This window comes from Mytilus trossulus, chromosome 7 (genome assembly GCF_036588685.1).
Source record: "Mytilus trossulus isolate FHL-02 chromosome 7, PNRI_Mtr1.1.1.hap1, whole genome shotgun sequence".
Classification (NCBI taxonomy): Eukaryota; Metazoa; Mollusca; class Bivalvia; order Mytilida; family Mytilidae; genus Mytilus; species Mytilus trossulus.
Window position 1 is genome coordinate 48,316,238 of NC_086379.1, and position 72,089 is coordinate 48,388,326.

The 72,089-nt window shown below is 31.2% G+C and overlaps 1 protein-coding gene across 1 annotated transcript; it reads left to right on the forward strand.

The window, feature by feature from the left end:
• Nucleotides 1-25,568: 25,568 nt before the first annotated feature.
• On the forward strand, nucleotides 25,569-36,235 carry LOC134726467 (uncharacterized). Its single transcript, XM_063590874.1, has 4 exons — nucleotides 25,569-25,671; nucleotides 28,287-28,421; nucleotides 34,918-34,993; nucleotides 35,716-36,235. The coding sequence occupies exons 1-4, from the start codon at nucleotides 25,569-25,571 to the stop codon at nucleotides 36,233-36,235; spliced, it is 834 nt and encodes a 277-aa protein (XP_063446944.1).
• The last annotated feature ends 35,854 nt before the right edge of the window (nucleotides 36,236-72,089 follow it).

Here is a 72,089-nt window from a genome sequence, read left to right on the forward strand (position 1 = left end):
AGGAACAGGGATACAATGGGTTCCAGTGGGAATGCTGATTATTTGTTGAAAAACACATCATCCGAACGTAGAAAATATGTTGTCAATCAAGAAATCAACCATCTTCAGTTGATAATGTCAGTTTCAGAGAAATGTTTTTTTGAATCAGAGTGATTTTTTTGAAAGTAGAATTTATCTCTCCTTAAGACAGGCTTCTTGTATCTATGTTGGCTATTCTTTTTTTATGAAACATGTTCTAAGGATTATCTCAATTTTATATGAAACGCCTTACACATTAGATATCTCAAATAACAGTTTTTAGATTTTGTAAATTACTTTGTATCTTTTAAAAATATACAAAGGGAAAATTACTGTTAGTAGTTATTTTCAGATAAAAACTGAAATAATTAACCAAGATGCCAACATTGTCATTTGGGTGTGAGAAGATAAAAATGATATCAAACATTATCCAACAGGTAAACTTGGCACAGTCATGCAAGGTGGTTTGCGAAGTGTCTGCACATATACATTTGTCTTAATCTTTGCCACCTTAAACTGGTTAAATTTACAAGGCTAATTCAAATTGGAGTGTCTTTAAAACGAATGCAATCTGCGATTCTGATGAATCAGCAACTAAAAAATTTCATAACGATAAATGCAATCAGCGAACTACAAAAAAAAATTATCAGCGTAAAGTATAACTTCCTTTCTATATAAAGATACACTTTACATATAAATTCAAGCAATTTCTTAAATTAGATATTAGTGGTATATGACATCTTGAACTTTGTACAATTTAAATACTGAGAGAGAATTATTTATGTTGTTATAAATAACGTGCAAGTAATTATATAATTTATTAAAATGCATAAAAACTAAGTGTTTAAAATGAAATACTTAACCTTTTGTTTATTATATAATATAAATAGTATTATTTTTGACTTTTCCTATTGTCATCGAATGTTGAATTATGATTCAACGTCATTTATAAACAATGAGATAGTATAAGTTCATGGTGAATTTTAATTAGAAACAATAGCAAACACATCCTCTATATTAAACATATACACGCTAGTATTAAACTCAAATGTATGGGAATATAATATATTGAATTTTATTAACACTTGGGGTTTGTCAATTTTCCATTTCTAAGTAAGGCGTTTGCTTTTCGTAGTTTAAGAACATCCTAAAATTAACAAATGCTTGATTTAAAAAAATAATTGTGGTAACTTAAACGTCAAGTGGAGGAAAAGGTGTCAACGAAATAGAATTTGGTATCCTGAGATACATATAATATAACAATATAACAAAAATGGTTATAATGTTCGTTATCAATAAACAATCACTAGATTATGTTTTTATATTCCAGTCTATAAAGAATATATCATAGTTACAATATTTTTTAAATATCGAATATTTATATGTCCCAAATAGTTTTCTTGAAACTGACGTATTTTAACCAGGTTAACAGGATTTCAGAAGATTTAAAAATGTTTTAATATACCAATGTTTTTTGGTAACCCGTAGTCTCTCACATGTCTTAGTTTTACATGTTTTGACTGAAAAGGATTTTCTTTTTTTATCGTGTAAAAGTTCCTACATCGTACAATAATAGGAAGATGTCAAATAGATAAATAATCGTCAAATGTCGATTAGGTACTGACTTGGACTTGACGTGAATCTATGACATTTCAGTTTATTAGGACAAGTGTTGCCCTACAAAATATAATAGGTAAATGTGCATTAATTATTCATATTAGGTAATCATCTTCTTACATTTTGCGTTCATGTGCAAACTGGACGGTTATGAATAAGTATATTTATACCAAAGGCTTATAAAAGTGTTACATGTATCGACACCTCCTTAAACTATGGAAATTAAGTTCCTAAATTTGAAATAACTAGCTGTCAATTATAAAAGTTCAATTCGGTATCTTATTTTCAACTCGCAAAATACTTCTTTTGAATTGAATTCACCGATATATTTTTTTAAAAAGTACATTTTTTATTTCCGTTTGCGAAAAAACCATTATGATGAAAACTGTTATAAATCATGGAGTAATAAGACCGAAAATGACATTGCTACACAAATAATGCATACATTTGGTCTCGTTTTGACTTGGTACATTCACGCTTTGTGGTTGTTTTAAGTAGTGTGTCCGCTCACATTAGAACGTTTAAATCTACGCAATCATACGCTTACAAAACTATACAAGACAACTTCAAGTTAAGAATGTCATAAAAACGAAACCAAAATGCGATATTGGTGAATAATGTCACAACGATAAATACAACGAGTAACTATTAAGAAAAATGCATATAGTATTAAAACATAAAACATACCATCCTTACTCTATTAATATATGCTATAATATGATTCAACGTCATTTATAGATAATCAGATCGAATAATTTCATGGTGGTTTTTTATTCGGAACAATAGCAAATACATCTTTTAAAGGTTCCAACATATACACGCTAATATCATTGACTGCATGGTAATATTGTGTATTAAATTGGTATCAAACATTTTGGTATTCTTCCATAAGCTTTTTGTTTGTAGTAGAGCGTTTGCTGATCGTATTAGAAATACCTCCTTAACTGAACAAATGCTTATTTTGTCCATTGCTTGTGGTGAATGTTAGTCTAGTGGAAGTAAAAAAAAAGGAGTCAACGAACATAAATATTTTGCATCCTGAGATACATGTCAATATAACAAAAATGGTAATGATGGTCGTTATCAATTAACAAGCAATAGAAATTAAGCTTCTTACACGTCAGTCTACAGCTTCAGACAAATGTTAATCAAATATTTATATGTCCAGTATGTTGACCCTGACATATTTAATCAGGATGAACAGGAATTCAAAAGAGGTACATGCGTATTTTATATAACCATACCTCTTTGGTAACCCTTTATCTCTTACATGTTTTGACTGAAAATTTTTCACTTATAAAATTTCCTTTATCGTACAATAATGAGAAGACGTCAAATGGATGATTGATCACCGGGTGCTGTTGAGGTTCTTTGAAATGACCTAAATATTGCTTTTCAGTTTTAAAGGACATGTGTTGCTCTACAAACTCTCAGAGGTCAATAGGCATAATTTTTGATGGGCAAATAATCTTCTTTTTGAACGCTTGAACGGTTATAAATTAGAAAAAAAACCTTTATATACCAAATGATCCATAACGTGTTATCTATACATGTTAACTGCTTTTTAGGTGGTACCTAACACTATAGGGAGATAACTCTGTAAAATAAACTAAACGTTTTAATTACGTTCTGGAGGATTAAGCTTTTCAATGATCAAAAGTAGTGTTTGTCAAACTGCTATATAACCAATGTATTTTTTTTTATGAAATGGTTGGTTCAAATTTTTTGAAATTTTTATATTTTTGTCAAAGGGTCAAGGTCAATACTGTGTCAAAGTTTAATGAAAACTTAACCAGCCAAATCAGTTTTAGTAAAAGTGTTGGGAACCACCTTAATATGGAAATTTGTTTCCTACATTTTGCGAATGCAAATCTGGCATCTTTCTTTCAAATCGCAACATATGATACAACTTGAATCCCCTGAGGTTTAAAATCAAGTTTTAATATCAAATTTTAATGTTACCTTATTTTAATTTCCTTGTGCAATTGAAAAACAAATGCCATCCGCTTTTTTGTCGCCTTTTATGCAATGTTACAGACCAAATTACATGGATATTGTACCATATATGGGATTTTTCAAGGAACATTAAAAAGGTAATAATTTGGTTCTCAACTTGATTTATTTCAAAAGCTAATAGTCACAGTATATTAAATGTTCTAATAATAGTACTTATAGGTTCCAAATTGGGAATCATATAACATCTTATATCCATAATTAGCACATTTTGAACAAAAAATCAAAATCCTTTGAATGTTTTTAACCTTGAAGCTTTACTACAATTTTAACGGAACTTATCCAAAATGTTCGCTGGTACTCCCTATCATATGTCATTCCAGCACATTAACATTTTCTTAATAAAAAGTTGCGGTAATTGTATATTATGCTATAAACTGTTTTATGTTACTACACAAATAATGAATACATTTGAAAAAAATAATATACATCATTATGAATAATGTGTTTTGAATAATAGAATATATTTTGTAATTATAGTGTTTCTGATAACGACTTTTTATATTCGAAATGCATATTATTTTGACCTCATTGAAGAATATTACAATCTATTGGCTAATTTTAACACTATGTAAACCTTTTCATATTATTGCACTATTATGACAAAAATTTATGTTTCCCTTTAATTGAAATTCAATTTTCCGGAAAAAATAAAATCATCATTCGACAATTATAACAATTGTAAACAAATTTCCGGTTCACATACACTATTTAGTACTGATTTCAGCGTGATGACATCTATCTGGATATTAAAACAAAACAGACTGTAATAAAATAATCTAATGATGTTAATAATACACTTATTGGAGTTTTCGTTTCTTTTTGTGATGCATACAGGTATTTATTGAATTATGTCTTTAACCATAAGAAAATTTGATATTTCTATAATCAAACGGATATTTATAATATACATGATTTCTAACGAAGCAATAATCAATTGGATTGGTTATTTAATCTACCCCAGCAAAACTAATGAAACCCGTGTTTGACATTTTACTAAACAAACAAAAAAAAAACTGCCTAGATTCTAATAAAATAAAACAAAACATGAACATAATGTTATGAAAAAAGAACTTTTACAAATGAATATTTTATTAACACACTTTTTACTACTTAAAAGCTACTTACTTGTTTCACTAATAAATTGAGACAAGATTTGTTGAGTCATATTATCATTTTTGTTAGAAACGTTTAATTTACATAATCTAACAGTTGATGACGAAGACCGTATCTTTAAATATTCAATAGTTAGTTTCATCTGTAACCTCGTTAAAGTAACTGTTGTGGATTGCGAGGTTTTGCCCATGAAAGTAATTGTCATTCTTATCAGAATTTCTTACCATCCGCTCAATATAAAATGGGAATATTGAAGCATAAGCTACGAGATAAATATAAAAAATCTAAAGTAAGATTTTTTTGGGTTCAATCATTAATGAAAGTGAAATTATTAAATAATAATTCGCTGTAAGCAGTCAGTCTGGTTCAATTTTGTCAAAATAAGCTAAGAAATATTGATGATGAATAGTATTTACTTGCAGGTGTAAAATTCGAACCTCATTGAATCAGCTTTCATGTGAACTTCAATTTAACCCCTTAGCAAGAGATGGATAACGCGTACATTGTGCGTGTTAAGTTGTTTACAGGAAAAAAATGTGAACATTGAAAGTAAAACAAAGGTAAATCATTTGATTTACTGATTCGGTCCACAAAATATCATTCTCATAAGGTAAACACGATAATTAACAAATATTCTAAATCTACATAATGAAATAAAAAAGACCTAAAAAAATCGATTACACGATTTTACTTTCTATTTATATCTATTTTATGTTTGAATCGCTTATATGACAATCGATGGTATTTAGATGTCAACTCGTTAGTTAATAAGAAGGCGTCATGACTAAATACACACGAAATGAATCTACATACTATTGAGTTCATGCCCTGTAAATAGGTTTTATAGACCTTTTATAATTTGGATACATTTTTGACATGGTTATAAATCTAATAAGAGAATTTACGTCAAATCGTTGCAAATTAATTAATCAACTAGTAGCCCTTCAAAACACGCTAAAATTTCGACTAAAGAATATTCGTATTCTACAAATTTGAAGTTCATGTATGCAAATTTTTAATAATCGCTTTTTTCTTGTTAAAGGGGCATTAACTGTCAATGTCATGTTTTACCGATTTGACTAAAACTACCATATATGATTTAATCCATACATGTAATAAAACAAACATCCAATTTACTAAAGGTCGAGAACAGACAATTAACAATGCATGGGCGCTATAATATCTATCTGCATTCGTGGGTAGTTTACTCTATATGCTATTTTATTAACCAAACGAGGTAACCGAAGACTGCCGACGGTCATTTAACCACATACAAAGATTACTATAGATATAAATAAATAACGAATACGTGATATTTGGATTTTTTTAAGGTATATTTTTTTTCATATTATAGGTATGAACTATAACAATCGTCGTTTTTGCAAGCATAAGAATATTTTTTTGTATGAATAGAATCAGTTAATTACACAGTTTTCCTTTGTTTCACTTCCAGCGTTGCCATTTTTTCTTTTTAATAACTAAACACGTATAATGCATGAAAAATCAAATAATGTATCTCCCTCATGCAAAGCTCTGATTCCTTTCACGGATTTGGCTATACTTTTTGGACCTTTTGGATTATAGCTCTTCATCTTTTATATAAGCTTTGGATTTTCAAATATTTTGGCCACGAGCATCACTGAAGAGACATGTATTGTCGAAATGCGCATCTGGTGCAAGAAAATTGGTACCGTTAATTTGATTACTACCACTGGGTCCATGCTTCTGCTGGTGGACTATTAGTCCCCGAGAGTATCACCAGCCCGGTAGCCAGTACTTCGGTACTGGCATGAAAATACGGATTTTTTTGTGTTATTAAAATTTGCTGTTAAAAAATATTAAGAATTATTATAAATTAAGGAATGTATCTCCCTCATGCAAAGCTCTGATTCCTTTCACGGATTTGGCTATACTTTTTGGACCTTTTGGATTATAGCTCTTCATCTTTTATATAAGCTTTGGATTTTCAAATATTTTGGCCACGAGCATCACGGAAGAGACATGTATTGTCGAAATGCGCATCTGGTGCAAGAAAATTGGTACCGTGAATTTGATTCTAGATAAGGTGTTACATTGAAGATCACATAAAGATGGATTTAATGAGGTCATATTATTCACTTGCAAGTGCACATTTCATCATTGCGTCTACATACTATTTATCTTTACTGCTTATAGAAAAAACCTATTTTAAATTTCACAAGTTATAATCTGTGTGGTCAAATTGTCAATATATACAGATTGGCAAAAATGAACATTTAAAGGCTAATTCATTCCCCTCAAGTGTTTTTGTACACACCGCTTACGAACCATAATATTAAAAAAGCTTGGTAAAAACACAATATAGTGAAAGTATATCGTTCATGATAAGGGATATCTGTCATAATTCTTGAAGATAGGTGAAAGATACCAAAGCACCATTCAAACTCATAGATCAAAAATAAAAGAGGGACGACAGATACCAAAGGGACAGTCAAACTCATAAATCTAAAATAAACTTACAACGCCAAGGCTAAAAATGAAAAAGTTAAACAGAAAAACAATAGTACACATGACACAACATAGAAAACTAAAGAATAAACAACACGAACCCCACCAAAAACTAGGGGTTATCTCAGGTGCTCCGGAAGGGTAAGCAGACCCTGCTCCACATGTGGCACCCGTCGTGTTGCTTATGTGATTACAAATCCGGTAAATAGTCTAATTCGGTAGGTCACATTCATAAAAGGGAAACTGACAAACATATGGCTAAAAAAGAAAAGGACAAGCAGCCAAATAAATCTTCACAAGACTTACCATATAAAAAAAGACTAGGTAACACGAACCTACGCATTTTTATTCTTTTTTGTTCCTTTAATTCTTTCCATTGAAACAGTTTTCAACCTTCCAAAAATGACTTATACAATAGATTCGTCTTCGTATAACTTTTCCTCTATTAATCAATCAGTTAGTGTCTTTTTCATTTCACAAAAATAGGGAAATATTGTATTATTGCCCATGATTGAACTACCCATAAAGATTTAGGTTCCTTTTTATTTCGTCTATTATAATTCTTTCGAAATTTTAAGGTTTCTTCACCTTTTACTTAACAGTGACATATTAAAATTGTAATTTACATATTGCAAAAAAACATACTCAGCATCGAAATGCGAAAGACACAAGACAAATGGAAATAACCGCATACCGGCTGAAGCAATATGTTTTTTAAGAACTATTCCTAATCAGATCTGTCAAATAAACCCAAGTTACTACTTACGAAATACTAGTAATCATAGATTTCATATGATACGGTTGCATTTAAAATTCTATCTGGTCATTAACAAGTCGGTAAGTATTGTACATATTTTTTTAAGACGATTTGGATTTTGTTTTCATGGAATCACTATTCAAGGGATAAATTTAGCATAGTTATTAATATTTCATTGAATTCATGACAAATCGATAATTCCATATGGGCTATACACGTTTCAAGCTATTAGCACTATAATCTTTGTTTCAGGGGGAAAAAGGTTCAATAAAAGATCATCAGAAACAAGTTTATTATAAGAAGATTATTAGAAAAAAATACAATAGATCATTAGAAAAAAGACAATATATTACAATTTATCCTGCATTTTGGAATTATTATTAACGTCATTTGAAAAACCTAAGATATACATAGAAGGACAAGCAAACCATCTATACTGATGAATACATATGCACATACAAAAAGAAACTAAAATCATAGATATCAGTGGCATTAGTTGATATAAAAAAAAAGATTCCCTACAGTTCACATTTATTAACATAGTGTTGTATATTTTACTAACACACTCGCTCAAATGAAGCTATATCATATAAATACATAAGTATGTTATACATGTTATACTTGAATTTTAAGGGCTAAATATGACGATCAGCGAAAGACAGATGACTTGGTTTGAAAGCTTCAATTACTGCAAATTGTTAAACAAGACAAATCCCCAAGAATTAAACGCTAGTAATGTCTGGTTGGGTGGTTTGTTTTTACACACACCATGGATGGTTCACAGAGGTATGTTATCGACATCAACTGACTCGTTCTAATTTAAAAATGCTGCTTTCGAAAATTCGAAATATTGAATAAAACATAAAGAAAGTAGTAAAAAAGTAATAAACTATTAACGGTGGATGGCCAATAAAAATCATTAGTCAAGGAAGGTCAACATTTTTTTCCAAGAAAACAAAGATAAAATTAAAACAAGCCATAACAAACTTTACAGAAAACAAACAATTTGGAGACAAAAACCCTAGGAAAAAAGGTTGGCGTACTATAATTATAATCTCCGGCTAAGTCATACAGCGAGGGTTTGTCTCATATCATATATTAAAAAAAAAGAATGGAAGACGGGACAATGATTATGAAAAATTGAGGATATCTGGAGTCAACTATTTTATAACCTTCGAAATCGCAATTAAGTCTAACGACGTAGGTAAACTTTCAAATAAATGATTTCAATTTATTCACCACAAAATTCCCGATTAGTAACGTCTAAGCAAACAACAATCTATAAATACATTTTGTGTATTTACTGTTTTCTGATTGGTTAAAATTATTAGTTTTATTTTCAATGTTATCAATTTTGATGGCGAAACGCCCACTGTGACGTTGTGTATTCATACGCCAACATGTGTGTACGTTGTTATTGTCAAGATAAATAATATTAAAAAGTTCTTTGAGTCTTATTATTAAATAGAAATTTATTTATAATGAATGGCAATAATTTATTTTGACTTTATTGAACCATAAAACTAATTTTTGACTCTTCACATTTACATAATCCGCTTTGCGGATTATTCAATGTGAAGAGTCAAAAATTAGTTTTATGGTTCAATAAAATCAAAATAAATAATAGCCATTCATTTAATAACCATAGAATTATAAAAAGTTATATGTACAAAGTTATGGAAGTCCAGGCGGAATATTACATACCAGACAGTTTAATAAATATGCATATTCATATTATTATAATATGTGCATCTAAATATTTTATATCGCAGGTTGTTTTCGTTATAACGGTTCATGGGACGCAACTGCTTATCATGATATTACATCGAATATAACATCAACATGTTCCTACAAATGCAGAGAAAACATGTTTTTTGCATTATTGGTAATGTATAATATTTATTTTGACAACTAACATGATATATATTGATAAGCTGTAATTTGTCTTTGTTAAATGTAGCTTTTTGTATTTTTTCTATACATTTTAGGATTTTGTGTCACTGATACCCCATATCATTTTTTTTTCTGTAACTAACAGAGTATTTCTACCGTGTTGCTAGGAGGCTATAGAAAGTGTTCCTGTGGTCGGAGAGTATCCTCTCTTTTCTTTTAAAGTTATGATATATTTATTCTTTTATAGGGCAGGATTAAAAAACCATTATTCACACATCAGAGCGCCTTTGAATACAACAAACCAGAAACCTCATAACTGAAAAATAGGCATTACATTTTTTTCTCAATTTACGAGCACATTCCTACATATATGTATTATTCAAAATTATCAATACGATTGTGTTTTACAAGGACAACCATCAATGAGTAAATCCTATATTACACTCAGTATAAAAGTAATACAGCATTTAAATTATTTATTTTACTACCATATTTCCCAAATTATTCAAAATAGCAAAAGCAAAATCCACAATACAAGCATCATATTAAGAGATGTTTCGAAAACTGTAAATATTACCTTTTCACACCTGATCTAATCACTCTTTTCATACGAAAATCAGTTAAACATTTAAAAAGAGAACATCCAAAAATTTATTTTGGCTCTCTTTCATTGAAACTTCATAAAAATAATATATGTATGAGAAAGGAAAAGAAAAATATGCAGAAAAAATCAATTTTAACTAAAGGGAACAACAATCTTGGGATCATTAATTGTAGTATTGGGCCTGATTCCACAAAATACTAAAATTAGATGAAAAGCATTAAAAAGAAATATTGACTTTAGTTTTCAGGCGGGCTAAGTAGTTCCTACGTGTGTCGTCAAATTTGTTTTTAATAACTAAAAAAATGGATGACGGGTTTTATTTTGAAATATTTTATAAAAGAAGAAAGAGGGACGAATTAAGGTAAAAATAGAACACAATCCATTACTGACTATTAATACTATCATATTACAAACTTAGAAGACGAAAAAAAAAAGTAAAGTAAAAAGTAAATTCATGATTATTGTTATTTCGTATTTATTCTTATCGATTCTAAATTTGCATATATCGCTTACACACTGGTATTTTTTTAACTTGCATTTATTTTTAAAACATTATAAAAGGGAGATAGGTGTGCTTGCTTAAAATCTTTGCTGAACATGAAGGAAACAAGAACTGGCCACTGCAACTTCACTTGTAAAGGGTCCGAAAAAGATCCATGTGGTTACTCAACGTTTGTTACAATTTATGAACAAAAAGGTACTATTATTAAATTCAATTCTTTTAATGTCAAGCAAATATATATGTTCAAGCTAATTGAATGGAACAATTATAGCTCCAAAATATTTGTAACATGAAGACTAACTTTAATTTTTACACTCTTAAATTGAGATATATGAACATGAGACGCTTAACTGCAATGCATATGTCGATCAGACAGCGAAACAAAGGCAACTACTAAAATTAATTCAGACGCCAAAATATAGACGTCTTCAATCATTAAAACCCACATTTATTTTATATCAATGCTTCTCATTAGTTTTTCCTTATCTACCATCATTTATAAACTGTGATGTTTTCTTTTCGATCATTGAAACAGAATCCTTTCTTTCCCTTCAGATATCAGAACAGTTGATAAATCATTAGTTCATAATTTTGATAACGAAGTATGTTCTTCAAAACTAGCTTACTCTAATAATTCTGACGAACTAACCGAAGCGGAGAATGGAACAACATACAACAGACGACTATTCATCAAGTGGATCATGAATGAGACTCCCGCTGAGATATGTGGTAAGTGCTTCATACATTTCGTTTGGGTTTTTAAAGATTAAACAAAGATCTAAAATACACTGTCTGCAAATAGCTGTTCTAATTGTAAATTTGGTGTAAAATGGTGGTCATTTTATGCTTCTCAGTATTGCTGATTATGTAAATGGATAAATAATAGTTATATTTATTATAGTTTAAAGATGATATATGAGGGCAATCATGGAGCGAAAAAAATATTTTGATTGTTGTTTTTCATACAGATTATCCTATTTGGTGAATTTCTTTTGTTAATCTTTTTTGGCGTTAAAAATGTGGTTGTATCCATGCATTAAAGTTTTCAAGATAAATGGTAAAACACTATTATTGAGTAATAAAGTCAACAATAATATACCGCTTGTCATAAGTCACAAACATGATAGTTTATTTCCTATAATGAGTAAACGGTCAACATAGTTTCCTCTTATTAATTTGTTGGTCTCATTTTACGATCAGTATAATGTATCTATTAAGTTTTTCGCTAAAAAATCAAGTCGATAAACTAGACAATCAATTGAAATAAATTGTAAAAGAAGTCAACTGATAAGTTCGTCAGTTTTATATATTTGATGATCTTTTTATCTACAAAAGTTCTTCAAGTGACATAAAATTTGGAAACAATCGTCATTCCAGATCAATACTCCTTCTCAGTCATGTTGTCTTACAAACAAATAATGTTTACTATTTACAGTTAGACTTGGACATTTTTTTCAAGATAATAGCAAAATAATTTAAAAAAAGCCCTAATTTAACATCGTCATTTTAGGGCAGTTACTCTTGCAAGGACAATGTTTGATAGTCTAAGTCAATACTGACTATACACAGATCTTATAGCTTTTAACATTGTATTTCAGTTTTAATAGAGCGCCTCCACATTGTATTTGGACTTTCTCTTTTTCTTTTTACCTTCGCTGTCCATTAAAGGGTTACCTTAATCTCTTTTGTTTCAACAAAGCCTCCATGCAATTTGTGTTTGCATTGTGATGGTATGTGAATCTTTGTTTGAGATATTGTTTAGTCAGAATATTTTAATTATTCTACCTAATCTAATACGTTCTGATCTTACTTTTCCTATTCTGACCTTTATATTTTTTTCAACAACACCTTTTGTTGTTATAATACTTTCTAAGTGATATATTAATGTACATTATTCAGTTGCTTTCCCTTTCACAAATATGTCAGACAGTCCCTCTTTGTTAAAGTACATTAACGGTGTCTTTTTTAATTGTTTTTAAGTCCATTCGTTCCATCATTTTCTTCAAAATGTTTGGTCTTTTCTCAAAGACTGCCCCAGAGTAGACTGTGAAAAATTGCATTTGCAATTAATGGCACTGTTCTAAGATGTATCGAAGAACAAATATGTGGTCTATGAATAAAGACAAAATAGATATCGCTGTGTAATAGTCATAGATCCATTCATAGAAAACAAATCCGGCTACAAACTAAAACCGAGGGAAATTATAAGAGGAATAAAATGGAACAACAGAAACCTTTCAAAAAGTACAGCTTACACGAATGTATCACGCCACAAAAAGTGAAGCATTGTATGTGACTTTTATATTATCACATATAAATTTCTAAAAATACATTAAATTTGTTTTATTATAGACACGTACAAAAAATTGAATACAACACGTTTAATAAGTCCTTGCGTCAGATAGTTGTCAATTTAAGCTATGGACCCACTTTGAAAAATCCAATATGGCGGTCATTTTCAAGATGACTGTCAATCAGTCAAAATATCAGTTACCAGTTTTTCATTACAGCAAATAATATTCAAATCTAATATTTTTAAGGCATAACAAATGTGATTCAACGTTTTAAGTAAGTCGTGACGGTATTTAAAACTTTAAAAATAAAATTAAATGGCGGACATTTCAAAATGGCCGCCAAAAATGTAAAAAAATAGTTTATCTAAAATAAACTAAAACATGGCTCTGTTGATATTCATTTCATTCTTCGAATTGCTCTTTGCAGTTGATACTACGTTCTAAGGATTGTGTTTCCATAATACATGGCTTGCACGATATTTTAATCAAATATCCCATAAATGGAAACATTCGAACGTTTTCATGACGCCTTTCTGATTTGTTTGACTGTGTACCATCTAAATCATAAATTATGATTTTAAATAAAGGCGAAGTGGTATGATTGCTTATGAGACAAATCTCAACAAGAGACCAAAATATCACAAAATATAACAGCTATAAGTCACCAGACGGCTTTCAACTATGAGTAAAGCCCATACCACATGTTCTACCTCCCCTTTTCCGATTCATAGTACATGTATTTTTTTCCCAAAGAAAATTTGTCAATTCTGTGTGATTTGATCCTTATTATTTCATATTTGTGTTGTCTAACAATGAGTTTTTAAAGCAGTATTTTCCATCATACACAAACGGCAAACCTGTTTTCATTTCAAACTCTCACATTTGGTGAAATATTAGATAACAGAATTTAAAAGATGTTGGTAAACCTAACATATACCAACATGTTTCTAATTTGATTATACTGGATATGACTCATCAAGCTATTTAACCAATAACACCTGCTGACCCTCCTTATATCATTCCCTAGTTTTATGAAAGGTTTCATATTGCTCATAGTGTCTCCCTCGATCATCTTATTTAATATTTAAACAACAACATATTTTCACAGCAGTTTTAAAAATGTGTGCCCGCAAGTATAACCCATTTATTCTTTGCACAACTCTTCTCCACATTTGAAAAAGAAATGTACATAAAATCATAATTCTCCCACATTTTTATCTACCGCTAGAGTATCTTTCCACCATATTTTATGAGCTCATGCAAAATGCTGATATCTTTGTGATAAGTATTCAATAGGGTATATATCCATTTCTGTGATAGACTTCCTATGTATGTGCTGTATTTGTGCGGTTTTATTAAAAACATCCAACACGATAGCCCGGCCTTCTTATTTTACAAGTGTTTAATTATATTCATTGCTTGATCTACATATACCATTTTCAAATCACGTTTACAACACTAGAACTGTATAGTTAATGGTACTGTGGTACATCACATAGTATAGCACACATACACTATGATAAATGGGATAACAATGCTAAAAACCACAGAATAAGCAGCATAATAACACCATTATACATTAGAAGGGACCACATCTTAATCTTCTAACATACAAATGCCTACTTCAATCATTAATGCTACAAATCAGTCGAGGTTACGTGGACTCACTGAATTTATCTTAATTAATTCTTTCTTTGACTGTAACATAGTTTACCACTGTCTCGTTCCTCAGTTAAAATCATTTTAGGATCTTTGTATCAGAATGAGAAGAAAACATGCTATAACTTCATGGATATATCTTGTTCATGATGCATGAGAGCCTGTGATAAGAATCTGCTGTTCACGAAAAACTATGTTCAATAAAAGCTTTCTAACCAATCACGTAAGCTTCTCAATAATGCCATTACTATATATATATATATATATATAGCAGTCAGCAGGGTTAAAGAACATCAGTTGTTCGACCTGTTAGTCAAATGCGTTTTGTTTAAATATACTTTTTCACTTTTTTGGTCTTTTGGAAAATGTTGTTTGTGCTGTTTTTAGACCCTTCTACAACGAAATTTGTTTGACATGCACACGTATAAAAATTGCAGTTTTTATCCAACGCAATCATAGGTTTGAACGTAGTTTTCAATTTAGACTCGTTTATATTTTTTTGTTTGAGCATGTATCATATTTTCCCTCCGGTTTATATGATCCGTTCATCCTATATTGTCTCTTAAAATTCAAGAGTCAATCTTAAATTGAGAGTAAATTATATGGCCTCCCAAATACCGTTTCGATCCCTAACATCACTGAAGAGACATATATTGTCGAAATCTAGATCTGGTGTACTAAAGAAATATTGACACCGTATGTTTGTGGCACAACATCGTTGCCACAAGTTAACAATTTTTTTTTTCTGTGACGTATTAAATTTATATTCAGATCCATTTTGTTACATCTTGTGATCAATTTTATTTGGCAATCGTCAATGGCAGTCAGCAGGGTTAAAGAACATCAGTTGTTCGACCTGTAAGTCAAATGCGTTTTGTTTGAATATACTTTTTCACTTTTTTGGTCTTTTGGAAAAATGTTGTTTGTGCTGTTTTTATACCCTTCTACAACGAAATTTGTTTGACATGCACACGTATAAAAATTGCGGTTGTTATCCAACGCAATCATAGGTTTGAACGTAGTTTTCAATTTAGACTCGTTTATATTTTTTTGTTTGGGCATGTATCATATTTTCCCTCCGGTTTATATGATCCGTTCATCCTATATTGTCTCTTAAAATTCAAGAGTCAATCTTAAATTGAGAGTAAATTATATGGCCTCCCAAATACCGTTTCGATCCCTAACATCACTGAAGAGACATATATTGTCGAAATCTAGATCTGGTGTACTAAAAAAATATTGACACCGTATGTTTGTGGCACAACATCGTAGCCACAAGTTAACAAATTTTTTTTCTGTGACGTATTAAATTTATATTCAGATCCATTTTGTTACATCTTTTGATCAATTTTATTTGGCAATCGTCAATGGCAGTCAGCAGGGTTAAAGAACATCAGTTGTTCGACCTGTAAGTCAAATGCGTTTTGTTTAAATATACTTTTTCACTTTTTTGGTCTTTTGGAAAATGTTGTTTGTGCTGTTTTTAGACCCTTCTACAACGAAATTTGTTTGACATGCACACGTATAAAAATTGCAGTTTTTATCCAACGCAATCATAGGTTTGAACGTAGTTTTCAATTTAGACTCGTTTATATATAATTTTTGTTTGGACATGTATCATATTTTCCCTCCGGTTTATATGATCCGTTCATCCTATATTGACTCTTAACAGTGACAACTCTACAACATATTCATCGGATCACCAGCAATGATGGTGATACATGGCTGTGTACATTATATATATACAACTCGTCTAAACATCAACCCAACAATGTTAGATCTGTAAATTTGCTTTTGCAAATTTTTGGTTCTTCCCTCGCATGGATTCAAACCCATGCTACTGTGATATCGTGACACCAAATCGCCTGCACTGCAGCCGTCCCGCTAGACCACACGACCACCTGGGCTCTCAAAAAAAGAGCTTTCGGTGGGCATGTGTTACCTTTCCACGTCAGTTTATATATATATATATATATATATATATCTAAAGAAAAATGTTCACCATGTTCCACTGTTCCAATTTGGCATCAGCACTAAGAAAGGAAGATTGATCACAATTAATAATTGATACATGTCAAGGAAAACAATTGACACATTGCTGAATTGTACTTTGAGAATGTCGATTCGTAGTGACAGAATTGACCTCTTACTGAAACATTGGTCAATGCGGATGGCCATTTGTCTTGTAGGTTTTAATGCGTGGAATGATGTCAAGACATACTTAATATTTTCATTGTCATTTGCTACAACCCATCTATGTTATCATTTTGTTGACTTGTGTATATATATCATGTACAGAGAGAGAGTTGCACAATTGACTAGTTTTACCAAACTAGCATACAATGTCATATTTTTTCTGGCCAGACAATTGACAGAGTGCTATCCATATAAAAACAGTTTTACTAGATGTAAGTAAGAAACGCATTGTTATATTTGGTTAGTGCTAGGATAATTCTTAGTCCATACTAATATTTCTTATTAATATGTCATAGCAATACTACATTTAGTTGTGCTGGCACCTTATATATTGGTCAAAGTATCAGAGATTATAAGAGAAACACAAACATTTCGAACCATTTGGTAAAGACGAATTATTCAAGTTCGACAGACAAAAATGATGAAATAAGGCAATGTTTGTCCTAAGTGTGTGCAACGATCTCCTAGCTGTAGTTGTTGGCAACTATGTCCATGGCTGGTGCTGTAAAAACACCAGAATTCGAGACAGGTTAATAAATATTGAATAGATGGAATCTAATTCAGTAACTTTAGATAAATGAATAATTGGATCAAACTAATACATAAACGACATCATGACTACATCATGTCTACATCATGTCTTTATGAACTATCTGTATGTGCAGCTTATTTATGTATCGTAGTCATACAAATATGTTGTAGTTGCCCTGTTTAATTGCATCAACAACATACTATTTGAATGGATGAAGTAACTGCATTGCTAATGGCATGCCCTGAGGTCATGCCAAGCATCATATAACTTCAATTAGTATTCAAGATTATTACTTTGTCCTCTTCCACCTAATCATAAAGGAGCTGTTTCAGTCGAGAAGTTTTCATTCTAGTTTAGATAATTGAAAAACGCCAGTATCTACACATCATTCCTGTTGTAGGCTACATTTCTGCAAGAAGGGTATCACAGTTACGATTTTCCATAATTTCTTCGCAAATCTTTTAATGTTGAGAGAGTCAATGTTGATTTGCTTAAGTATAACATGTATAAAAATGTGGCATGTAGCAAAGGACACTTAGTTTTACTGATGGTACGTCAAAACAAAACTCTTTGTAGCTATATGTAATTTATATGAGTTGATTTTGATATTTAAACTTTGTACATAGGTATTATTGTACCAATGATCCAGGACTACTCACATCCCGAATTTCAACATGTATAAGTGATATTTGCTGATTTTGATTTTTTTATGGCGGCTATCTTGAAAAAAAAAACCGCCATATTGAAATTGCAAGATGTATCTATAGTCTATACTTTTTAATCACCTCTCACTACTGTCACGCCAAATTTGGACATGACACTGACCTTATATAAGTTATATATGCAGATTTTGATATTTTATGGCGGCCATCTTGAAAAAAGCCGCCATATTAAAATTACAAGGTGGGTCCATAGCTAATATGTTTTGAAATACCTAGAACTACTACCATGCCAAATTTGGTGCTTTTATCATCAAACCCACAATTTTTTCACCAATCAGCCGGACTAAGAAGCGCTTTTCTTGATTTACCTTCATCAGCAACGCTCAAAGCCAAATATTTTAAGTCCGAAGATGTGTAAGTACCAAAGCCGTTGAAGAGTTTTTTGTCAAAAATGCCTAAAATAATTAGCCAAATACATCTAAAGCAAACTTTGTCTGAGGGAGTTGAAACCTTTGTTTCTTAATAATTCATAAATTTATATACGGACAATTTTAGTAAAGTTTGTTAAATCATGTTAGTACCGAAATACATTGATATTGTTTTTCTAATGGTGTTATTTTATGTATTTTCTAACCATGACAAGAAATTAAAAAAAACGAAATGTGTTTTTATGTTGGTTTTATTTATATTTTCTAACCATGTCGGTTTACCCCTAAATCACACTTTGGTATAAACAAACAAATCATGTGCATAAAGTTGCTTTAATCTTAAAATCTTATAAAAGATGATTATTAATCTTTACTTTTACATACATATTGAAATTTCTGATTCAACTTTTTCTTGTCGCAGTTTCTTATTTACATGTTCTATATTTCTTCATATTTAGATTATGCAAAAATCTTCATTACATAACTCCCATAAGGAAAAGAACTGACGATTTAGGCAGTTTAACTTAACTTGTCTTGTTTATCATTTTTGTTTCTTTAAGTTTTAACTTATTTATTATAGTTTTAGATACAATTGTATAAGATGTTAGACAAAAACAAAAAGTTGTTTTCCAAAGATCGGCATTAAAGTGCACAATAACTATTAAAAGAAGATGTAAGACGTTTATAACCATGTTGACTTTTTGTAGATCTAGTCTTGTTCATTACTTTTGGGCCTAAATTGGTTTTACATTTACTAGCATTATACTTTTCTTTATAATATAAGACCAAACACGAAAAATTGGTTAAATCATTATAAATAAACTCATCATAGATACCAGGACCAAATTTAGTATATACGCCAGACGCGCGTGTCGTCTAAAAGGCATTAACTGCAATTAGATATAGTCATACAGATTTGGTTATACAACTCATTCAGAGATCTTTTGCTTATATTTATTTGCTTTTAAAGTTTCACTCTATCTACTGTTGTTTTCAAGATAATAAGGTAAGGACGAACAAATGTTAAAAATTGCCATTTAAGGGTGATAACTACCATATGAACTCGATGGCAGTGTTGATAGAAAGTAGATATCATAATTTTGCACATTTTTGCAGTGTCAGATTTTTATGCCCTTGCAACTAAAATTTGGGAGTCATATTCGTTTACCACTTTCTGTCACATCCCCCTTCAGTCTCCTTCCATCCGACAGTCCTATAAGGGGTATTTCGTTATTCATGATAAGTTTCCTGCAGTTTGAATGCTAGAATGATTTCAATTTGCTTGTTTGTATATACATTGAAGGTGTACATGTGGTCATGGTTTTCACTTTCATTGATATTTGCTCTTTTTAGAGATTTTAACCTTGTCAGTTTTGAAATATATACTTAAGAAATAATTATATCTACAATTCTCAGTTTAATATAGGTAGTCATTATATTCGTCAACAACTTAATACCGAACATTAGCAAGGTATTAAATGTTGACAATATAATGCCTACCCTTGTTAAAATGAGCATAAAGTATGTCATGAGAGTTAAATTTCGATTCTAAAAGGAATATTTTGAACTTTTGTAATTCGAAGAGGACTGTAACACATTTGGAATATCGCCATTTTGATTTGAAGAACCAAAAAGGTATGGAAAATTGACAATCGAACAATAAAAAAAAACCAACAGACCCATTTAAACTTACATTCATATTATTTTATTTAATTTTCCTAGCGAGCAACACCAACATCAATGCTCATTTTGATCTCTGACGTTGTTCAATATTCATCTGACGTTGCAATTTTAATCACGTACAGCCAAGGTTGTATTGGAATTAGAACATGGTTTTGTATCCAATGCTAAAGAAGCACGACATATTATAATTGCAAAGAGTTCCCAGATAACCCCTCCTACAGAGAACCATAGATTTTTGTGCTCCTATGCTCAACTTTGTATATTTTGAAAAATATGCACTTTGCATCTTCCAGGGCATTATTTTTGTCGCCTAGCTATATATGCACAATAACATCTCTCAAAGGAAATTCTACATTGTCTTTTATATATAGTTATCAAAGGTACATGTACCAGGATTATGATTTAATACGACAGATGGTCGTTTCGTCTATATAAAACTCATCAGTGACGCTCGGATAAAATTAGTTATAAAGCCAAACAAGTACAAAGTTGAAGAGCATTGAGGACCCGAAATTTCAAACAGTTGTGCAAAATACGGCTAATGTAATCTATTCCTGGGATAAAAAATCCTTAGTATTTTGAGAAATTTTAACTTTTGTAACAGGAAATATACATGTACTAGTAATTGATATTCATGTCAGGACCGAGGTGCTGACTACTGAGCTGGTGATACCCTCGGGGACGAAACGCCAACCAGCAGTGGCATCAACCCAGTGGTGTTAATCAAAGGTACCAGGATTCTAATTAAAACGCTAGACCCGCGTTTCGTTTACATAAGACTCATCAAGGACGCTCAGATCAAAATAGTTAGAAATCCAAACAAGTATAAAGTTATATTTCTCTATATAAAGATATAGATTGATATGTGTTAACATTAGTTATTTCTTTAACATTTTATGAATTAAATGTATACTATAAGGTGTGCTGTCCAATTAAGGGAAAATGGGTCATATTATATTATATTTTTTCATTATTACAAATTGCTTACTTCATTTGCCTTGATATTTTATATTAATCAATTAAATCAACATCGATCATATTAAGTACTTGGTTTAACCTCCTTTAATTTACTTTGCATTATGTTTGAAAATTATATTGTAATTATTATGCTCATTTTGGGTGCCTTAATTGGCAAATAAAATATTTGTTTGTTTGTTTGTTTTTTTGTTATATATAGTATAGTTACTTCAGAGGGCGGATGCATAAAAGAGGGACGGGAGATACCAGAGAGACAGTTAAACTCATAAATCGAAAATAAACTGAAAACGCCATGGTTAAAAATGAAAAAGACAAACAGACAAACAATAGTACACAAGACAAAACATAGAAAACTAAAGAACAAGCGATCCAGAAGGTTCAGCCGATCCTGCTCCACATGTAGCACACTTCAAAACTTTTCCGAGTCTCTTATTATGTTAGTTATTGACAAAACCTGCATCTTAGAAAGAAGATACGTCTATGATGATTTATGTAATATTGTTTTAATTTCAGCCTGTAGTTTCAAGGATAATATGTAAAAACTAACAGACGACGATGACGGACGATATATATATAAATTCAGCTGTTGTTAAATGACTAAAATATAGTTGAGATATAATATATACATTTAGTCTTTAACTTGTTCTCTCAAATAAGTAGTTATAATTTCAGGTGAGATTGCAGATGTGCATTATGTCAAATGTTTAGTAGTATCTGAAAGTAGGCAGCTTGTTCCGATGTCTTGTAACCTTAGCTATTCAGCATTATGCGAATCGGGAAGTGAAAAAGGTAGGATAACACTTTTTGGAATTTTTTTGAATAATTTTTTTTCTATCTTTACAGTTTCACAGCTTAATTTAACGTGCATTTTCAATATGGAGAAACATTTTCTATGTTATATTCTGTTGATAGATTGTCAGGATTGATCAAATGGAATATCGACCGTTTGGAAGTCTTTCTTTATATTATTTACACCACTGCACTGATTATTGGACATTGAACTCTATTTTACCAAAGACATTAAAGAGGTTTATCGCTTCTTTGTGTGATTAGGTATTACCACGCCCACTGGCTCAATTAGAAGTAAAAAAAAATTCTTTGATTTACATGTACATATAAACGATAGTTATTACACTACATTACAGTTACATTAAAAATGTTAGTGTAAATGTTTGAAGAAAGAAAAAAATATAATTGTGTTGTTGTATTAATAGTAAGTCATCTGGGATGTTTTTTTATTATGATAATGATAAGATTAAATGGACCAAAAGTTACATCATAATGAAGACAAAGAGGTCCATCAGTTGTATAAATCATCCTAGAGTAATATAATGCATCATGTTCAACTGTAGGCAGATGAGATAAAAAAAAAGAATATCATTTATTGTTATCATAATTCGACTTGATTTAGATTTTGTTTAGAAAATTTGCGTTAACCGCTGTAGATGTCGTTCACATTTACTAGACTTTTCTCAAACTATTAAACTGATTATGACAAAACTTGACAGTAATGGTGGTAAGACAAAAACTAACCTCTAAGGTAAAATCCATATGAGGGAAGTCCATTTTCGTTTGGGTATATTTGATAGCAAATAACATTGATTACATTAGGTACATTAGAAAAGTTGAATTCCTTTTCAATGCCTATGTTTCAACACTAAAGCATGTAGATATTTTAAAATGATTGTGTGTATTTGCTTCATTAGGAAAAACAATGACATGGATGTACCTTTACCCATTTATTCAAAGCAATCAAAATAAAGACGAATTTGTTACACTGTCTAAAAAGTTGTGTTTGTAAATATAACAGTAGTCCATTTTTTTTAAAAGATTAAACAATTGTACCTTTATCACATGTTACAAGTTTTGCTCTTTTAAGGTATTACACTTTTAACACAATAAGTTTTGATGTTTTTAAAATATTATTTTGAAACTATAAAGAAATAATCAAACAAAGATCAAATTTGGAAATTTGTTTTTAATTTGTTATCTGTTCCACGTTTTTAAAGAAGCATTTTATATTTATGTAACTATTTTTTGGTTCAGGACGAATATTTTATCTCGATGACGATAAATTAACTCGAAGTGCAACTATGAGTTGGCGGGCTTATTCCGTTCGAACTTATTTTATCCTGTAATTTATTGAAATATTTTTTAATATTTCTTTAAAACATGTTGTATTTGAATGGGATGCAAAAATGAAGAAAAATAATTATACTTTGACTAAGTTGAACCTTTAAAGAGATTTTTGTAATTGCGTACTATCCTAAAACAGTAGAATTTGCTTCAAACGATCATAATGAATAGTTTTACACCATCTCCTGACTGAATGATTTATAAAAGGTATAGCATTTTCGCATTATTAAGTACAATATGTAAGATACAGAAATTAACAAATGGTCTTCACTTCGATATATTTATTTAATCATTCATTCATTGTCCTCTAGTATATGTACCCTCATTAAGGGCATACGATACAGTTACTGGGGAGGTAATGACGTTGCTAACGTAAAATGATATTTTCGCGACGTCAAACTGTGACATATCGGGAAAAGATGCATTTTTTTACTGATTTTTATCATTCAAACTGATTTAATTTGAAAACGAGTTCATGGACCCCTATTTTTCAAAACGGCAATTTATTTCATTGTGCAGGGAGATTATGTGACCCAAATTTTATACAACTGTAAATAGAGGATTTTTTTTTTAAATTTGATAAACATGCAGTAAAAAATGACGTTTTTTCCTCAATTCATGAACATTTGATAAATATGAGTTATTTCTGAATAAAAAAATTGCATATTTTTTAGGATTCTTATAAAATACAGAAATTGCCGATTATTTAACAAAATACAATTTGTGTTTATCTTTTATAACAAAAAAGTTATGTCTTTCTTTCGAAAAAGAAATTACGGCCACAAATCTGAAATTTTAGCAAATATACAAAATTTTGACCTCATTTTACTCAAAAAGTAGCTCATGAAGGTATATTTTTAATACATATTTGATTTAATCCGGTAAATTGGCCTATATGCAAATTTTGTAAATGCAGGATCAAAACTGTATCGTATGCCCTTAACTTCATTGTCTTTCTACCTTGTACTTTAAATTATTTGTCTGATTGGTCTGAGACTGGTGCGTTACACTGAGTAACATTTCTAGGATATGATTATTCCATTGTATCGAAAATGAATGACAAAATATAATTGCATACCGAAACTGAAAGTGAGGTATAAGCTTGAAACTTGTTCACATACATGTATGCTTAAAATATTAATTCTGTATACATGTACAATTCCCTTCTCTTTGACATTTGTTTAGATGCTTGGCTAGACAGTAATCTTTTAAAAAAAGATATTACTGTCATTTTAACATCTCATTCAGCGCCATCTTCAATTTGACCTTTTAATACATACCAGAGATTCCATCGCTTTTCAAACATTTTCATCTACACCACTTTCTTTTCATTGCTTACTGAAGATATTGAATTTCGAATCTCAAAAATCTAAGTTGATTACATGCATAAAAGATTCTACTCAACTAAAATCAATTAGCTCACCTCGCAAAAGCCGAATCCATAGTATTAAACAAGGTTAGGGACATTATAGATTAAATTTTGTTTATGCACCAAAAGTGTTCAGAAAATAGCAGTTATGGTTACAAATGAAAGCTAAAAAACATAATACGACCCAAAAAATCCAGATACAATAAATAAGCAGATACTTCAACTTTGCTATTTGAACAGAAATGATAAGAAAGTGTATGAATTTACTTAAATATCAATAAAAAATATATAGCCTTGCAGTTTAGACTATTTGGAATAGAATTTAATTTTTGAGATTGTTATTGAGCATATTTTCATACAATTAACAACTGTTACAAAAGGAAAAAATGGCCAAATATGTTTAGCTATTGCAATATAAAGGTTTAAAACATTGGGTGTGGGTTTGGGTGGAGGGTAGTGGCGGTTTAAACTGCACACAATACTATTTAAGTATAAATGAAAATATTGATACACTTAAGACATTATATGTTTATATAACAATTAGTAGTATATGCAAGTTCGTAAAATACATCAATCTTTATAGAATACATCACAACAACAAAACACATGAATATGGAAACAAGAATGTCGACCTATCCACTGAAAAGGACTGTTTTTTCGCAGATATCTACTCCAGCATTATTGGAAACAAAAGAATCAGTTCGTGAAATGACAACTAACGTTAAAGGTATGATACAAAGTAAGATGAAGAAAAGTATATTATAATTCATTTTGTACAAGATATTATAACATTGTATTAATTTCCTCCAGAAATGGTGCTTTTCTACATTTATCCTAACCGGAATGCTCAAACCCAAACATTTGAAAGACAAAGACGTCCAAGTCACAAATACACAATAAGCGTAATGATTAAAAAAGGACTTAAAATAGACTGAGCGCGTTGGAACCTTGTTGTTTTAATAAAAAAAAATATCAACGCTTAGTTTATGAAAAGTTTGTTAAAATCAAGTCAATACAGAAGCACTGACTATTGAGTTCATTTACTCTTGCGCACAAGCAGTCCAATAGTAGGGATATCAACCAAGGCATTTCTAGCACTATATCAATTTGGTGCGTGCGAGTGGTTTTCTACAACTTAAATAATTATGTTACGTATACGACATGCACATTTGGCGTACTATTAGTCAATAGACTTTTCCTTCTACCTTTTAATGACTCTAAAATATATACTCACTTGACATGTGACCTCCTTTGTAGTAGGTTATTCTAGTACTCGGCCAAGTAATAGGAAACAAAAAAGAGACAAATTGTGCTAAAAATTAGTGCAATTTGAGAGGGGGAAATCCGAAAATTATGCCGTGTAAAGAAACATAAAATAATCTAATGCCCTCGCATCTACGGATAACCCTCATTTGAAAGTACAAAAATATTCTACCACGGCGTATTTAACCGTTGAATAACTATATACTCCGTAAACAAAAGTCTATGGTATCAGATTAATCTATTCTGAACTTATGATCTTTCATGATTTTTTTTTTCAATAGAGTAATAATAATTCAGCACTTCGCCCGACGCGCGTTTTGTCCACATAAGATTCATCAGTGACCCTCAGATCAAAATAGTTAACTAAGCCAAACAATTACATAGTTGAAGAGCATTGAGGGACAAACAATTCTAAAACACTTTTGCCAAATACGGATAAGGTAAACTACATGTATGCCTCGGACAAGAAAATTCTTAGTATTTCAAAAACTTCATACTTTTGTTAAGAGAAAATTTATAAAATGACCACATAATTGTTATTCATATCAACACCTACGTAGTGAATACTACTTGAAACGTCCATCAGCAGTGGCAACGACTGTGGTGTAAATAGTTATCAAAGGTACCAGAAGTATAATTTAATACGCCAGATTCGCATTTCGTTTACATAAGACTCATCAGATATATGTACGAGACATGAGTCAAATCAAATTTAAGGCAGTCATCTGAATATGTTGTTTTTATTTCCTGTTTTTTTTTCTCCATACTGTTATTTGACATTTCTACATATCTGTCATGAGTAAAAACACAAACACCTCGTATTGGTCAACACATTTAATAAAAAAAAAAAAAATTCAGTCGCATCTTTTGGTAACCCTCATTTGCCATTAGTGTTATGATCATACATCTGAATATGTATCAAACAGGAACATGCTTTGGTATAGCGCATTGCTTGATAGTTATAAGTTGATAAGATAGAGCGATATGTGTGTTATAATGTGAAACTTAAAGAAAGCATTGAGATGACTGAAATCAAGTTTTGCATTTATAGCGGTTGATCTGCTTCAATTTCTGAATTTGAAGTTTATTTAGATATATGAGGTGCAATGAAGATCAGGACATCACTAAAATGGAAAAAAAACCTTAAATACACGGTACATTCATATGAAAGTTTGATGTAATTACTAACTTAATAGTGAAGAAATGTTGGCGACAGAAATTTTAATTTAAATACATCAATCTTATTTGGACAATGTATAAAAATAATTAATAATAAATTTAAAATAATCTGTATTCGGCACTACACAAAATAGAGATTATTGGTAGGCTTCAGATATCTTAATTCAGCATGGTCTTTTACAGTAAAATTTATGTTTTGAAATGATGTTTGGTCATATCAAAACTAATGTATTTTTATACTGCAAAACACATTTTGGATGAAATTGGAAAAATATTTGGTATGCAGAAATACAGAAACATTCAAAAAAGTATTACCCCTTTCAATACTTACATGGAAGTTAAATACATATTTCACATATTGTAGCGCAGAGAACAAATTCAACAAAAATCAATGGAAAAACAAGGATTCTTTCCATTAGTAAGACGGATATTTCAGAGGTCTCCACTTCCCGAACATTATCGGGGACAAATTCGTTAATTTCAGTTAAGATTACTACAAGAAAAGGTATGATGTAGCTTGAAATTTTTTAAGGAAAATACGTAATGCATCAACAATTTGATTAACTTTTTTCTCTCATGACTACACTCACTCTGTTCTTATTTAAATAAATAGTTTTAGAGTTTTATAGAATATCAGCATTAGGGACGAAATTTAATATGTTTCTCTTATCATAATTAAAACTCTTTTTTTTCATGGATCATCCCTTTTCCTTAAATACGATTTGACGTGTTAATGTATGAGCAACACGCTTAGTTGTACCAGACAATTAAGTTCTATTTGTTTAGAATTTAGGTTATAAAATATATGCAAAGACATCTGAGAGAGACATATATATTTTCTTTTTACCTTATTCTCTGAAACTGTTGACATTTTAACTATGTTTACTTATATTTCCACAGAAAGAAGAGAAACCACAACAGATACCGGTGGCAGGAATAATATATTTACAAATCAACAGAGTATGTCGAAGATGTCTATCACATCATCACCTGGTACAAAACCATTAATTCCAGTAAATATGATTAAAGTCACAGGTATGAACTGAAGCTCAACTAATTCAAAGAATAAATCGTCGAAAAATTGCAGTTATATTTCTTTGGTACAATATATCAAGTTGTCGCATTGTTTGGGTCTTATGAAAAATTTTAAAGCTTAAAGCTGCTTAAAAATACCAAAGGGATACTCACACTATTAAGAAAGTTCGCTGCTTTGTTTCAAATAAATAGTTTTCCATAAGACTAGTATATATTGAAAGGTAAAATTGAGAATAGAAAAGAGACGACAATCCGACCATAAAGCAGACACTAGCAGCTCACCAACAGGTCTTCAACGCAGCGAGAACTTCCCGCACCCGGAGGCGTCATTCAGCTGGCCCAATAGCAAATATATATACTGGTTCAGTAATAATGAAAGCCATACCTAACTCCAAATTGTACACAAGAAACTAAAATTAAAAATCATACAAGACTATCAAAGGCAATATGCTCCTGACTTGCGACAGGCGCATAATTTTGGCGAGGTTAAACATGTTAATGGGATCTCCACCCTCCCTATACTTCTAGTCAATGCAGAAAAGTAGACGCATAACAATTCGCACATTTAAATTCAGTTCAAGAGAATATTACTATAAAATATTTAAATGCTTTACGTTTGGTAATTACTTTTAATATAAGTGTTCAATAATAAAATCATATATACTGTAAGAATAAGGTGAACACGTCAGTTGTTTTAATACAGGAGGAAATATATTGTACAAATAAACTTTTGGTAAATGTAACGGATATTGTCAGATTAGAAGAATTGTTGGCCTCAATGGCTTCAAACTAAAACTTTTCTAGAAACAAAACAAAAACATTTCAATGACTAAATGTGTCAAAATTATAGACTCGATACCAGGAATATACAAATACGAAAAGCAAAGGTAAAAACAAGACTTTATGAACACGCACAAGGATTATAAACTGCAACGATAGTTCAAATATGGATGTAAAGTAAGGCCGTGTTCATATTGACCTAAATTCGGTGTTATGTTAGTGTAACTCACACGTAAACTAAACACAACTGCGTTCCCATTGATAAAACTCAATGTTTACATGTAGTTTAAATCATGTTTTACCTACTGCTCTGGTAACGGATCGTGAAAGACATTTAATGAAAATTCTAGGTCAGAATCTTTGAAAAAATCTCTTAATTTTCAAAATGCGGAACAAATCCGAACAAAAAAATATGTCTGTCAAAATGGTTTATCTTCCTCAACATAACTGTGAAATAAGAAAGGGAAAATATGCAGTACTTTATGAAAAAACACAAAAGGCGCAATGCATGTCTATGAAATTAAGTACAAATAACACGCTTTTTGTAACTAAAATGGTCATGTTTCAGTTCATCGTAATATATTTGAAATTTAATCTTTGGTGTATCTGATAGTACAGTAAAATTAAGGTATGTTCTCCTTTTAAAAGCATTAATTTGTTTATGAAAACCTTGAATTTGTTGAATATCCATCAAACTTGATCGTGAAAGATCAGGCAACGCATTATTTTGATCGTAAAAGATAATGCGTGACCAGACTTATTACTAGTAATCAGTATTTCTTTGACCATTTGATAAACCTGCAACTGATTGAAGCCTGTAACTATTTTGATAAGGATGAACTTTAAAGCTATTTTTTTTTATTCAACACTTTACCTCGAAAGATAAAAAACAACAACTAAAACATCTCTAAATAAGTTTGAAAGATTCAGCTCTGAGAATCGGTCAAGTGCAATTCAGACAGACTGACACTATTTAGCCAATAATATGGATATGCAACGTTTAAACCAAAATGATATCCATCAAACAAAAATTTACAGCAAAACAGCATGTTTCATGAGTAATTTGAGATTGAACGATAACCAACATTTTGTGCAACAGTGCTTTCTTAAGTTCTGTATATACAACGCAGATGTGGATTGATTTATCTATATACTACAGACTATAGAATAACAGATCGCAAATGCTGAAATGTCTCGTCTGCTTTACTTATGATAGTTAGTTTTATAGAACGTTTATAATATCAAGGGTTTTACTAGAAGTGTCAAATGCGCTTAATGCGCTTAATGTATTTTTGTCCATCTGATGAGTTAAGCCTTTTCAATGGATTTTTATAGTTCGTTCTTATGTTGTACAGTTATACCACTGTCTCAGGTTAGGGAGAGGGTTGGAATCCCGCTAACATGTTTAACCCCGCCACATTATTAATGTATGTGCCTGTCAAAAGTCAAGAGCCTGTGATTCAGTGGTTGTTGTTTGTCTATGTGTTACAATTTTTTTTTCGCTCATTTTTTAGACAAATAAGGCCGTTAGTTTTCTCGTTTGGATTGTTTTACATTGTCACTTTGGGGGCCTTTTATAGCTGACTATACGGTATGGGCTTTGCTCATTGTTGAAGGCCGTACGGTGATCTATAGTTGTTAATGTCTGTGTCACTTTGGTCTCTTGTGGATAGTTGTCTCTTTGGCAATCATATCACATCTTTTTTTTAAAATTATGATTGTCAATGGTACATAATAAGAGTAAAATTGAGAATGGAAATGGGGAATGTGTCAAAGAGACAACAACCCGACCAAATAATAAACAACAGCAGAAGGTCACCAACAGGTCTTCAATGTAGCGAGAAATTCCCGCACCTGGAGGCGTCCTTCAGCTGGCCCCTACGCAAATATATACTAGTCCAGTGATAATGAACGCCATACTTATTTCCAAATTGTACACAAGAAACTAAAATTAAAATAATACAAGACTAACAAAGGCCAGAGGCTCCTGCCTTGGGACAGGCGCAAAAAAGCGCCGGGGTTAAATATGTTTGTGAGATCTCAACCCTCCCCCTATACCTCTAACCAATGTAGAAAAGTAAACGCATAACAATACGCACATTAAAATTCAGTTCAAGAGAAGTCCGAGTCTGATGTCAGAAGATGTAACCAGAGAAAATAAACAAAGTGACAATAATACATAAATAACAACAGACTACTAGCAGTTAACTGACATGCCAGCTCCAGACTTCAATTAAACTGACTGAAAGATTATGATTTCATCATATGAACATCAGGCACACTCCTTCCCGTTAGGGGTTTAGTATCATACCATCATAACATATATGAGAAGAACATAACCCGTGTCATGCCAACAACTGTTTTTAGAATAAATGTGTTTAGTTCCGATGCAAAGACCTTATCAGTGACTCAATATTAACGCCAAAATATGCTATCTTTAATGACTTGACAACAGTATCGTAATTATATCCCTTCTTAATAAGTCTATTCAAAGGTTTTGTAAGTTTCTGAGGTGAATACTGACACTTTTGTGCTTTATAAAGAATATCACCATAAAAAAATTGGATGTGAAATACCTGAACGTATTAGAAGTCTGCATGTTGAGCTATATTTACGAATGATGTCTGTATACCGATGATAAAATTTAGTAAATGTTTTGACTAGTTTGTGATATTGAAAACCCTGGTGTAATAATTTTTCAGTAATACATATATTTCTCTCGTTAAAATCTAAAACATTGTTACATACTCGAGCGAATCGTACTAGTTGACATATATAAACACCGTAAGATGGTGACAAGGGAACGTCACCATCTAAAAACGGATAATTAACGATAGGAAATGAAAAATCATCCCTTTTTATCATAAATTTTAGTATTCAGCTTTCCGTTAGTAATATAAATATCAAGATCGAGGAAAGGTCAATGGTCATAGTTAGTATTAGCTAGAGTGCAAGGTCAGATGAACCATGAAATACAGATCTCTACAAATATCCCGTAGAACAAATAAATGTGTTCCGATCCTTTACAGTGCCTTAGAAACTGACAAATATAAAAGTTATGCTTTGCCAATTAATTCGAAACACGAGGTCAAAAGTATATGATCCCTGACCGACAGCCAGACATAGACATCTTACTATTATTCAATATATCAAATACAATTGACGTCATCATGGTCATATTTGAAACATGCAAACAGACATGTACACCATACACGAAATACCTTAGCGCTATAGCATACAGGCATATATTCAAAGGCTAGACAACATAAAACGAGCATTGCCGAATGATGCATGATAACGGGTTCAATGTTACATGTAGTTGAAACCTTGCAGAAGTCGAAAATGTACACCTCACAATCATAACAACAGACAGTTATTCTGAAGCTTAACGAATCCTCGATACGGACTTGACCACAAAAATGAATCTTCATCCAATTAATAAGGCAAATTCGGGGTCAGGTGAAACTTGTCTGACGAACATATAGTATATAGGATCCAATATATCATATGTGGTTATCTTAAAACTCGTGATGAGTGAGTACTTCACATGACAATAAAAAGCTTCATCCTACAATCATCCAACTATTTTACATTTCATTTTATGAAAACATTAATACTTTGAAAAGCTTAAACCTATTGAGAATGTTACCCTATATAGCTTTTCTCAATACCAATAACAAATATCAACTATGATAGAATTGAAGAATAATTTGAACGTCTTCGTAGCATCAGATCTTTCACGATCCTTTTCACGATCTTCCAAAATACGGTACGTGATCTTTCACGATCCAAAAAATCAATTTTTGTGTAAATAGTTCTTTATTTACCAAGTTTCAGATTATGTTTATACAAAATAACTATAAGAACCATTTCAATAATTCAAATAGAATGCCCTTATTCGTATTAAAGTAGGTTTTCTAGTCGAATTTATGAAAAAAATCATGTTTGTTTACATTTTTTATGTCATTGAAATGTCGAGAAGCAATCTGCCTTTTGTTGTTTTGTAATATCTATGTACTTTTAAAACTGGATATTCTCACATACTGATCATTATGTTGAACCATTTTGACAGACAGTTTTATTTTGTCGTAAATTTTTCTGTGTAAATAATTAAATTAAAATATGTATTGACCTTTCATATGTCTTCTCGATTAAATGTCTATCACGATCCGTTACCAGAACTTTCACGATCGTCGCTCAATACTTGACCGCCGTTAGATATTCTTTCACGCTCATTTCTCTCGATAAACCGAATGACACCCGTGTACACACAGTCGATAGTCGATGTAGGCCTTGTGTAGGTTAAGTGTACACAAAACTAGGCAATTAGGACATTAGTTTTATCGTGTATATATTTAAGGAGGAAACTATTTTTGAGTAAAATTGATATTTTTGATAATTATTAGTTGTCTAAATTTTACAGATTTGTTTTTGTAAAAAAAAAATAACGTACTATATTAACCCCTAACCAAGACTCAATGCAGCATCATTGCCGAACCCACAAGGCAGCAACCAATTGATTTTCGGAGGGGGGCTATTATAGTTGAAAATGCTTCTAGTTTTTGGCCCTGAAAAAAACATTGTTTGTTTCACCCTCAGCTGCCACTATATATAATGCTAAAATTGATTTCGACTTGTTACAAAAAATTGTCCTGAAAAATATCAAAAGCTCACGCCCCCTCCCCCTCCACAAAAAATGAAGTAAATAGTTGCTGCCTAATTCATTTGAAAAGGTCTTTTCGAATCGAATTGACGTACACAGAAATATTCGCCACTGGTCTTTACTAAAAAAACGATTCACGCATAAATGCATGACTAAAAAAAGGTGTGAGGTAAATGATATGTTTGTCTAGTATCTCAGATCCGTTTAATAACACGTAAAATAAATAAAGAAAACGTTACCCTATTCCTTTACCAAATACTCCTTGGAGAAGAAATACTATTTGAAACGAACAGAAAAGATAAAAATGTAGTGATCCCTAATATCTCAATCCTTTTTTTCGGCTGTAAGCACGCTGTTGCAGCTAAAGTTTTCTAATGCGTTATGATATCGAGACATCTCTAGTATATTCAAACTACTGCAAATTTTAAAAATGGCTTTCATAAAGTAGCAACCACTTAACTTAAAAAAAAGGTGGAGGGTTATTTTTTTTTTATCTGAGTCAGATTTTTTTTCGCGCGTACGTTTTTATTCCTTTTTTTCGATGCTGGTGATCAAATACTTTTTTTCAATATTTAACACTATAATGTATGGGGAAACTCTTGATTCAGAATATTTTTGTTTATCATCTGTATGACCATATTTTTTTTTTATCAAATTGAGGATCGGAATATTTCCATTCCCATCCCCCATCCCCCTTTTGAAGTCAAATGGTTGTTCCCTTACCGCTAGAAAAAAATTTCAAAATTTTTGAATTCAGTTCTACGTAATGAACATTTAAATGACATATAGTTTACAAGTGGGAACAAATCTTATGTACAGGTAGCTAAACAAGGTGTATAGATGTGAACAAATGTAATGTGAAACCAGTGTACACTACACTAAACTAATTGTAAACATGTTTACTCTACACGGCGTTTGGTGTGAACACGGCCTAAGATACACACTATTCTAAGTGCAACGATTGTAGAAGAAAATGTATACATTGTACAATTCAAAATTGTAAAATAGATATATTATAGCTATAGTTTTATTCGAAGTACGTGTATGTTTTAGTTATTACTGTTGGTGGCTCCTTGATGACTGTCGGTATAGCGGTTGTTGTGATTCTGCTTCTGTATAAAAGAAAACGGTAAATTTTCAGTGAAATATTTAGATTCAACTATGATGAAAATAAGGTTTTATCGTATAAGCACATGTCAATGGTAAAGAATGCTAATAACTCATCGATTGGTTGCTTTATACATCTGGAGGAAGACATATGCTGTGAATTGATTTAGGCAATCTATGGACATACCGAGAAATTTTAGAAAACGATTCTAACTTGATCGAGGCATTACGTTTGACGTACCTTTTAGACCGGCTGCATATTAGCGAAGCCGACGAAGAAGGCCACCAAGTGGTCTCCAATGCATCGAAAACATTACGCATCCGAAGGCGGGCTTCAGCTGACCCTTTAAGAATTACATAAACATATTTCAGCCAGATTGATCCTATACTGAACTCCGAAACATACACATGAACAAAATTAAAAAAAGAAAAAATTCTAACAAAGGCACGGGGTTTCAGACGTTGGACAGGCAGAAAATACGACGGCGTTTAACATGGTACATGTGTGTGCTGCATGCATTTAAACACACTAAGTACTTTTCGCGGCTATTTGATTTAGCAATTTTCTGATTTACTTGATGAAGTTTAATAAAGAAAGATCCAAGGTTTACATATTTGCGACGATTTATTTTCGCGTGATTTTCAATATTTCACACAATTACAGTTGTGTTTTTATCAATGTTGTCATAATATGAAATACAATATTGAAAAGACGTTTTTAAGAATTTTTTTTTTCTTTCTCAGGAAACGAATTATATATCATTCGCGTAATTCTGCTAGCAATGATATTCATGCGTCTCTTGAAGGAGAACAACCAATGCAGATGTTCAGCAACAACGACAGGTCTCGTAACAGAACAAATACAGTACCATTTACTCTTCAACAAAAACAGCCTTCTGGCAATATTTCCGTCAGCAATTATCAGGACCCTGTTGATATGGAAAATCAGTACCAAAGACTTGATTTCTCCATGCGGAGTGATTTAAAAGAAGTACACGATGACTACGCTATGCAGTTATATAACCGAACATCCTCTCCTGCTGTCAATGACGACGATTCGAAACCTTTGAAAAAAGCCGGACTTACAAAGGGGACGAACGATTTGAAAGAAGTATATAATAATTATTCCCTGCCATATGATGCACTTTCTCTCCCTCCTGCAGTTAATAAGGATGATATGAAAATACAAATTAAAGTACGACCTTCACTGACAACGAAAGATGTAAAACACAACAATGTTGCATATACTGCGATACTGCGATAGTGCATGAAAACTTCTTATATGACATACCAAAACATTCCAGTAAATCCCTTGATAATCAATGCTCGATGAAAAAGTGATACAAACATTAAAAGAAATCATACTTTGTGTACTGTCTTGAATTTGAACAAGAGTTGTCTTTCTTGGTGAGATATTCATCGCATAGTTTTGTTTGTTATTTATATACTTTTCTATGAGATTTAATTGAAATGTATGCATTAAATTTTGATCATGATGATTCCGCCTTTAATTGAAATATTCCACTTTTTCTTATTTTTTTCTCTCTGAGGTATTTTATACAGAGCAGCATAACTGATATTTCAAATAAACTAATAAGTCCTAACCAAATTGATTTAATACTTCAAATTGTTCCAGAAGTCAGGATAAAAAACACCACAACAACAACAACAATAACAATAACTAGAATTGCCATTGCAAGCAATAGCGGATGTCACCCTGGTCCACCAATTGCCACTAAGCGGCAGCCATTTCGAAATTTTAACATTAAATTAACTAATTTACTTTACAATGCATCAGTTTGCAAATTTTTAGAAAGTTTAAAGCATTTTTAAAATTTTGATGTTTTTACTGTTTTTATGGCAACGGCGGCCATTTGGAAAATTACAAAGTCATACTTCTGCTTCATATTGTACTCCCCATAATATTTTACAATCATATAAAATTTAATAGCTGTACAACACTAATGTTCTGGAATGTTCCATGACAATTTCTCATTTTGATGTTTTTGCCTTGTTTCCATGGTAACGGCAGCCATTTTGGAAATTCCAAAGTTGAATGCCACATCTAGATTTGCCAGGCAACATTTCTGTAAAAGTTTAATATATTTTTAAAGAATTTTCGAATTTTTGATATTTTTTATCAGTTTCTATGGGAACATCGTAGTTCCAATGGATCTCAAAAACAATTACAGCGTGTATATAGAGGACAGCTACATTGTATAAAAATATGATAATTAAATGTTTTGTCATAGTCAAATTATTCACCAAAAACTAAAACTTCATTTTTTCACTCTTTTTCTGTTTCCATGGTCACAGCAGACATCCTGGAAGTGCCAATCTCGACTGCACTTCGGACAATGGTTATTAACATTCTGGTATAGTCCATTACAATTGGTTCATACGTTTTCAAGAAATAGTCTGGACAAAAAAGTGTGGAATAATAATAATAACAAAAAGAATCGTACAATAACAATATGTCACCCGAACTCCGTCAGGGTGACATAATACTTTATTTTAAGAGGATTACACAGTTAGCTATATAACTAATCTTTCCTGAGGCCCTCATCGTGAGAAATTAAAAAAAATGCAAACATATGCGTTGCATACATAAGTATAAAAAGTCAAGTATGATAATCATGTTCAATACAACTTGATTAAATGTGACAAACAAAATTAGCATGACGACATGATCAGTTTCAAATATTATTGATACAGCTAGGTTGATTTCAATAAATGATCTGTTATTTTGTATTTGAAAGAATTAATATTTGTTATATTTCTTAACAGTATTGGCAAATTATTCCACAAGAATGGTCCAGAATACATAAAAGGGGTCAAGGGGTCAAGGGGTACGGATTTCTGTCTGAAACATGGTGAAAATTGTTTGTAAGATATGATAGGGGATCATTTTTAATGCACTTAAATGTCATCACTGTCTTATGATATTTTATTCTCTGTTTAACAGTTTGAACTAGGGTGCAGAAGGAGCGAATTGTTCTGTTTCTATTATTTATCTAGCAGCCCTTTTTTGTATTTTAATATCCTTTTTAATGATACTGGTATCTGATGTATTCAACCAACAAATGTCAAAATTATAAATAAAATATGATTTACTATGAAAAGAAGCAATAATCAATTTTAATTTTGTATTACTAACAAAGAATTGAGTTGTTGAATTGTTTTTGATCAGGGACAATCTGAATTTTCCTTGGAGTTTGATCGGTATTTTTGTTCTTCTCATATTAAGGGACAAGTATCTCTTTTTAGTTCTGTTGGAGCTCGATAGGTTCTTTAAAAAAAATATATTGTACTTTAGTTTTACAATAACATCCGCCACAAGAAAACATTTTAAATTCTATCTTTCAAATTTAAATATTATAATAAAAAAAAAATTTGCTTTTGCTTTTCAAATGTTTCATTTTACTAAAATTATGAAGTTGTCATATATATATATATATGTCAATGAGACGGCAAACTGACCATATAAAAAGAGTATTGCTGACACCAAACAATTTAACACCAGTTTATGTCTGAAGAAAACTAGGCCATTTGCAATTTTCAGAAATGACTGCACTGAGTTTTCACTTTTGAGGAATCAATTTTTTCAACGAAATAAAGTTTGATAAGCTGTTAAAAACGAAGTGGATGTAACCAATTATGATTTTTTATTATACATTTATTCTAGTTTTTGTGGTATATAAAGTTATATATCTTTTATTAAAGCACGTAGACATACCTCTAACAAAGCGGACATATGTACAATAGCCAGGCATTAATGTGTTTGAATGAATTCTTGAATTTAGGCATAGGTTGCTTTAGTTGTATTTTGCTAAACCTTTCGGTATCTGATGTAAAGTACAATACAAACTGCTCAGAGTCTGAATTGACCAGTTTTTGTGCTCGATTCTAATATGACGTCCTTATTACGCTTTGTAAACAAAGCCGTGTTCTAATGAGCATAAAAAATATGTTTGACACATGCGCACGAACTTATTGTGCATATAAACGTTATTTCCATCGTTATCCTTTAAAATGTATATATTTAAGCAGCAAGCATAAACCTTTATTACATATATTTTTATAAAACAACATATATTTACCCTTCTCGTGGTTTCTAAACTTATCAAATATGAATTGTAATGCACAGACTCCTCGGGGAGGAAACGGGAAAAGCCAAACGTTTTTACGGTATTTTCTTACGCTTCGACCTATAAAAATACTGCATTTGTCCTATTAGAATCGAAATAATTCCTTCATGTCATGCTCTATGCTCATTTTAACATGGGTAGGCATTATATTTGACCACATTTTACACCTCGCTAACGCTCAGTGTAAAATATCGACAAATATAATGCCTACCCATGTTAAAATGAGCATAGAGCATGACATGAAGGAATTATTTCTTAATCAGTAAAATCGAGCACATATTTTTCTCGACTAGTCTCGACATTGTCTCGACTGTACTTAACTGTACTTAAGTGTACTCGACTAGGTCTCAACTTTACTTAATTAGTCTGATTCAGTACTTGATTATCTTTGTGTAGTCTGAAATGGTCTTGACCAAGGTTCGACCTGTCTCGACCTGTCTTGACTAGTCTCGACCTGTCTCGACTAGTCTCGACTCAGTCTGAACAGTCTCGACCTGTCTCGACTAGTCTTGACCTTCACATTTAGTTTTGACTGGTGTAAATTAGCCCATCTAACTGAATTAATTATTGATCTTACAAAATTCAAGCTTATTAGGTAGTTTGATTTATGGCTGTGAAACGAAAGAATTTAATTTTAAAAATTAGGTAAAATTAGAAATTATTATATAAATTCAGATGGGCATCTTTAATTTCTTTTATAACTTTTTCAAATCAACTTGAATTTTCATCAAACTATACAGCTATCTGAGATATATATCAAGTTTACTTAATCCCATTTCATTTACTTATTTGTTGCATTGCTGTAAAATTTAAAAATTAAAGTAATGTTGGTAAAAAAAGCTAGGATTTGCAATTTGGACAAAATAGAGATAATACACTTAATTTTTTTCAATTACTTTTTCAAACCAACTTGGATTTTTATCAAACTATGCAGCTGTCTTAGATATAAATCAAGCTTACTGAGTCCCATTTCATTTACTCTTTTGTTGTATTGCTGTCAAATTCAAGAATTAAATTAATCTAGGTAAAAAAGGCTAAATTTGACAAAAAAATATTTTAAGATTTGATTAAAATATTTTTTTACAGTAACTTTGGAACTCATTTCTTTTTTTAAAAGATTATCAAGGATAGTTATGAAAGTTCATATAAAAGTTTTGTTTTACAAAAAAAGGTGTCTATTTAAAACAAAAATTTGATATCATTTATATATAAGGAAAGATATATTTCTAATATCATAGCTTTTTGACCTACATGTAGATTAATTAAATTCTTAAATTTGACAGAAATACACCAAACCAAAGAACAACCTATGGTTTAGTAAGATAAGAATATTGCAAAGATAGTTGTAGAGTTAGATGAAAATCTAAGTTGATTTGAAAAAAAGTTATTAAAAAAATCAAAGTGTATTATCTCTTATTTTGTCTGAACTGCAAATTCTAACTTGTTTTACCTAGATTGATTTTATTCTTGAAATTGACAGCAATACAACAAAAAAACAAAATGACCTAGGATTCGGTAAGCTCATTATATATCTAAGATAGCTGCATAGTTTGATGAAAATCAAAGTTGATTGGAAAAAGTTATTAAATAAATTAAAGTGTACTATCTCTATTTTGTCTGAATTGCATATCCTAGTTTTTTTTTCCACCTAGATTGATTTTATTCTTGAATTTGACAGCAAAACAACAGAAAAAGAAATGTCCTGGGATTCAGTAAGCTTATTATATATCTAAGATAGCTGCATAGTTTGATGAAAGTCCAAGTTGATTTAAAAAAGTTATTAAAAAAATTAAAGTGTACTTTCTCTATTTTGTTCAATTTGCAAATCCTAGATTTTTTTTACCAAGATGACTTTAATTCTTAAAATTTACAGTAATACAACAACAAAGTAAATGAAATGGGATTCAGTAAGCTTGATATATATATTTAATATAGCTGCATAGTTTGATGAAAATCCAAGTTGATTTGAAAATGTTATTACAAATATTGAAGTGTACTATCTCTATTTTGTCCGAATTGCAAATCCTAGCTTTTTTTTACCAACATTACTTTGATTCTTAAATTTTAAAGCAATCCAACAAAAAACTAAAACTAGGATTCGGTAAGCTTATTATATATCTAAGATAGCTGCATAGTTTGATAAAAATTCAAGTTGATTTGAAAAAGTTATTAAAACATTTAAAGTGTACTATCTCTATTTTTGTTTGAACTTCAAATTCTAGCTTTTTGACCTAGTTTAATTTAATTCTTGAATTTGACAGCAATACAACAAAAAAGTAAATGAAATGGGATTCAGTAAGCTTGATATATATCGAACATAGCTGCATAGTTTGATGAAAATCCAAGTTGATTTGAAAAAGTTATAAAAAACATTAAAGTTGCCTATCTGAATTTATACAATAATTTTTATTTTTACCTATTGTAAAATCATTTCATTTCACAGCCATTAATCAAACAACTTATAAGCTTGGATTTTGTAAGATCAATATTCAATTTAGTTAGATGGGCCTAATTACACTCAAAACTAAATTTGAAGGTCAAGACTAGTCGAGGAAACAGGTCGAAACTGGTTCAGACCGAGTCGAGACTAGTCGAGACAGGTCAAGACTAGTCAAGACAGGTCGAGACAGGTCGAGCCTTGGTCAAGACCATTTCAGACTACACAAAGATCATCAAACTGAATCACACTAATTAAGTAAAGTCGAGACCTAGTCGAGTACACTTTAGTACAGTCGAGACAATGTCGAGACTAGTAGAGTAAAATGTGTGCTCGATTTTACTGGTCGAGCACAAAAACTGGTCAATTCAGACTCTGATCAGTTTGTAGTGGTAGTTATCGTCTATTTACATTTTTCTCGTTTCTTGTATTATTAAGATAAGACAGTTTGTTTTCCCGTTTAAATGGTTTGACACTACTTTTTTTGTGGTCCTTTATAGCTTGCTGTTCGGTGTGATCCAAGGCTCCGTGTTAAAGGCCGTAGCTTGATCTATAGTGGTTGACTTTAATAAATTGTCACTTAGATGAAGAGTTGTCTCATTGTACTCATACCCCATCTTTCTATCTATATCTATTTGGGTACTCAAAGCTCTACGTGTTTGTACCTTTTTTGTGTGGCTTCTTTACTTTGAAATTCAAGTGTCTTTTATGAGTCTTTAAGCAGACGAAAAGTACGTCTGGCGTATGAAATTTAAATTTTGCCTTGGTTTCTATAATGATTTATTTAGTACTCGTAACAGATAACAATCAATTGCATTACACGCCGGAAAACAGTTGAAATCCAATGAAAATATGGTATGGGGTACTTGATACAAATGGTTACAATAAACAGTTGACACCGAGTTATGTCTCGCTTGTTGGCATTAAATTTAAAAAAAAAGTAATCCGATGAACAGCAATATATATATTTTTTAACCGAAGTCGTTGGACTATGATGTACAAACAGTAGTGTAAATTTAAAGAAAATATCCCTATTTATCATATGTAGTTCCTATCAAACTAACTCTACAGAAAACTTAACATTGTAATCGCTCATCTCTTTAAAATTACTGGATCATGTCCTAGCTATATATAGAGACAGTGCCTCAAAATAGTAATTAGACTGATATGTACTGAAAGTAATGCAACATTCTACAAAATATGATTGATCTATCAACCTAAATCAGTGAAAATGGCTAAAAGTTCTTGGATCATAATCTAGGTCGCAGGTTGTGTAATAAATTTGAAATAGTCGTTTACTATGTATGGATAGTATTGCATTTTCGTACAAAATATCCTTGATCTATCACAAGTAGAACTTAATAGATTTACTAAAGCCGAAAACTTAACAATTGTTGACGCCGTTGTTAAAATATGTCGATATCTCTCTTTCCAGGCCATTCGTTCTAGGTATTTTCATGCATAATAGACATGCATGCCTATGTAAAGAAAAATAACGAATAGAAAAATAGATATCCATACGTTTTTACTGTTGGGACGGAGAAGTCCAGGAATCTACATCTACTATTTACTGGACAACCTTTGCAGATTTATTTTCATAAATATAACACACGCTTGAAAGTAAAAACATAAAAATACTGAACTCCGAGGAAAATTCAAAAAGAAAAGTCCCAAATCAAATGGCAAAGTCAAAATTTCAAACACATCAAACGAATGGATAACAACTGTCATATTCCTGACTTGGTACAGACATTTTCTTATGTAGAAAATGGTGGATTGTAATCTTAATCACTATAAAAACCACAACGAAAGTTCACGAAAAAGCACAAAAAGACTTACATTAAATTTAACATCCTCATTTTGCTTATATTGTACGATTTTATTTATCTATGTAAAATCTACCCATAAAGAATGGAAGGTTTTCAGTACTGGTGTAAAATTGCGCGTTTAAAATTCGCACAGGTAGACATAAAATAATTGTGTCGTTCAATGTATGACGGAATACATAAATGCAGATTCACGTAAAGCAGATATAACAAAAAACATATTTAACAGTAAAAGAAATAATAATAAATAACATAATTGTGTGGTTCAAAGTATGACGGGCTACATAAGTACAGAGTCACATCATTTGTATATCACAAAACACAGACTTAACAGAAAAGTAGTATTAGTATTATTAAATAAAAAAGTTTAATCATTCAAAGAATGACAAGATACTTAAGTAAAAGTAATATCAATAAATAAAATAGTTCTGTCATTCAAAGTATGATGGTACACATAAGCACAGAGTCACGTCAAATGAATATCTAAAACTAAATGACTTATCAGTTAAAGTAATTTTAATAAAGACAAATAAAAGAATACTATAACACGTTTCTTAGAGGATAACCAACGTCAGCACGCAAAATCTATACTTCAAAACCATCTTGTATTATTTGTGAAATTGATACGTAATATGTATCAGTAAGTTCTTGGTCCCTTCCGATGAACTTTTTTTTAGAAAAGGGACGGGACGTTCTTTGACATACCCCTGGTTCATCAACTTTCTGTTCAGACACAGGTAACGTCTTACAAAGTCTGAGTAGGAGCTGCAAGCTCTTGAATACCCAATAAGTTAGGAAATGTATATTCCATATGCAGGTGAAGTTGGTATATTGCTACTAAGGTGGGGGAAATGGATAATATCAAAATTAAAATCGTCTCGTTTGTCATAGATTCTGGTACTGAGATTACTGTGTATATCAAATTCGAGGTACAATTCTAAACATGAGGAGGAGTTTTGCCCTCTCGCCATTTTTCCAAATGTGTTACGTTTTGTATAGTTTCTTTTAATTTATTGATATGGACCTAAATGCAGCTGCGGGATTGAATAATACAACTCAACTAAAGCTTAAACACTTTTCTTTCGAACCCAATTAAGATTTCAGTGGGGGGCTTAGTTAAATATGTTTTTAATAAAATATTGTTATCTTTTGTTTTCTCCTGATGCTATATCCGTCAACATAGAGTCTGAATATTGACGCTAAATCAAATGGCCTACTTTGCAAATTCTTATGGTCTCGACACTTCAAACGAACCTTGCAATTATTGAGATTTACGTATTTTTTTTTATACTTGTCAAAATATCTGTCTTTAAAAAATGCACATTCTATTTTCAATTACAGTCTATATTTTTAGCCCTTTATACTGAGAAAACGATTACTTGTGCCGTATTAAGCAAGTCATATTATAATACTTTCAATAATTTATCATTTTCGGTATGAAAACATGTAGGCTCTATTGTGGCTACAAGCAAAAGAATAATGAATTTCAGTCTATGACTGTAAAAGGAGCACATCAATAAATAGTAACAAAGCAAATACTGGAAATGTCTTGGGTGATGATTTGTTTTTACAGATGTCACTGATGTCTCACAAAGTTAAGTTACGCATACCATCTGGCTTTAAATATTTGTGTTCTTCTAAATTCATTAGAAGGGTAAAAGATACCAGAGAGACGGTCAAACTACTAAATCGAAAATAAACGCCATGGCTAAAAAAAACCAAAAAAAAAAACAAAAAAAAAAAGCAGACAAATAATAGTAAAAATGTTTTGCGATGTTTATGTGTTGAAGATTATACGCTAGTGTATGGTGTCTAGTTCGATATCATTCATCATTATTATAATTTTAAGAAGCGTAATTACATGTTGGGCTTTATTAGTCAAACAAGGACTGTCGACAATACCGAACTTCATGTGTCTCCTTCGAGTTGGTTCTCATTGCTTAACTTTTAATCTTCTGTGAATATTTATTCTTTAAGTGAGTGATTCTTACTTTGAACCATTGTCTATTTGTTCTTCGTGTTATTTTTTCTCCTTTTTTGTTGTAGAATAAAAATAAAAATCAGTAAAAATATGTTCTGATATATATATAGAAATACATTGTATACTGACATATGACGAAAATACAAATACAACTAATATTGACGTCCCTCGGATATCTGTACGGCGAATTTCTTTTCAAATTATAAATAAGTACATTGTAGCTACACAAATTGTTTTCATATATGATTTTTAGAGAGAATACTGGAGTCGCGTTTTTCAAATAACCATAGACTGCATTTAAGGTAGCAAAATAATATGTCAGATATTAAGTACAAATGTTTTTTTTCGTAGAAACAAATTTTCATTTTTTACCTTTAGGTTTGTGTCTGCATGAGGTCAAATTATCATCACCTTGTTGTGAACAAAAATCAATATCGGCTTTTCAAAACTCATCCAGGGTTGACATTTTGGTTGCAATTGAAATAAGATAATATCTGATAGATCGGTCTTTCAATTTAACGTACATGTTTATCTTTCATTTATTCTATAAAAGGTGATATTGTACACAGAAATTTGTAAACATTTCTTTTCACATGAAGAAATTTATTTCATAATAAACTGTTATGTTATGTAAATTTAAAGATGATATAGATGCTAAAACTTGTATTATACTTGAATGTGTTTTAATTCATCTTTATTTCAAAATGCAGGTTGTTTTTATGACAAAGGTTCATGGGATCCAACTGCTTATCATACGATCGATTGGGACATAACATCATCCTGTTTCTGCAAATGTAGGAAAAACAAGTTTTTTTGCATTAGGGTACTGTATAATTTAAAAACACAGTAAATGCCGGATCAATATTAAATTTTTTAAGAAGTCTTTTGTTGTCTTTAGCTATCACGGCAATATATATGGAATATTGCATCGACGTCCGTTCTGTCCGGTGGAAAATTTTGAGCCTGTTCAAAACTTTGAACGTCCGTTTTGTACGGTACTTGTCCGTTTCGTTTCCGTTTTGTACCCGTTACGTGTCCGTTATACATCCGTTGGAGGTCTGGAAGATAAATTTACCAACGGACTTCTACCGAACGTTTAACGGATAAAACGAATGAGAAACGGACTTCTACCGGACGTATAACGGATAAAACGGATGATGAACGGAGCCGAAACGGATAAATGCCAATTGAAAATTTCGCGTCAGAAACGCCAATTTTCTTAAGGTTCATGAATTCTTATTATTCATAATCGATTTTAGAGTATAGGGACGTATTCACAATCAAACAGCTGTTATTCAGGCCGGACACTGCCCTTTGGCGGAATTTTGAAGAACAAACCAAAACCAGGTACACAAAAACATTTTGAATATTTATGCGATTTACATATATTATTTGTCGCCTTTGATTTTCCGTATATCTTGTTCATCCGTTTTATCGGGTACGCTTCCGTTAGGCGTATTTTTCATGCGTACTCGTCCGTTGGATGTACGTTCGACATCCGTTCTGTCCGGTACGTGTCCGTTTTTCGTACGTTTCATATCCGGTGTTTGTCCGTTATGCATCCGTTACACGCCCGTTTTACTCGGTCAGCACATCAACGGACTCCCAATGGATACCGATTTTGTCAATGCACAACTTTTATTTTCATCTGCTAGACGTCCGTTCGTGCTATCTGGTAAGGTGTGACCGAGTCTTTAACGAATATGCTTCTTTTTAAGACTATTATACTTCATCTGAGACAATTGAAGTTATAAATTGTACAACTATTACTATATATAACTTTAACTTGATTACAAACATTAAAATCTTAGTTCCAATTGAAACATTTTGTAAACCTATTCATTTGAGTGCCCTATTATGGTAAAAGATAAAAATTCCTCTGATGGAAATTAAATTTTCCGGGAAAAAAGTCATCATTTGACAACTATGATTGTATATAATGACAGACAAATGTCCGGTTATCATTCTGTTTGAAGATTGATTTTTATCGTGATGGCTTTTGAAAAAAACCCACTCTGGTTATCAAAACGTAGTCAAACTGAAATCTAGTATTCTAATGATGTTTATGCTACACTTATTGGAGTTCTTGTTTTTTTCTGATCTACATACAGGTATTTATTCATTAACTTCATGCTTTTTACAACTAAATATTTTGTCAAAATATAGAATAATATTTTTTTTTAAATTAAAAAAAAATCAATAGTTGTAAATTAAAAAAGAAAAAGGCAAAAAATTCTCAGCAATGTCCAATTCATATTGCAAATAAAAACATTATCCGATAAGAAAAGGACGTTTGATTATTTTTATTGACACCCTTTTAACCTCTTAAACAATAGGGTTGTTATGAAAATGAGCCCAGGAATACTGACAGATCAGATACAAACACCGATTATACTTGCCATTTTCATGCGTGTGTGATATAATTTCCTTAATTCACACATTTTAACATGTGAAAAAAGTACAATTAACTGTAACAACTAATATGGGTTAATTAATCACTATATTTTACTGTTTTGAGAACAATAACAGACCAGAAAGACGTCTGGTGAAATTGCAGTACTAATCCAAAATAGCATGTAATAATACGCGACAACATAATGTGGCCAATCGAATGGATTTTTAAGAAAGAACTGTCCTTTAATTCGGGTTTTACCAATCCGTTGATTATTATAGTTAAGAAATATAGAATATGTGACCACAATCTAGAATTTGCTTTGGGCACATGTAACAAAACGTAATTTATCTATTTTGTATTATTAGTGTTGTAATTGTTATAAAATACATCAAATAACATAATAAGAAACCTAATCTTAGCATTTTTTTACAAATTTACATGTGACGTTATTTTTTGGCGTTAATGCATTCGTGTGAAACACACACCATTCGTTGTTATATAAAGCTGTTTTTGAGAGTATTGTCCTAAATTAAGTCTAGTTGTTATTTCCCATGAGTATCGTATACCAACGTTTCATTTGAGGAATTTACTGTTTTGTAAAAATGATAAAATTAATGCCATTTACTTTGAAAAAAACATCGCATTTTAGCGACCGACTTGATTTTCTTCCCTTCATGCCAATCATGACAATGCACTAGTAGTTAATATAAAACTAATATTACTTAACAGATTTGAACTTTTCTCTATTACCATATCTAGGATCTCACATGACGGCAAGCAAAAAACCGATGAACTAGTTTGAAAGCTTTAACTACTGTAAATTGAGTACTTTAAAACATGTTAAAGAATTTAATGTTACGAACGTCTGGTTAGGTGGTTTGTATTTACAGACACCATGGATGGTTCACAAAGGTAAGTAACGAAAAAAACTGTATATTCTGACGTTTGCAAATTGTTTTATTATATTAATAGTCAGAAATATATCTGTTTTATATTTTACATACCTACCCACGTTTACTTAAGTTCGTGATGAACGAAGAAGCTGGTGCGCTTCTGTGTTTTCTCTATCGTTTCTTCTACCGTAGTGTCTTCTCTTCCTGTTTCTCGAATTAAGTGTTGGCCATATTCAATGATATAGTCTAATTTCATAGGATGATTGTTTCACTAACGTGTCTAGTCTGTCTTTAAATGTTTTCACTTTAATTGTTGTTACAATGTGTTCTGGTAAGCTGGTATATGTGTCTATTATTCTGTTTGTAAAGAAGTGTTTACGCACATTTCCTTTACATCTTTTTTTTTTTTTATTAATTTAGAATTTATGACCTCTTGTAGTACTGTTTTTCAAAGTAAACAAATCACTAGTTGTTTTACCATCGTGTATTTAGCCAATATTTTGAAAATCTTCTATCAATGATTCATGTCCCTAATCATTTGTCTAAATTTTAGTGTTGTCAGTATTTGAAGTCGTTCCATGTAACTTTTGTCATTTAATTATGATAGCATCTTAGTAGCTCGTCTCTGGACATTTTCTTATGATTCATTGAATTGTACTTTATACGGCTTCCATTCACTATTTGTATATTATAAGTGTAGTCTTACCAGCGTCTTAGATAACAGTCACATATTTGTTATCTTATTACTACGATGTTACAAAAATTAGCTGCACTGGGAACATAGAAATATTAAATAGTATAAAAAAGTATACTGATACCAATGTGAGCCAAAAATATGACACTGAAAGAATAGTCCAAAAACACAATACTAAAATAGTTACGAGTCAATAACGAAGTCCGGAAGATGGAATAGTTATTACATGTGAACTTTACTGACAAATTGAAACAGTTATCTTGCATCATTGAACTAGGTAATCACAGAACACTCTGGCGATGATTGGAACTGTTTTCAAAATTTGAATGAGGTGTAAGGTCTGTTTGGAAGTCAGTAGTGAAAAAGGTAATGCTGACAGTTACAGAAAGAAAACTGACCCAGAAATCGATCAGTATATTAAAATTGAGCATTACGGTCGAAGTATCATATAGAATAGCACATGTTTTTTTTCTTTTTATATTGCAGGTTGTTTTAACAATATCGGAACTTGGGATACACCTGCGTATCCTTATTTGCATTCCCATTTCGAATGGAATATAACGTCAGCATGTTCCTACAAATGTAGGAAAAACATTTTTTTTGCATTGAAGGTAATGTTCATAATCAAAAAGAAACAAGAAAGAAATAATTGTTTATTTGACTTTGAAAAGCGTATGTCAGGTAAGGGCCGATTTTAGGCTCAAATTTCAGATTCATCTGACGGAAGAAACTTTTTAAACACTTAAGCGTATATTTCAGTTTATTCAATTAGTGAAAATGAAAATTTTAACTGATTTAGATATTAAAAACGCTCTGATCCCAGCTTAAAATGAAAAATCTATCAAAACTGCCAAAAATGTCACTTTTCAGATGGATTTGTCAAAAATGAAAGTGGCCGCATCCGTGTTAACCCTAAACCTTTATATATGGTATGTATTATCATCAAATACAACTTACATTTCAATATTAAGAATGAACACAAACTCGGCCACTTTCATTTAAGACGGAAACCGCCTAAAATTTCACTAAAATGCTAAAAATGCGATGATTTAAGTAATTTAGCATGACTTAATGATGCTAGTTCTTATATATATGCATAGTACTGTCAAAAACAGCCCATATTTATGCAGCAGAAGCATTCTACTTTCTTATTTTAAATTAATAAAAGTTCACATTTTAATAATGTGGTAAAACTGCTATATTTTGGGGTCAAAAGGGGTCTTACTGTTGGCCACTAGCAAATTGTGTATTTGTATTATAAATCAAAGCGTCTACTTGCAATATGGCACAAGGTGTAGGAACGTCTCTGCTAGTTTAGTTTGTTTAGTCACGTGCTTTAATTCTTGATTGTATAAAACTCATTGTACTTTTTCACTTGTGATACTGGGACCTAGTTGTAGTATCTGTTCTACAAACTGTTACTACAAAACTAGATATAAGAAGATGTGGTATTGGAACCAATGAGACAGCTCTCCTACAAAGTCAAAATTTATCAAAGTTAAACATAACTTTTATAACAAAGTCAATGTCAGTAGGATGTTTCTGTTAAGAAGTGTTGTTATTTGGAATAGTTATGGGAAGAACTTTTTTGGAGAAGGTATTATTGAAAATCGGAGTTCTTCAAAAATGTGTACAATATTAACTGTACCGCGGAAGATGACTGGCAAGTAAGGACCAACAAGGTTCTAAAAGCAAAAAGAAAAGAAAAAAAACCCAGATCTTAAATACGTTGACAAAATATATAGGTGTAGAAATAAATTTTAAAGGACCAACCTACCGCATGGTTAATATATGTTATATTTTGGAGATCAATCAAATTTCCATCGATTTAAGCCAGTAACGTTAACAAAGTGCTACAATACTGAATTTTTTTTTTTAAATCCTTCATACTGGCTAATTTCGGAAACCTCTCGTGATTGCTATACCTACAATGTAATAAAAATGAAATCTTATCCTCTATTTAAATTTTGGTGTGTTACCATTTGCCTGATTATCAGGGGTTGGTGATTTATACTGAATATGTGAGAAAATGATAAAATCTAACTTTATCCACGGAAATATCAACCAAATATCAAAATATTAGATTGACATGAACAACAGGATTTGACAGTTATATATCAACAAAGTCTTAGAGGTCATTTTAACAACAATAGAATAAACAAATAAATTCATGACTTTGATATGATACACTTTTCACTTCAAATTACATTTGTTCTACATTTATTGAATACAGTCAATAAGACTATCAGAATAAACATCGTAGCAAGACGAACATCACAATAGTCAATGGTGTTAAATATGGGAAGAGAATCACAAGTCCACATTAAAGTAAATCAAGCTATAAGAAAATCGGCAAAAAGGTTAATTGCATCATATTATTATGTGACAGTTTGCATTCGGTTATGCAGTAAACAAAGAAAGAATGACATATATTGGCTACAACAAATTGAACATTCCGTGGTTATATACTTGTAGGTCGATATAGTTTTACATCACATACATTGATTTGATTATTAGAATTTGGCCTATGCAACGCTTTGATTTAATACACTATAGTTTATAATTTGTCAATTTATAAGGATAAATGGTGTGCTTGTTTAAACTCACTGTATAACATGGCGATGACAAAGAAGAACAATTGCAACTTCATTTGTCCTGGTTCAGAGAAAGATCCATGTGGTGACGCAAAATTTTATACAGTTTATGAACAAGAGGGTATTATGCTTATTATAACATATTTTTAACGAGCTGTTTACATACATCAACATAATAGATCCAATATTTTGATCTATACATTTATATGGATTAACAACATAATTTGTGGTTAATTACATTTGAAATTGGACAAATGGACAAATTATAGCACCCAATCATTTATAACATGAAGACACTTTATGATAATTGTCCTCATGAATTAAGTAATTTGAATAAAATAAATGTTGAGTGCAATTTATGTCAATTGGTCTGCTAAACCAACAACATTATATAAAAAGTTATATAGATTAAAAATTGACAAACAAAAGTAACTGTAATCAATATTTGTAAACAAAAAAAAATATCCAGCACATTTAACAATTATTTTAATATCATTGTTTCTTTTCTAAATTTCATAACTTTGAAAATCTTCATTCACTACCGCTTCTGATTTTAAAAACTTCAACAAAGTGGAGAATAGAATAACATTCAACAGCCGACCCCTTATCAAATGGATAATGAATGAGACTCTCGCTGAAATTAGAAGTAAGTCCGTCAACCATCTTACTCTACTTTTATTGTCTGGTTTTGTCTTAGATTTAAACCCAGACATCAAATGAAATGTGAGTAATTAGCGGTTCTGATCATTAAAACTAGAATCGGATTTTTAATATAGCAGTTTCAAACGATTTTGAGGCTGACAATTTCGGTCAAGTTTACTTACGGTTTCTATCCATCGACTTTTAGTTTCTGCAAACAACTAAAACATTAGATAATTATCTTCATTAAAGGACAATAGCTCTTATGAAAGGTTTACTGCTTACAGTAGATATTGTCCTCCTGATCATTTTTTATATAAATAGTTCCATTCTATTAAATACTGTGTTAAAGTAATAGCAAAAATTGCATAAACAAAGTTACTATTCGCCAGTAAAAGCAATAATTCCTCGAGGGCAGTATTTTTTAATACAAAAAGACACATCTGCACATCTTTTCTTTCCGACATCATGTCTCGGTTAAATTATATCTATCTTTTGTTCGATTTGAGATACAGACAATACTTGTAATTTAATGTTTATTGGCACCGTACTTTCGCGTGTTTTTTTTAAAAACTCTTTTAAGATTTTAATCAACAATAGAAAATCATTGTCTTCGAGAGGTTGTAGTAATAGAACTCTTTGATGTCGTCCTCATCATTATCCATTATGTTTTCTCTCAAATTGAGACTCAAATAAGATGTATTTATAATTTCAGATGAGACCTCCAACTTTCATAGTGTGAAATGTTTATTACTCAGTGAAAGTTTTCAGTATGTTCCGATGTCTTGTAATCTTAACTATTCAGCACTATGCGAGACCGGAAGTGAAAGCGGTAAGAACTTTTCTGAATATATTTTACATTAAAGAATCTATCAATCTTCACTACAGTTAACAGTATAACAGTTTCATTTGACTGATAATCGCAATTTTATAAAACCTATTTGTAGATCTTGTTTTGTTGATAAAATTTGTTAATGAGAGTTCCTCTTTATCTAAAAAGTAATATAAAAAAATACTGATCTCAGTGAAAAATTCAATCAAAAAGTCCCTTACCACATAGCAAAATCAAATGACAAAACACATCAAACGAATGGACAACAAATTTCATATTCCTCACTTGGTACTGGCATTTTTTACATTTGAAAATTCCAGTACCAACCTGGATTTATAGCGCAAAAATCACTTGTTCTGCAGTCTCATCAAATTCCGTTATGTTTAAAACAATGCGTGAACAAAACAGACACAATAAATAAAAATTTTGAATAAACATTAAACGACAAAATTACTTCCTATGTGACCTCTGATTTTTCTGACAAGCAATGAATGTGTTTTTGATTTGATAGATGCTTTTGTGTTTTATTGTTAAATTGTTTGTTTTAAGATTTGTAACACAGTGATGACTGCTGTACCCATATTTTTTGAAAATGGTCGGGTCTTTCCGATTGAATTTTCCTCGGAGTTCCGTATTGTTCTGATTTTACTTTTCAAAAAGATTTTACTTTAAATAACATGTACAAATATGAATAATTGCCCTTTATTCTATGTTACTGTCGATACTTAAATGATGATAACTTACACATTTCCACATTTATTTAACAGATATCAATGGCATGAAAGATCAATCTAAAACTCAACCGAACATGACAGTTATCTCCTATGTTTCTACTACAGCATCACCTGGCACAAACCCATTAGTTCTAGCGAATACGATTAAAGTCATAGGTATGATGTACAGCATACTTTTGAAGGAAAAATATCCAAGGACACATGGCCATATTTCCTTTGGTATATCATTGCAAGTTGTAACATTGAAGTGTCTCATGAAAACACTATCAATTCGATTAATCGGTATCATAATGTCGTCTGTTTTCATTCAGTTAACCTTCAGTCTTATAAAACTTCAAATTAAAAAAAAATATGTATATGTAATTTTATAACTAAATGGATAGTTTTATTATAAAACTTATGTACATCTACTTTTTTTTCACGAAAATTCTATAATTTGGTTAAATTTAGAAGAATAAAATTAACGGTACCAATTTTCTTGCACCAGATGCGCATTTCGACAATGTTGACCTTTTTTAAATGCTTGCTTCCAGCAAATAATTCGCTGACATATTTTTCGTTTATGCATTTACCTCGGCGTGACCTTTCTCGTAAACATCGCTCTATCAACAAGATAATGTATATCTTATTGTACCTGCTATACACGTGCTTACCTGAATATCTATGCTTCTTTGTTGATTGTCTACAAAAGGTTGATAATCGTGAAACTTCGGCTATAAAACACGACCTTTAATTAGCTGCCGGTTTTTCACATCAACACAGACCGATTGAAATATTTATTGACGAGTATACGAAATGTATACAAAATAAAATTGATAAAAAAGTTTATGATGTATGTATGCACTGGTTCAAGAATTTGATTTACATTATTTTTCACCGGTCACTAGTTTCATATGACTTTAATGTAACCAAATACATAACATTACCAGAATATACAAGTCATGACTTAACACTTTTAGCGGTAATGATATATGGATTGTTTTTTATGCGGTAAATCTGGCTTAACTTCTTATCTCAGGCATAATTTACCTTAGCCGTATTTGGAATTTTGGATCCTCAATGTTCTTCAATTTTTTACTTGTTTGGCTTTATAAATATTTTGATATGAGCGTCACTGATGAGTCTTATGTAGACGAAACGCGCGTCTGGCGTACTAAATTATAATCCAGGGGTCTGTTGTTCAACTTGTGATTAAACTAATCATATGATTAATTTTAATCAGTCGTTAAAAGTTAATCGGATGATTAGTAAATGCAATGATTAAATTTGGTTGTTCAACTTATTTTAATCATTGTATTTACTAATCATGCGATTAATTTTTAATCATATGATTAAGTTTGGGTAGTTAGCAAGTGTTTCCCACAATGCATTGTAAATCAGGGCCTCTATAACGTCCCTGTTTGCATTAAATCATAACATTCTTCTTTTTTGGGTACCAATAATTATTTAATAAATATCTTATGACATGTTCATATTTTTTTATGGAATCATATTCACTTTTAGTTTTGTTTCCAGTTCACAATGAAATGTTCTTAAATGGAAAAATTATTTCAGTGAAAAGTCAAGTAATGCCCTGAGAATATGCGGCATGGCCAATTTGTTTGTCCCTGTTTACCATGAAATGGTTATGGGTACATTTTGTAATAATTAAAATTTGCATTTCACTTGAAATATCATGCATTAATTGGTTGTTCTATAAACTCAGAAAGATCCAGAAATAATGTCAGTGATCTGAATTGTCTCCGGTCAAGAAAGCATCCGATTCATGGCCGTGATTTTCATGATTTTACCCCGGTTTTCCACATATCCAGATCATAATGATTTCTTTAAAAATCCTGTCAGTTATGTTGTTGATTTAGTACAACCTTCTTCACATGCTAAATGACGAAATATCATTTCCATTGACGCGTTGATGAAGAGTGCTTTCTTTCACGTCCGCGTTTCATCAAGTATGGCAAGCCAAGTTAACATTTAAGATATTTTTTACGGATATGGTGTAGATCGCACTATATTTAACAGAACTGAGATCAATTGTAGTTCCTACGGCACAAGGAAATACAGAGGGACAATTACAAATATCCAATTGTGTAAGTGTAAAGGCATAATGCACAGTCCGTCAAAGTTGTAATTCTATCAGTCAAGGTATCTGAGTCTTCAATATTTTTTTAAATTGAAATAGCAACTTTTTCGTGACATTATTTGACAATACCCTAGCTGTCAAAAAAAAATTCAGATAGAAATAATAATAAAGATCAATGAAATCAATCTGACAGTAGGATATATTTTGGTATCCGATAATCATGTGGGATAGGGTGCATAATAGTAAATATAAAGACAAGAAGATGTAGTATGAATGCAAACGAGACAACTCCCTTTCGGAGACAAAATGTTGTAGAAGTTAAGGAATAATAGGTCACCGTACGTCCTCCAACAACGACAAAAACTCTAATGTTGAATAAGCTATAAATTTTAAAGGCCTAGTTGTGACAAATCACGGTAAAACAATTACAGTCACATGCAAATAGCCGATTGTACACAAGTAGCAGATGCTTATTTGTTCCATTTTGTGCAGTATCTTTTACCATTGGATGACATTGTACAACTATAAACCAACAAAGATGTCTGCTTACTATAAATAAAATAACTATGGATTATGTTTATGTTTCTATTTTTTTTGGCAAAAAGTACTGTGACAGCTTCTTGTTTGAAATACATTCTTTTAATTGATGTCTGATATATGTATGCATTTAGTGTTTGCAAGTAGACGTTCAGTTAATTCTTATCTACTCTAAAATAACAATATATTTTTTAAACCCTTTTTGAAGTTATAAACACCTCTCCAATATATTAATTCAATGGTTTCAGCAGAAAAATACGAAACTACAAAGCAAATGATTAATATCAAACACATGATCATGAGATCACACAATGTTATTACATCGTTTGTTTGTCTCAGACGGATTGATATAATTGAGAATGGAAATGGGGAAAATGTCAAAGAGCCAACAACCTGACCAAAGAACATAAAACAGCCGAAGGCCACCAATACCGGGTCTTCAACACAGCGAGAAAATTTAGCACCCGGAGGCGGGGTTCAGCTGATCCCTAAATAAAATTGTGTACTAGTCCAGTGAAAATTGACGTCATACTTAACTCCAAAACATATTATAAATGATCTAAAAATTATTCTAGACAAAGTGATGCTCCCCCCCCCAGGGAATCATTGAAGCATGACTGGAGCGGCCCCTCTTAGGTTAGTCAGCGGGCCCCCCTTCCTTAGGAAAAGTTTATGGATCCGCCACTGTATCATGTCTTACTCGGACTATTAAACCGGAGTAGCATATCATGAGTTGAGTGTTAAATAAATCAAACATAATATTATATGTTGCAATGATCCAAATTATTTGAATGACCGGCACTAGTAAGTGAAATTCTCCCTCTTTCCCAACGGGGGTGAGTCGCTTCTTTTGAAATATCTCTGACACTCGAAAAATCATATGAGATTTTCCAGATTCTTGATAACAGGTGCTTGAATTTGTATATTACACGTCAGTTGAGAAATATGAAACATATCGGCATTGACTCACTCTATCTTTTTTTTACTAAATTACTAACATTAAACACTTGCAATAGAACATTTTCATAATAAATAATTGGAGTGGACGTTCAGAAGGGGGTATCTGGGGTCTGAACACCTTTTTATTTGACAAATCAAAGACTTTGAAAAGAGACATATAGTTGGAACAATTCCTTTTAACTAAGGCATTGTTGGTACACCCCCCCCCCCTAAATGCCTGGATCCGTCCATTATTTGGGTCCTCGTCAAACATAAGTTTTAATAGTAAATGGAAAATAAATAATGTTTAAAAACTCCTGTGTAAACATAAAAACCGTAAGGTCCGAGCTATCTGTGGGACGAATTGACCCGTTAGAATTTACCTGCGTAAACTGTTAGGTCAAGGGCGCTACCAGAGAATGTGCTATTATTTGAACTTCGAAAAATGGGGAAATTAGCAAAGACTTGCTTCCAAAATCACCTATGGCCTGTACATTAATGCTATGGTAACATTTATAAAGCTGTTTTGAGTAATATTTTATTGAATGATTTCGCACAATAATGTGGCCGTCGTTGCAATCAACACCGTCACTTATCGGTTGCCAAAATACAAACGGAAATCTGCCGAAATGTGCAGTTTCATTCTGTTATTAAATGACCAATTAATGAGTGCGTCCGATCCTTCGCCCCATCTTGTCAAATCTCTTGCCAATTTATGTGTCAACTCAGCTCCTAGCAAATATATTGTGTTTCTTTCAAATATTAAAGCTCTTTCATAGCTGAAATCTCTTTCTAGGAGCTAAATATATCTTACACATCTCATATTTCAAGGATAAACTTATTTTTGCATTGGTACTGTAGCCATCTTGGATGCTTTAATCATATGATTAAAATTTAATACACCTCAAAGAGGTCGATTAAGTTAAACGACAGTTTTAGCATTTTTAACGCAGCGTTAAAATTAACGACAAGTTGAACAACACACTAATCATATGATTAAATTTAATCGAATGATTAAGAAATTTTAACGACGCGTTAGCACTAACGACAAGTTGAACAACAGACCCCTGGTACCTTTGATAACTTTTACACCACTGGGTCGATGCCACTGCTGGTGGACATTTCGTCCCCTAGGGTATCACCAGGTATCAATAATGTGGTCATTTTTCTAAATTTCCTTTTTACAAAACTTTGAATTTTGCGAAACACTAAGGATTTTCTTATCCCAGGCATAGATTACCTTAGCCGTATTTGGCACAACTTTTTTTGGAATTTTGGATCTTCAATGCTCTTCAATGTTTTACTTGTTTGGCTTTATAAATATTTTGATATGAGAGTCACAGATGAGTCTTATGTAGACGAAACGCGCGTGTGGCGTACTAAAATATAAACCTGGTACCTTTGATAACTTTAACACCACTGGGTCGATGCCACTGCTGGTGGCCGTTTCGTCCCCGAGGGTATCACCAGCTCTGAAGTCAACACTCCGGTGTTGACATGAATATCAATAATGTGGTCATTTTTTCTAAATTTCCTGTTTAAAAAACTTTGAATTTTGCGAAACACTAATGATTTTCTTATCCCAGGCATAGATTACCTTAGCCGTATTTGGCACAACTTTTTTTGGAATTTTGGATCTTCAATGCTCTTCAATGTTTTACTTGTTTGGCTTTATAAATATTTTGATATGAGAGTCACAGATCAGTCTTATGTAGACGAAACGCGCGTGTGGCGTACTAAAATATAATTCTGGTACCTTTGATAACTTTTTAACTTGACATTCAAGTAAGTCAGTATACTGCAAGCTATACTCAGTATTACGTGTTTTTATGATATGTATCCAAAGAAGCAAAACCCCATCACATCTATATATAAAACAATAAGATGTCTATATCGGGCTTGAACCAATACCAAAATGTGTATGGCTTGTGAAATTGAAAGACAAAATCAAAATACATTTTAAATATAACTCCAACGATCTGACCTTTTGCATCAACTTTAAACAAACACTGAAATCTAACTCAATACATCTTATAATGGGGGATTGCTGTTGATTATTTTGTCGTTTTTCTTTTCGCCCTGATATTTCTATTAACCTCATCACATTATTTATGAGCCTGTCCCAAATAAGGAACATATAATGCAGTGTTTATCGTTTGTTGCTATTTATCATATATAAATTTCCGTTTATTATTTTGTTCATAAATCAGGCTGTTAGTTTTCTCGTTTGAATTGTTTTACATTTATCATTCCCGGTCCTGTCAAAGTTGACAATAAGGCATAGGTATTGATCATTGTTAAAGGCCGTAAGGTGACCTGCAGTTGTTAAATTCTATTTAGCAAACATACCACATATTCGTATTATCTAATTCCACAGTAACTCGCATATAGTGGTTTAATAACATACGCAATATATTCAAAACACACATTTGAAAACAAGATGCATACAATGTAAATTATATATCATTGATATAGTTTTGTTGTGAATAAATGTTTTTGTCTCTCAGTTATTACTATTGTTGGCTCCTTGATAACTGTTGGTATAGCGGTAGTTGTGATTCTGATTCTCTATAAAAGAAAAAGGTAAATATGATATTCAGAGGTATTTATATGTTAATAAGCTTTGATCGTATGTGCGCTAGCGAAATGTAAAGCATGTCTTTATCTGATCGATTAATTGATACTTCCTATCATTCAGTAGTTAACATTTCGTGCATCTTCGAAGCAAGAACACATTTTACTTAAATCTAATAAATAGGTTCCAAAGACTACTCTGAGCGATATCATTTGCGGTAATTAATTACCATTAATAGGAAGCCAGAAAGGGGACAAAAAATGTGATTTGCAATAGGCAATATGGGAACCTATCAAAGATTTGATGCGATAGTTATTTATAGTAAGAGAACATTGCACTATGCCTAAACAATGCATCAGATTTAATGAAATCTAACTTCGACGTCATAACAAAAAATTGAAAACAACACGTTTAATAATTGTATGCATCCGAAGCGCTTTTCTGGATTTACTTTCATCAGAAACGCTCGAAGCCAAACATTTGAAATCCGAAGATGTATAAGTAGCGAAACCGTTGAAGAGCTACAGAGACTTGTATATGACACAAATTTCTAAAATAGATAGCCAAATTCATCTAAAGTGAACTTTGGCTGAGGAATAAGCTGCGTAATATCCAAAATGACGAACGTTTCGGAAAAGGAGAGTTTATATTATCGCTCATTGACCTGTATTTGCTTTACACATGTTCACACCATAAGTACTCTCTGAATGTAAATGCGTATACTTATAATAGTCAAATACTATTCCACGTTCACAGCTGTGTTTTCATTTTTGTGCTCAGAATAAGTGAGTGACGAACACGTGTTTTTTTTCTTATTCCAGGAAACGAATTATATCTTATTCACGTGATTCTGCTTTCAGTGCATTAAGTAGATCTGTTGAAGGAGAACACACAATGCAAATGTTAAGTAGTTACAACCTGTAAAATAACAGAACAAACGAAGTACCCTTTATTCTTCAGTAAACACAACGGTCTCGCCACATTTAACTTAGTAATTATCAGGACCCTATTGATCTGGAAAATTAGTACCAAGGACTTGATTTCTCCATGGGGAATGATTTAAAAGAAGTACACGATGACTACGCTATGCACTTAATAACCGAACATCTACTCCTGCTGTCAATGACGACGGTTCGAAACCCGGACTTTAAAAAAGGGGACGAAAGATTTGAAAGAAGTATATTAATTACTCCCTGCCATATGATGCACTTTCTCTCCCTCCTGTAGTTAATAAGGATGATATGAAAATACAAATTAAAGTTCGACCTTCAGTGACAACGGAATATGAAAAACACAACAATGTTGCATGCTGCGATACTGCAATAGTTCATGAAGACTTCTTATAAGACATACAAAAACATCTTAATAAATCCCTTCAAGTTCTCCGTTAAAAAGTGATATACAAATAAAAGAATCATACTATGTGTGCTGTCTTGAATTTGTACACGAGTTGTCTTTCTTGGTGTGGTATTTTCGCAGAGTTTTGTTTGTATTTTTTATACTTTTATTTGAGATTTAATAAGAATAAAATATACGTGTCAAATTTTGATTATGATTGTTCCGCCTTTAACAGAAATATTCCACTCTTTGTTCATTTTCTTTATCTGGTATATTTTATACAGAACTGCTGTATGGAGCAAAACTTATGTTTAAAATAAACTAATAAGTCCTAACTAAATTGATTTAATACTACACATGGTTACAGAAGCCGGGACAAGGTACCGATATTTGATGTATTCAACTAACAAATGTCAAAATTATAAATAAAATATGATTTACTATGAAAAAAGCAATCTTCAATTTTAATTTTGTATTACTAACAAATAATACAAATTGTGCTGTTGAATTGCTTTTGATAAGGAACTATCCGATGTAAATTTTCCTTGGAGTTTGATCGGTATTTCTGTTCTTCTCATATGTAGGGACAAGAGTCTTCTTTTAGTTCTGTTGGAGCGCGGTAGGTTCTATAAAAAAAAGATATACTGTACTTAGTTTGTCAATAAAACAGGGACGAAAGATAACAAAGGGACAGTCAAATTCTTAAATAAACTGACAACGCCATGGCTTAAAATGAAAACAATAACTTATGCCACAAGAAAACATCTTTAAATTATATCGTTCAAATTCAAATATTACAAAGAAAATATCTTTGGTTTTGCTTTTTATATTACTGATATTATAAGGTTGTCATATATACATGTATGTCAATGAGACGGCAAACTGACCACACAAAAAAAAACATTGATGACACCAAAACAGTTTATGTCTGAAGAAAATTATGTCATTTGCAAATTTCAAATATGTCTGCACTTTTGAGGAAATATTTTTTTCAACGAAATGAATTTTAATCAATAAAAAAAACCAGCAAACAATGCTATAACATGTTCCGGATATTGTTTTATATGAAGTATGAACTTAGGACTCTTGTCGGAGAATTCAGTCTGATGTAAATTTTGAAAACTATTGGTTTAGAAAAAGATTGGCATTATGATGTTAAAATAAAAAGACGTGGTGATTGCCAATGTGACAGCTATTCACAAAAGTTCAAATAAAGTGGATGTAAGCAGTTATGATGTTTATCATACATTTATTGGAGTTGTTCCTATTTTATGGTGTATATGAAGGTATTTATCTTTTGTTAAAGCACTTTAACATACTTTCCACAAAACGGGAGTGTGTAAAAAAGCCAGACATTATATTGTTTGAATGACCTCTGAAATTTAGAATTATACACCAAGGCATAGGTGTGAGTCAAGGATCAGTGTTGAAAGCAGTACCTTTACCTATAATGTATTACTTTTGTACACTGTTACTTGAATGAAGAGTTATCTCATTTGCACTCATACCACATCTTTCTATATTTAATTGGGTCCTCAAAGCTCTACATATTCGTATCCTTTTTTTTACTTAGACTTTCAAGTGTCATTAATGAGTCTTTTTGCGGACGAAAAGCCCATCTGGCGTATAAAATTATAAAATCCTGCATTGGTTTCTATAATGATTTATTTAATACTCGTAACAGATAACCTTCCATTGCATTACACGCCGGAAAACAATTGTATTCCAGTGAAAATATGGTATTGTATAATGGCTACAAAAGATTACAATAAACAGTTGACACTGAGTTATGGCTCGCATGTCAGCATTAAATTAAAAACAATCCGATGAAGATATATTTATTTTAGTCGAGTCTTTTGACTATGACGTATAGACAGTAGTGTAAATTTACAGAAAATGTAACATTTACATAGCTAATCTATTCAAAATCCTTGGATCATGTCATAGCTTTATAGGCGACAGTGCATCAACATAGTAATGCATCATTATAAAAAAAATATGATTAATCAATCAACCTTACTTAAACAGAAAACTGCTTATAAATTTAAAGTAACTATATATTGATCTATGTGGCAAGTCTTTAAATAGTCGTCAAACTAATATGTTTAATTAGTATTGTAATTTTGTACAAAATATCTCATTGATCTATCGATATCACAAGTAGTACTTATTAAACTAACTTAAGCAGAATACTAAAACAATGTTAAGCCGTTGGTGAAATATTGCTACGTCTCCCTTTCCGTGACATTTGTCCTAGGTGTTTTCATGCTGATAAACATTCATGCCTATGTATTTTTTTTTAGCAAAACGGAAATCTTTATGTTTTTTCTGTTGGGACGGAGAAGTCCAGGAATTTACATTTACTATTTACCGGACAAAATTGGCGACATTTTCATTAATATAACACACGATAGTTTTGCCCTCTCGTCCTTTGTCCAAATTTTATAACGTTTTGTTACGTTTTCTCGTAATTTAATGATATGGACTTGAAAGCGGAATTTCAAATGTAGCTACGGGATTGGATAATTCACATAAACTAAAGCTTAAACACTTTTTTTTCGAACCTAAGTAAGATCAAAACGGGGACTTAGATAAATAAATTTTTAATAAATATATTTTTTCTTTTGTTTTCTCCTGTTGCCATATCCGTCAACCTAGAGTCTGAATATGGACGTTAAAACAAATGGCCTAAGTTGTATAGTCTTATGATCTTCAAACTATTTCAAATTCTAAAAAAAACTGACAACGCCATGGCTTAAAATGAAAACAATAACATACGCCATAAGAAACATCTTTGAATTCTATCTTTCAAATTTAAATATTATAATGAGAACATTTTTGGTTTTTCTTTTCATATTACTAATATTATAAAGTTGTCATATATATGTCAATCAGACAGCAAACTGACCATACAAAAAAAAGCATTGTTGACATCAAACAGTCTAACACCAGATTATAACAGTCAAACAGTCTAACACCAGATTATAACAGTCAAACAGTTTAACACCAGATTATAACAGTCAAACAGTCTAGCACCAGATTATAACAGTCAAACAGTCTAACACCAGATTATAATTTAAAACAAATATGCCATTTTCAATTTTTAAATACGATTGCACAGAGGTTTCACTTTTGAGGAAATTATTTGTGCAACGAAATGAAGTTTGATTAAAAAAATAGCAAACAATGATATACAATTTCCCGGATATTGTTAAGTATAAAGTACGAACTGATGACTCTTGTCGGGGAATTCAGTCTGATGAAAAATTTGAAAATCATTGGTTTAGAAAAAAATTGGCGTTATGATATAAAAACAAAAAGACGTGCTGATTGCCAATGTGACAGCTATCAAACAAAGTTTAAACAAAGTGGATGTAAGCAAATATGATGTTCATCATACATATATTGGAGTTGTTCTTATTTTTTGTTGTATATGAAGGTATTTATCTTTTATTAAAGCACTTAAAATAAAATAATACGATGAACAGTAATATAATTTTTTTTATCAAAGTCGTTGGTTTATGATGTACAGACAGTAGTGCAAATTTAAAGAAAATACTCCTTTATACTGTAAGTAGTTCCTTTCAAACTAACTCTATATAAAACTTAACATTGACATAGCTTATCTATTTAAAATCCCTGGATCATGTCCTAGGCGACAGTGCATCAACATAGTCGTCAGACTGATGTGTACTGATAGTAATGCAACATTTAAAAAAAAAAATGATTGATCAATCAACCTTATTTAAACAGAAAACTTAACAATGAAAATTGTTAATTAATTTAAAGTAACTAGATCATGATCTAGGTGGCAGGTCTTTAAATAGTCGTCAAACTAATATGTTTTGTACAAAATATCATTAATCAATCGATATCACAAGTAGTACTTATTAAACTAACTTAATCAGAATATTAAACACATTTTGAGCCGTTGTTGAAATATTCCTATGTCTTCCTTTCTGTGACCTTCGTCCAAGTTGTTTTCATGCATAATAGACATGCATGCCTATTTAAAAAAAATCAATAGCAAAACGGATATCTTTACGTTTTTACTGTTGGGACGGAGAGGTTTACATTTACTATTTACCGGACAACCTTTACGACTTTATTTTCATTAATTTAACACAAGATAATTTTGCCCTCTCGCCATTTTTCTTAATTTTTTTCGTTTTGTATAGTGTTCTTTTAATTTAATGATATGAACTTGAAAGCGGACTTTCAAATGCAGCTACGGGATTGGATAATTCACATCAACTAAAGCTTAAACACATTTCTTTCGAACCTTTTTAAGACTGGGAGTGTGGGCTCAAGTAAATATTTTTTTAGTAAATCTTGCTATCTTTTGTTTTCCATGTTGCCATATCCGTCAACATAGAGTCTGAATATGGACGCTAAAACAGATGGCATACTTTACAAAGTCTTATGGTCTCGACACTTCAGACAACCCTTGCAATTATTGAGATCTACGTACTTTATGCTTGTCAAAATATATGTCTTTAAAAAATATGCTATAAAGTTTTCAGCCTTTTATACTGAGAAAACGATAACCTGTTACGTATTTAGCAAGTTACCTTATAATACTTTCAATAATTTAGCATTTTCTGTATGAAAACGTGTAGGTTCAGTTGTGGCCACAAGCAAAGGACTAATGAATTTCAATGATTGTAAAAGGAGCACACCAATAAACAGTAACAAACCAAATGTTAGAAATGTTTTGGCTGATGATTTGTTTTTACAGATGCCACTGATGTCGCATAAAGGTAATTTACACATACCATTTGACTTAAAATATTTGTTTTCTTCTTAATACAAAAGAGAGGCTAAACCAGAGTGACTGTCAAACTCATAAATCGAAAATAAACTGACAACGCAGTGGCTAAAAATTAAAAGACAAACAGTCAAATAATAGTACAAAAGTTTTGCGATGTTTTTATGTGATGAAGATCGTACGTTATTGTATGTTTGCACAGTTCGATATCATTCATCATTATTATAATTTCAACAGACGTAGTTATATGTTGGGTTCATTTTGTCAAACAAGGACTGCAGACAATACTACATTTGTCTCATTCGAGTTGGTTCTCATTGCTTAACTTGTTATCTTTTGTGAATGTTTATTCTTTAAGTGAATGATTGTTACTTTGAATCATGGTCTATTGTATTTTCGTGTTATTTTCTCTCCTTTGTTGTTGTAAAATAAAGAAAAATCAGTAAAAGTATGTTCTGTTGTATATGTTAGCCGCAATAAGTGAAATTAGACATTACGCTTAAATCCTAGGCAATAAGCTAACGACTAGGCATTAAGTTATTGCCTGAAATTTTCAGGTATTAAGCTTATTTCCTGAAATTTTATCACAATTTCTGTCCTTAGTACATAAATTTATACAACCAATCTTAGGACAGTTTTGATAAACCTACTTCTCATAATGATATTATGTAGCAAATTTATTTTTATTTAAATGAATAAATGTCTTCTATTTACTCGCATTCATATTTTAGGCATTAAGCTTAATACCTGCACATATTTATTAGGATGTAAGCTTTAATCCTGGGATTTTAGACTATTGCCTAACATCATTTAGGCAATAGACTTACTGCCTAGGCATAAGGTTATTGCCTAGGATTTAAGCTCAATGCCTAATTTCACTTATTATCGCTAACATATATATAGAATACACTGAAATATGACGAAAAACACAATTACACCTAATATTGACGTCCCTAAGATATCTGTTCGGCGAATTTCTTTTCAAATTGTAAATAAGTAGCAACACAAATTGTTTTACCATATGATTTTATGATAGAATACTGAATTCGACTTTTTAAAATAACCAAAGATTGCATTAAATAAGCAAACATGAAGAAATTGATTTCTAAAAAACAGTATTTGTTAAGTAAATTTAAAGACGATATAAATATGCTAAAACTTGTGTTATACTTGAATATGTTTTAACTCATCTTTATTCCAAAATGCAGGTTGTTTTTATGATAAAGGTTCATGGGATGCAACTGCTATCTATACGATCGATTGGGACATAACAACATCCTGCTCCTGCAAATGTTGGAAAAGCGATTTTTTTGCATTAAGGGTAATGATTAATGCATAGACCCATTTAGAATGGATCAATATTTAATTCTTTAACAAGTCTTTTGTAATCTTTTTCTGATATGGCAATATATGGAATTTCGAAAGGGATTTTGTAAATCTTCAGACATCATTTATATGATTGTGTCGAAAAAAAGAGTTCTTTACATAATTTGTCCTTATATATATATATATATATGTATTAGTGTCCTTTAATTTCTCCCTTGCCCTGCTCGTCCGAATTTAAAGCATTTAATCTCTAAATTCAATAGGCTATAAACAAGACAAACACAGATATAGGATTTGTTGCTCGCAGTAACATCTTATTTTCTCTTGCGATACACTATTTTTTATTTTACTTTATTGTACATATTTTTTCGATTGAAACAATATATAAACACATGACATATATTGTTCCTCTTTCGCATAGTTTCTTTTCCCCCGGCTAATACCTTCAACGCCTGTACGTACAATAAACATAGCAGCAACTGCACATATACCTATGTGACCAACTTCAATTCGACGTAACTGCAAGCACCTTCGATACTAAAACATTTAAATCCCAAACTTTATATAGTACCATTAAACCCCACCCATAAAAACCGCCAAAACGTTCCTCGTGCCTTCTGCACATAATTTCAAACTTATAAATAGCACATACTGTTACAAAGCCAGTATCCGAACTAGTAATACTAGTTTCCATCTATAAATAATAACTACAAATAGCAAACGGGAAAAACCCTATTTCAAACGAAATAAAATACATTAATAGTTATCAAAAGCATCAGGATTATAATTTAGTACGCCAGACGCGCATTTCGTCTACATGAGACTCATTAGTGACGCTTATATCAAAATATTTGAAAAGCCAAACAATAACAAAGATGTATTGAGGATCCAAAATTCCAAAAAGTTGTACCAAATACGACTAAGGTAATCTATGCCAAGGATAAGACAATCCTTAGTTTTTCTAAAATTTTAAAGTTTTATAAACAGGAAATTTATAAAAATGACCACATAATGGATATTCATGTCAACACCGAAGTGTTGACTCCTGGCTGGTGATACCCTCGGGGACGAAACGTCCACCAGCAGTGGCATCGACCCAGTGGTGTAAAAAGTTATCAAAAGTACCAGGATTACAATTTAGTACGCCAGACGCGCGTTTCGTCTACATAAAACCTCATCAGTGACGCTCATATGAAAATATTTAAAAAGCCAAACAATTACAAAGTTGAAGAGCATTGAGGATCCAAAATTCCACAAAGTTGTACCAAATACGTTTAACCTTGAAAATATTTTTCAATATAAATCACTTTATCCGTATTTTTCAAACACCTTGGAAATTTGGTATTGTAAATAATCAATCCACATTTCTATGTACAATTTTATTTTTGTTTGTTATCAAAACATTTTATTTATACACTTGTATGTTTCAACATACACATATACAATATAATATTATTTTAGGGAAATCGTTGTGCTTGCTTAAACTCGTTATTGAATATAATGGAAACAGATCTTAACAACTGCAATTACACTTGCACTGGGTCGAAGAAAGATCCATGCGGAGCAGCACGTGTATTTACAGTTTATGAACATACAGGTATGTGTCTCGTCTCTCAAAATGTAATCATGAGTTTTTAGTACATATCAGTGCAACTAATGTTAATCATTGTGTGGCTCATAGGCAAGTGATATTTTAAAAAGGATGCTTCGTTAACAATTTGAATGCATACACCTAACATATAGCTATATAATATATCATTCGAAAGTTTTTTTGTCTTATGATATGGTTTGAAATCTTAACATGTCCATTTCATTTTCGTGTGTATAGTATATAACTTATGAAAATATCATACCAGTCATTAATAATGATCAAATGATGTCTGAGTTCAAGAATGAACATTAATAAATCTCAAAAGTAAGAGAACAACAAATGGAAGTTTTTAACGACCTTGACTGGGTATACAGCCCTTGCATGGTCGGCAAAAAGTAAAAGAAAATGATGTTTGCTGTTTCTTGTATGATTTTGTTTTCTACAAAAAACATAATAATACATTAGAACAGAATACCATGATTTTAAATCAATTGTAAATCTAAATTTTAAGTGCGCAATATTTTACACAAAGTTGCAATCATTTTAAAATCCTTCAAAATTTTTTACCTGCTCAAAAAGCAAAATATTTGTTTTTCAAGTAGCAATATGCATGTGTCAAAAATGAATATATCTTACTTTTATAGGTTAAGGATTCTTTTCTTTTTAGTTTGAATTACAATTTTTATAATAGTGTAAAATTATACGAAACTTTATTTTGTTTATATACTGCAAAAGTGCACTTTCAAAAATGAATGGCAGTGACTTATAATTATCAGTTTTTTCTGGATTTCAATCTTTCATATATAAAACCTACAATAACTCGAGTTTGTTTTGAACAATTTGATTTTATAAGATTTTTTTAAAAACATGGTTCCTCAATGAAATAAACATAATAGTTTTAAATTTTCCTTAGACAAAAAAAAGTCATAACATTGAGAATGGAAATGAATTATTTGAATGATGAATTTCATTGGAACTCAACAAGAACAGAAAAGAAAATTCTTCATGTATTAAGCCTTGTAAAATAAACCTCGGAAAAATGTCTGTGTCTCATGCTGTAACTCTGCAAAACTTATGATGAATTTATCTATATATGATAACAGAAAATGCAGAATAAAATCTTGGATATGTTTGTTTTGATACTGTCGATACTAATATGAAGAAGAAAGAGATTCGTTTGTATTTATTTATATAAATAGGAATAATTCTTTTTCATGACAGTAATAAAAATAACAACAGATACAAATGTGCAAAGAAGTTTATCTACCACTCTTCAGAAATTTAACTCTAATATATCTACACCGGAATTTCCTGTAACAAAACCATCCTTTCACGTCAAAATGATAAACATTACAGGTAAGATGTATAGTTCTTAGTGCAACTTATCAATTTATTAACATGCATGTCATAACACAGGAACAACTTTGTCTTTTGAAGTTTGAATTTATTCTGACATCTAACAATATTTATTTTCAAGTTATCGTAATTACAATCCCGACCTTGCTAGGTCCCAGTGTTCGCTAGAAACCTGTTCAGGTTATTGTTTCTGTCTTGTGCTTTAATTTTCATGCAACAAATCGCAGTTATGTTTGGTCTAAAAAACATATATACATAATTGGTTACAATGACAAAAGTGATAAACATAAGGTTTAATCCTGTCGCATTTTTGTGCCTGTTCCAGCCAGATGCCTCTGACCTTTGATAGTCTTGTATGATTTTTAAGTTTAGTGTGTTTATATGTTTCAGAGTTTATTATGCTGTTCATTATCACTAAACTAGTACACATTATTGTTTATGGGCAAGCTGAAGCATGCTCCCAGAAGCGAGATTTTTTCGCTCTAGTTAAAATATATAAAAGATGATGTGGTATGATTGCCAATGAGACAACTATCAACAAAAGACCAAAATGACACAAACATTAACAACTATAGGTCACAGTACGGTCTTCAACAATAAGCAATGCCCATACCGCATAGACCCATTATTGGCCTTCGACTGTTATTTGCTCTTTGGTCGTCTTGTTTTCTTTCTGACATATTCCCAAATGTCATACTCAATTTCATTCTCTAATCATTGTGCTATTTTTACATTTTTTGATCGGTGTGAAACAAATGTTTCCCCTTATTAGTAAAATATCTGTTCTCAGTAAAAAAAATATTGGTCGAAGTTAAATAATGACATCGAATATTCTTGTTTTCTCCTGAATTTTCATATTAACAGCGAAGTCCTATGGCGTCACATATAAAAACACATTTTTCTGCAAATCTTTCAAAAGGAAAGAGAAAATTTGTAAAGAGAAACAGATTCCACCACTATACCTCGCGATATACTTACTATAACTAATGTTTCGCTATAATGCTCCACTTTCAACAGTTGAATTTTTATTATTTTGAAGACTCGCGCTTTTAGTACTAGTAATGTCCAGATTGGATACATATCGTAACACACTTGTTGCAGTGTTGGAATCTATAACTTGTGTGCTAAGTTATAGCGAAACACGCGTCACACGTTCATGATTTGAATCATGTATGATGGGTTTATCTATAAATTTAAACATATACAGAACCTCACATTTTCCGGGATCTCAATATTGACTACTTCAAAGCTATCAATGTGACCTGAATATTACCAAAACCTGTTCTCTGCCCTGAACCTAATTCTGTAAACAGTATGAAAACAAAATTCACATGAAAACAAAAATGTTAGACAAAAGGCTAAAAGCACATTGATACACTATGCAATTGTTAAGACTCTAATCTTCTTGAAACAAATTATAATTACAAACCAAATA

What these genes read in the sequence shown, in the direction of transcription:
- LOC134726467 (XM_063590874.1), top strand. Translation starts at nt 25,569, where the DNA reads ATGTCGACCTATCCACTGAAAAGGACTGTTTTTTCGCAGATATCTACT. An exon ending in AATGACAACTAACGTTAAAG is followed by an intron (nt 25,672 to 28,286) that starts GTATGATACAAA and finishes ATATTTCCACAG; the next exon opens with AAAGAAGAGAAACCACAACA. An exon ending in CTTCTGTATAAAAGAAAACG is followed by an intron (nt 34,994 to 35,715) that starts GTAAATTTTCAG and finishes TTTCTTTCTCAG; the next exon opens with GAAACGAATTATATATCATT.